The following is a 72089-nucleotide window of genomic DNA, read 5'->3' on the forward strand; positions in this document are numbered from 1 at the left end:
AGGGACTTTGCTTTTTGAACAATTTTCTCAGCGATGCGCGATTAGCACTAGGCGCTAATCGCGCATTGGAAACTGCCTCCGTTTTTTACTCCGGGCCTTTCTAGTGCGTTTTTTGCCTTTAGTGCCTTTTCCTTCACTGGGTATAAGCTTCAAAATTTTGTAAACATACTGCTTTCGTGAGATTTTGACCTTGGGCGTTAAATTGCATGTTGATATCAGCATTGTTCAACCACTCATTCAACCATGGCTCTGACTGACAAATCTGTAATGGATAGTTCAGCAACGCTCTGGAATTTTGTGGCTCTGTTGCATGCGGTATTCGTTCATGAGGGAATTTCTTCTCTGTTTCCGAGCATTGGAGCTTTACCCTTTTCCTTAATCGCTCCCTACAAATTGCTTCATATTGTTTCTGTTTTTCATTCTTGTAGTTCACACATAAAGAGAGAGTAATGATAATAAAAATTGACAAGAAAGCTCTGAACTCTATGGATGTACAAAAACATGCCATCTGACGTGAATTAACTCTTCAAAAAACACAAAACTGTCTTTCATTAACACTTGGCGTATCATTCATTAATTTTCATTAAAGCGCGTATCCAATTTTTGGTTTATGGACAGCTTTTTCTTGAATGTTGAGCCGGGGAAAATCTGCGATGGAAAATTTCTGCGATTCGTATCGCAGCATCGCATCATCACATTATCGCGTTATCGCATTTTCATCAAAATGTGTTATCGCAGGGTTTCCCTATCATGCTTATCGCAGATTGTTGTATCGCACGATCGCAAGATCGCCGATCACAGTATCACGTTATCGCAAGATCGCAGATTGTTATAATTCATTAAATGGTTATGTGTTGTTTATGCGATGTTGTGATATGCAATGTCGCATATCGGCCATTGGTGATTTTTTAAGTTTTTCGAATATGAGTGTTTCTTAATGTATGCGATGCAATGGAATTCGCATTGCATTTTCGCAGTTTATCATTGTACTCACAAAGAAATGTCTTATTTTCTTCGCGCGATGCGATGTTTTCTTAAGGAGTAGAATACATAAGTCTTAATTGAATTTTTTTGAATTTTTTACTAAGGGTCCCCACTTACCTAGTGTTATTGCTAACACTAAATAAGGAAGGGGGTTGTTGGTGGCCACAACAATTGGCGATTCACTTGGAAGAACCAATTATATCTATTTTTCTATTGAATTTTTCAAACTTCCAAAACATAAAAATTTTCAGAAAATTAAACTTTGTTATGGACAGATAGAGTACATTATGCCTTAATCTGTTAATGATATTTTGTTTCAACCTCTTTCTCTCCTAATTATTTGCTTCCTCAGGCTAGTCCTTGTATTTACATCAGCCATTACTTGGTCTTGTAAGGATAAAATAAAGTCTCCTATGTAAACCAGTTTTAAATATGCTCATTTGTCGTAGGTAGAGCCTCTCCTGCCAGCAGGCGTTTATATCCTTGACAAGGTTACCTGTTACCCAGCAATGATCTTGTATCCTACTTAAGGTGACCTACAACTTTCAAAGAAAAATCCATATTTACGCTTATTTCTTTGAATTTCTTTTTATTCTTAAAGAACAATGTCTTGGTTTGGTAGCCAAATTATGACACAGTCATTCACTTGATTTATAACTTTGCTGAACAAGTTGGCTCGTGATGGGACCCCTTGCCTTTTGATTGCAACAATCTTGAGTCATTGCCCTGTTGTGGTGGGTAGTATTGGCAAAGTCAGCAAGTTATAATATCTGTGATCATAATAAGTCGGCTCGTGATGAGACCTCTTATTCTTCAAGATAAAGTGTATCCTTGGATTATTCCTCTGAAGGCTGCGATTTTCCTTAGCAGGGAGGAAGTCATTGTTTCCTTAAGATAGCTCTGGACGACAATAATAGAGTTTTTAGAAACAGCTGTTTTACAGAGAATCTTCATTTTGTTATTGATACCTTTCATTGTGTTGATATAAAACAATTTCTTCACTAAAAGTTGCTTTCATCAAATTTTTGAAGTTGAAACTAGTATCATATCTAGGCTAAAGTTTTTAATTGTATCTGTCAATAATAAAGATCAGTTTTCCAAAAGATTTGCTATTTATACAAGCGAAAAGCTCAAAATCTGAAAGAGAATTGGTGTCTTTTTCGTAAATACCTAATGTAACCACTTACCACTCATTTTACTATGAAAAAAAAAAACTATTCTACAAAAATAGAAGAATAATCTTCTATGGAAAATATTTTTTGAGAATTTGTCCATTAACAGGCAAAGGATCCCTCTTACCTGCTAAATCCTGTAACACAAACGTTGATGGACCTATGACTTCAACAATCTGAAAAGGACCAAGCCACATCCTTTGAAATTTTGTATGTTTGCCCTTTTCTTCATGAGCCTTATCCCACTTTAAAACTAAATCTCCCATCTGAAAATCTTTTCTGGTCATTATGTTTGAATCAAAAGAGGATTTTACTAGCGCTTGATGATGAGCATGCGTTTTCTTAGCTTGTTCTCGTTGTTCTTCTAATTTAATTATTTCCATTTGTCTTAGTTGTAAGGAGGAAGTAGGTACTTCATCAATGTATTGTACTAAAGACAAAGAGGGAATGGCTAAGTGAGTCGGAAGAACCACTTCTTTCCCATAAACTAAATTAAAGGGAGAAGTGCCGATTGAAGCTTTTTGCGTTATTCTATCTGCCAATAAAGCATATACTAAAGCTTTATGCCAATTCTTTTGGTTTTGGTCAATTGTTCTTTTAATAATCCTGATTAGGTTTTTATTGGTTGACTCAGCTAACCCATTACCTTGCGGATAGTAATTGGCTGAATATTTAAGTTTGAATCCTCTTTTAAGTGCAAACTAAGTCATTGCATTTCCAGAAAGGTACGATGCATTATCAAACATTAAAGCGGTTGGCAATCCAAACCTAGTTATTATAAATTGATCTATGAACTCAATAATATTTTCAGAATTAGCTGTCTTGAGTGGAACTGCTTCTACCCATTTAGTAAAATAATATGTTGCCGTGAGGATGTATCTATGCTACTTAGAAGAGTGCGGAACGATCTCACCTATTATGTCCAAACCCCACTGACTGAAAGGTTGCTCGATGCTTACCGCCTGTAGTGGTAGGGACGACTTCTTTTGTCTTCCAGCAGTAGTTTGGCAGACTTGATATTTTCTCACGTAACTGTGTGAGTCTTTGAACAACGTGGGCCAGTAATATCCTGTGCGTAAGATTTTATGTGCAGTAGCATCTCCAGCATAGTGTCCACCTGCTAGCCCATCGTGGAGTTCCTGCAAAACTTTTTCAGCTTCAGTTTTTTCAAGACACCTAAGAAGAACAGAATCATAATTTTTTCTAAAAAGAATATCATTTATAAGCTAAGAGCTCTTTTCTTAGTATGATCGAGGTGTGAAGGAGCATACCCATTCTTAAGATAATAAATGATATCAGCATATAATGATTCTGTATCGTTTAGGCTTACCTCACACATTTGTACCTCTTCAGATGGAATTTCATAAATTTGCGATGCTCCGGCCAGCATTTTGAAGAAGCCTTGACCTCTTACGATGTTTGCTGTTTTGATCTCAAGGTCGTATTCCTATAAAGCAGTGACCCAATTGGCCCTTTTCTCACCCACATCCTTCTGTACTAGAAGATTTCTTATGACTGGAAATGGTACTATGATCTTAGTATGGGTTTTAAGTAAGAAAGGTCTGAAGTATTTGACCGCTTTGAAAACATCATGACCCTGTTTCTCCACGTCTGAATAATTGAGTTCAGCACCCTGTAAATTTGAGCTAAAAAACGCAATTGGAGCTTCTGCTTTTTCTTGATTCGCTTGAGTTAGAATTGCAGCATATGATTTATCTGAGGCAAATATGTATAAAATAAAAGATTCTGAAAAAGTCGGGGTTGCTAAAGATGGATCATTAATAATAGCTTGCTTGATCAGGTTGAATGCTTCATGTTCATCTTGACCCCATTTAAAATTTGAATTCTTTTTAATCATGGTTTGCAAAGGAGACACGATTCGCGAAAAATCTGGAACGAATCTCTTTACAAAATTGATTTGACCAAAGAAAGATTGCATGGCTTTTTTGTTATGAGGTAGGGATATTTCATAAATTTCTTTGATTCTGTTGGGATCAATGTGAATACTTGATTTTGACACTATGAATCCTAGAAGTTTCCCTTCACTTAGTGCGAAAAAAGATTTCTTTGGGTTAAGTGAAATTCCATACCTTGAACATCGTTGAAAGATTTGTTTCAGGTCTTTGAGATGGTCGCTTCACTTCGTGGAGTACACTGTTATATCATCCAAATAAATTACTACAGATTTATTGACTAAACCTTTAAATGCGATGTCCATGGCCCTCTAAAATGTGGCACCAGCATTAATCAAACCAAATGGCATCTTCTGATATGTGTCTGTGCCCCATTTAGTTCTGAATGTGGTTTTCAACTGATCATCAGGATGTACCAACACTTGATTGTATCCTGAAAATCCATGCAAGAAAGACATTAGTTCTAAGCCTGCCACTGCCTGCAGTATCTGCTCCATAGGTGGAAGAGGAAAATTGTCTTTTTGACAGGCTTTGTTAAGGTTCCGAAAGTCAATGCAGATCCTAATATCTTCATTTTTCTTTATAACCGGTACCATATTGGAGACCCATTTGGAATGTCTGACGGGAAAGATTATCATGGCTTTCAATAACTTATTGAGCTCAGTTTTTATCTGATTTTCTAAATTGGGGTGGATCTTTCTCAGCTTTTGTTGGACAGGCTTTTCGTTATCGATCATGGGAATAGTATGCTGAATGATAGAAGTGTCGTATGTTTTCAGCTCATCATAATTCCAGGCAAAAACATTTTTATATTGTCTCAAAAGACAAATATACGCTAGTTTCTCTTCAGGGGCTAGGCTGAGGCCTATATTAATGTTTTGTGGTTTAGCATCGATCCCTAGGTTTACTAATTCGTAGTTCAAGGTTGAACTGTAGAGTTTTAAATTGGTAGACCTCTTAAACTGATCTTTCAAATCGTATAAGTCTTCTAGCTTGACCACCGACTTAGGTATAGCATTATTAGTGCTATTTTGTTGCAGTTGTTGATCGTGCTAGTCTTCGTCAATTATTTGATTGGAGTAGGATCCTTCAGACATGAGGAAATTTACGATATTAGGATCGTCATTGAATACTCTCCAGTTTGTGATGTTGTCAGGAATGGACGGTCTAAAGATTAATTCTATTGAGAATCTATCTGGACTAAAATCTTCGGAGGGAATAAGCTTAGAAGCTACGTTAGCCAAAAGGTCTGCATTTTCGTTTTGGAGTCTGGGGATTGAAGAAATATTAAACGCTATGAAATGCTCAGTCAGATCTTGTACTAAAGATTGATAGTGTTTTAAATGACCTGATAAGCAATGTATAGTGTTACATACCTGCTTAACCACAATCTTAGAGTCTCCGAAGACTTGAATATACTTGACATCCAAACCGATTGCTTTGTACAGGCCTTGAACCAAAGCCTCGTATTCTGCTGTATTGTTTGTGCAATCGAATTCGAGTTTGCATGTGAGCATGATCTTATCTCCTTCTGGACTAATCAGAACGCATCCTGCTCCTGCTCCTTCGTTAGATCTAGAGCCATCAAAAAATAATTTCCAAAACAAAGATGTGTTTATAGGTTTATCTAAAAAATTAACACATTTCGAACTATTAGTTCAAGAAAAGTTTTCAACTTGGGACAAAACAGAATTTTCTAAATAGGGTGACGCATGAGCATTGAAATTGCCGAGGAAAGAATCTACCGAGTAATTGCCAATGATACTGCTATTATACGCTACCGGTTCATTTTCTCCCTCTAACTCCGTTATTATGTACTTCTGGTGTAGCTCTCGTTCAACTTTTATTTGATTCGGTTTACCGTTGTAGGGCAGCCACATGTGCGACCAGTCAGTTACGAAGTATCCATGGAGTTTCTCTGACCAATCCCTGCTAAGGATTAAGCCATAGAATTCTGGGATGTCAACAACTAGAATGTCAATAACCTGACATACCTTCGGGTTGGATGACAATCTTATGGTTACTTGATTTAGTTCACCAATCACTTTGACTTGAGATCGATCAAGCTGAACTATGCGCACTGCGGATTCTGTGGTTGAACATTTAACTTGGCACATATTGATTTGGGTAAAATATTCGATGAAGAACCGGAATCTACCAAACAATTCTGCACATTTTTATTGAAGATTTCATAAGTAAGGAGAAACGGGGGAGTGTGAGATCTTGATCTTCCTCCAATTAAGGCGATGTCATTTGGATCAATTTTACTGATCGCGTTAGTTGGAGGTCTTCCCATGTTGTGGGAAGCTTGAGAAAGTTCAGTGGCAGGCAAAGGTGCAACTAGCACGACATGTAATTCTTTCATTATTATCTTCTGTTGATGTTTCGACTTGCTCAGTTCATAAAGAGTGATGTTAGCCCTGGCCTTCTTCATGTCATCAATAATATTGTACTCCATTTCATCCGACACTATCAGTGTTTTTCATGGAGTGGTTTCATCTGCTTGGACGAGGCTAGTTTGGGTCGCTTTAGATGTCGATTTCTTTGTTGCGACTTTATCCTTTGTTGCAGAGCTTGCGCTCTTCTGCTTAGGGGTAGTTTGGGGAGGATCACGCTGATTTTTGCTTCGTGTGCTAACTGGAAATACTTCTTGATCTTCTTCTTGTGGGAGGATGAAATCTCACATTCCTTGTAATTCCACAACTTCTTCGTCATCGGCCTGCCCTTCAGTGGCAATTTCTTCTTCCTCTTCCTCGGATTCAGCATTTGAAATGGCATTGGGTGGCTTTGCATCCGTTGAAGGACCTCTTTTAAAAGCTCTGTAGGGCTTTTTCGAAGAAGTTTCTGCTACTTGCTTTTTTATGTCGACCATTTCATTGGACATGGTCTTTAGAACTTTCTGCAATCCTTCTAAATCGAAAGGATCTTTTGCTTGTTTCTTCTTGGAGTCTTCCTTGAAGGTGACTTTTTTGGACTTACGTTCCTCTATCGTGGATCTCTTTTCCAGGGCTATTATCCATTTCTTTACTGCTATCGCCTCTTTCATGTTATCAGCTAAGGTTGTTTTATTTGCCCTATCCACAAAGATTTCTATGTTCGATGGTAGAGCGGTAATATACCATTCACATCGTACTTCTTCGCTGGGCTGGGAAGTAGTAGGAATTTTGTTGAAAATTTTATTGAACCATAAATTGAAATCCTTGATAGGCTCTTTAGCTTCGGATTTAAGATTGGATAGGTCATTGATTAACGTTGCCGTTGATCTTTCATCACCAAACTTGGTTAGGAATTGATCCTGGAAGATGTCCCAACTTGTGATGGATCCGGAGGGTAATGAAAAGTACCATGACCCGGCTGTCCCTTGCAGTGTATAGGGAAAAAGCCGAACAACAGCATCTTCATTAGTAACTCCATTGAGATTAATGGAAAGCATGAAGTTGTTTATGTGCTCTTTTGCTAGCATGCCTGCCTCGGGATTGAATTTGGGCAGCCATTTCTCAGGATGGGCCGGTATTTGACTCAAGGGTGCAGGCATTAAAACTGCCCCAGGGTTGTTCCATGGAGACTGGGCCATCGTTGAACTGCTAACAGAGGAAAGTGCAGAAGATGATCCCTGTGGCTGGGAGGATGAGGATACTATGATCGTAGATGATTGAAGAGGGGTTGTGGGGGTTCCAGTGGACGGATGGACGATGATCTGGAGTGGAGGTGTGGATGGTTGACTTCACGGTGAAGTAGTTGAGATGGATGATGTAGACGAAAGAGTCTCACTGTCAGACTCTTGCGGTGATCTCCTCGCTCTTTTCCTGATGGGAAGAGGTAATTTGGTTGGCTGGACGCCAAAATTTTCACTCTTTAACCTAGTCAGGGGATGAGCAGGGTTTTACTGCGAAGTCATGCTGCCTTGAGATTTATCAGACTTCTGAGAAGAAATGGAAAATCGCTGAAGTTTGTGAATTAGGGATTCGACTTCAGGAGGTTCAATGGTAGATTGGTCTGAAATATCATGGTGTGTAGCAGCGGTTGATACTCGAGCGTCTTCTGACTCTGGATTTAAATGTAATGGGGATGTCGGGCGAGATGATGAGGGTGATTTACTCTCAGAATGGTATTCAGATTTTGATTTACTTGCCATTCATAGTGCAGGCCCTCCTTCTAGCGCCAAATATGTTGAAGCCTCGAAAATTGGATCGACAACAAGGGGGATACCCGCCCGATCCAGACCTTGGTTGGCAACTCCTTATCCATTTGGTATAACGGGTCCAACTGGGGATAATGGGACCAGTTTCCCAATCTAAGGATGTGTGTGTGTAGAATTGGATGTTGCTGATCTAACAGTTCCTATCTAAGCTATTCTAATTCAAACTTTAATCTAATTCTATGCTAATGTAATCTAATAAAAACAACACATCTAATCTATGCTAACCCGGGATGTCATTCTTCTATTATGCGATCTAAAGAGATTTCAAATAACAACTGGTAATAAAGATCATTCAGTGATTATAAGAAAGGAAATCAATTAAGATGAACCACTTTGCATAAAAAGTTAGGCAAAACAGTTGTGAACAACATATCGCATAATAAGCTATTCATACATTAAACATAAATAAATAGCTACCACCATACAAAAGTGCCAAATGATAACTCAAGCATTCATGCAATAACATATAAACAACTAAAAACTGTATATCACTTTAACATATAAGCATAAATGGTCAAGAGATAAAAGTACCATTTATGACTGGTCCTACTCATCAACTTCAAGTAATAATGATTTATCTCTCCTTGCCCTAACATCTACTAAGAGTACAGAAGTGAAACATCAGTAGCAGATATCAAATGCAAACATCAACAAATCTTGATCCATTCATTCACCAAAACCTCCTCTGAGGGTGCAAAAGTGCATGTTCTGAGGACAAGTTTTTGATAAATTTCTGGACCCTTCTCTAAATGCATGAGAAGGGCTTAAATACTACTATCTAAATAACTTAATTACACAGATTTAGGATACAGTTTAAATGACCGCCCTTTTTCTAAGCAAAATTATTTCTAAAAATTAAATCTAATATCTAACTATTTCTGCATTTGCTCCTTAATGTTGCGAGCATTCAATATTTGCCTGGGTAGAGTCGGTTGACTGTCTTCTGCTTTTGGTTGAGCTAAGCAAATAGAAATGGCAAGAGCTGGCACCATCTTTTCAGCAAAATAGAAGATATACTTGAGAATCATCCTCTCGCTAAGTGGATTTACTGTGTATGCTCATTAACAATCCAAATGCCGCTTGGTTAATCCTCAAATTGCTTATGCCTTTGCTTTCTTGTGTTTCCGAGCTTATGAATGACTAAGCAGTTAGGGACTTTGCTTTTTGAACAATTTTCTCAATGATGAGCGATTAGCGCTAGGTGCTAATCGCGCATTGGAAACTGCCTCCGTTTTTTAATCTGGGCCTTTCTGGTGCATTTTTCTCCTTTAGCGCCTTTTCCTTCGCTGGGTATAAGCTTCAAAATTTTGTAAACATACTGCTTTCGTGAGCTTTTGACCTTGGGCGTTAAATTGCCTGCTGATATCAACATTGTTCAACCACTCATTCAACCATGGCTCTGACTGACAGATTTGTAATGGATAGTTCAGCAACGCTCTGGAATTTTGCGGCTCTGTTGCATGTGGTATCTGTTCATGAGGGCATTTCTTCTCTGTTTCCAAGCATTGGAGCTTTACCCTTTTCCTTAATCGCTCCCTGCAAATTGCTTCATATTGTTTCTGTTTTTCATTCCTGCAATTCACACATAAAGAGAGAGTAATGATAATAAAAATTGACAAGAAAGCTCTGAACTCTATGGATGTACAAAAACATGCCACCTGACGTGAATTAACTCTTCGAAAAACACAAAACTGTCTTTCATTAACACTTGGCGTATCATTCATTAATTTTCATTAAAGCGCATATCCAATTTTTGGTTTATGGACAAATTTTTCTTGAATGTTGAGCTGGGGAAAATGTGCGATGGAAAAGTTCTGCGATTCGTATCGCAGCATCGCATCATCGTGTTATCGCGTTATCACATTTTCATCAAAATGTGTTATCGTAGGGTTTCCCGATCATGCTTATCGCAGATTGCTGTATCGCGCGATCACAAGATCGTTGATCACAGTATCGCGTTATCGCAAGATCGCAGATTGTTATAATTCGTTAAATGGTTATGTGCTATTTATGGGATGTTGCGATATGCGATATCACATATTGGCCATTGGCGATTTTTTAAGTTTTTCGAATATGAGTGTTTCTTATTGTATGCGATGCGATGGAATTCACGTCGCATTTTTGCAGTTTATCATTGTACTCACAAAGAAATGTCTTATTTTCTCGCGCGATGCAATGTTTTCTTAAGGAGTAGAATACATAAGTCTTAATTGAATTTTGTTGAATTTTTTACTAAGGGTCCCCACTTACCTAGTGTTATTGCTAACACTAAATAAGGAGGGGGGTTGTTGGTGGCAACAACACCTCCTTGCCCCCAAAGTCGATTCTCCTAACTGATGCAGAAATATGATTATGGTTCGATAGTTAAAGTTTTCTTAATTTTTATTTAGTTCAATGCTAACTAAAACTTCAGATCGCGGAAACTGTGACTCGAACTGAGTTTTTATCTCAGAAGTTATATAGCCAGAATTTCTTCAATCGTTTTAAAGTTATAAAAATATCAGTTTTTAAGTATCTGCAGCTTTAATATTTAAGCGTAAATCGAGGATGGATTGGAAACATTTGCTAGCAATACATTACATCGCCTTGCTGGTGGGAAACATGATGTAGGCTGAAGTGGGCAAGCAAAGTTTCCCAATCGAGCGAAGTTTGTGTATCAAAGTGCTTGCTTCAGCATTGTTTCATTTAGTACTTACACGTCATATATCTGTTATAATTAATTTTTTGTTCACATAAAGATTTGAATGTTTTTTTATTGAATTTATACTTATTATTTAAAGTTTAGTATGGGTGAGATTATATCATGGTTATATCTAATAATAATATTACAATAGGATGCGGAAATGAACTAATGACTTAACATCTAGTAGTGTCTTAACAATGCAACTGATCATAATCTACCCAAGACCGTAGGGACTACTACAAGTCCTCTTATACTCACATCAAGTGAGCATTGGAAAATTTCTTTTCCTATTAGTTACTGACTTTTTCAGGGTTAGGAAAACCCCATCCCCTACTATTGTTAGAGTCTTATGGCTGATAAAAATGGAAATGTTTGTATTAATAAAATAAAACCCATTGGTGAGCTCTACGAAAGAGAGTCTGAACCAGGAGAGTCTGGCTCTGCAGAACGCTCTACATTTTTCATGCACATTACACATTAAATAAAAAACATGGTTTTAGGGAAGTTAGAACAACATCCTAAGAAATAGAAACTAATTTCTATCATGAGGTTACTTGAAACAACTCAACCTATTCTAGGATATTCTCCATTATCTTCAACACTCCCCCTTAATGGAGAATGGGTTCACAAATATGCCTAACATCTCCTTAAACATTTGAAACATAACTTTTCCAAGAGGCTTAGTGAAAATGTATGCAACATTATCACATGTATTAAAATATTCCAAATGGATTTCTTTAGATTGCACTTTCTCCCTGACAAAGTGGAATTGTGTATCAATATGTTTAGTGTTTTTGTGAAACACCGGATTATTGGAAAGTTTGATTGAACTCTGATTGTCACATCTGATTATTGTTGCGTTTGTCTGTTCTTCCCCAACATCCTGGAGAAGTCTCTGCAACCAAACTGCCTCACACGTTGTTGCACACATGGCTTGATACTCTGCTTCCACTGAGGACAAGGAGACTATGTTCTGCTTCTTGCTGCTCCATGTGATCACCCCGGATCCAAGGCTAAATGCATAACCTATTATAGATCTGCAATCATCTACATTTCCAACCCAATCTAAATCTACAAATCCTATCAATCTAACATCAGAAGAGTTAGTGTAAATAATACTGTAATCTACAATACCTTGTAGATACCTCAAAACACTCTTCGCTACATTCCAATGGCTTTCAAGTGGCTTAGACATAAATTGGCTTAGCACACTGACTACATAAGCCAAATCAGGTCTAGTGGTGGTTAGGTAGATTAGACTCCCAACCAGTTGTTTGTAAAGTGTTGCATCTGTCGCTTTTGAGCCATCCTCACATTGTAATTTGATGTTCTACTGCAATGGTACCGGTGTAGGCTTACACTGATCCATCCTAAACTTTTCTAACAGGCCTTTGACATACTTTGCTTGGGACAGAAATGTTTGACCTGGATCTCTCTGGATCTCAAGACCTAAACAGTATCTCAGTTCACCAAGGTGCTTCATTTCAAACACCTGTGACATTTGTTTCTTGATTTCATCGATTAGATATGTAGCATCACCTGTAATGATCAAATCATCTACATACAATAAAATCAACACTACGCACCCTTGTTCATCTTTCATGGTGTAAAGATTAGGGTCATTTTTACTTCTATTATAGCCAGCTTGTAGAAAAAATGAATCAATTTTTTCATACCATGACCTGGGAGCTTGTTTTAGTCCATAAAGTGCTTTCTTCAATCTACAAACTAAATGTTCTTTTCCTTTCTGGACAAACCCTTCCGGTTGCTCTAGATAAACCTCTTCTTTTAGTTCTCCATTCAAAAATGCAGACTTTACATCTAGTTGGTGCGTCATCCAATGTTTCTTAGTAGCTAAAGCGATTAACATTCTGATAGTGTTCAGTTTAGCTACAACGACGAAGGTTTCTTCATAGTCTATCCCTTCTTTTTGTGAGTACCTCTTTGCTACCAACCTAGATTTTAGTTTTTCTATGGTTCCATCTGCATTAATCTTCGGTTTATATAACCATTTATAACCTATGGTCTGTTTTCCTCTAGGAAGTTCAACCAATTCCCAAGTGTTATTTCTGATTATTGAATCATATTCCTGTTCCATGGCTTTTTCCATTCACTACATTCATTTGCTTCTTTATAACTAGAAGGTTCAACCACATTCATCATACTAGTTATAAAATCATTTTCCCTATATCTTGCAAGCATTTGAGCTTTCCTACCTGATCTCCTGAGTGATGGGGTTGTGGTTTCAAACCTTATCTGATCATCATTTATTTCTTCCTGCTGTTGCTGTTGTTTTTGTTGCTGTTGTTGTTGTTGTTGTTGCTGTTGTTCATCTTCTGTCTTTGTCTGCTGCTAACCTTGATTGTTCTCTGCTTCTTCCTCCGCAAAGTACGGAATGTCCCATTCCTCATAGTGCTCATCAGGTTCTTCATGATCCAGCTCATGGAATTTAACATCTCTACTGACAAAAATCTTGTGAGTAGAGGGATTAAATAATCTGTATGCTTTATATGACAAACAATACCCTATAAAAGTACATATGATGGCTTTTGAATCTAATTTTCTTCTATCTTCCTTTGGAATGTGGGCAAATGCTTTAGATCCAAATATTCTTAAGTGTTTTACTACAGGCTTATATCCATATAATGCTTCAAAAGGAGTTTTAAACTCAAGAATTTTTGTAGTACTCTTATTTTTCAAATAAACTGCAGTATTCAGTGCTTCAGCCCAAACGCCATTCGAAATATTCTTACCTTTCAGCATACTTCTAGCACATTCCACCAGTTTTTTGTTCTTTCTTTCTGTTACTCCATTCTGCTGTGGAGTATGGGGTATTGTGAACTGCTGCAAAATTCCATGATCTTTACAATATCTGATAAGCTCATCCTTCATGTATTCTCCCCCTTGATCAAAACGAAGAATTTTTATCTATTTCTCTATTTGACTTTCAATCATATTTTTAAACTACTTAAAGTATTCGAATGTATGGCTCTTCTTACTTAAGAAATACACCCAAGAAAGCTTCATACAGTCATCAATAAACAGTAGGAAATACAATGCACCTCCTAATGATTTTGTCTGCATGGGTCCACAAAGGTCTGTGTGCACTAATTCAAGTATATCCCTCTATTTCTTTTCTACTCGAACAGGGAATTCTTCTCTATGCATTTTTCCTAATGTACAAGCATCACAATCATTATGTACTTGCTTTAGCATAGGAAGATCTCTTACCATTTCCTTCTTTTGTAGTAACAGCAAATCATTGTAGTTGATGTGGCCAAATATCTTATGCGATAGGTCTTCTGTAGTCAGGCTTGCTACTGTCAATGCTCGAACTGGTGTAGGTCTCACATCCAACTTGTACAGTCCTCCTGTTCGGATTCCTGTAGCAATTGTCTTCATGCCATCTAGCAGATCTTTAATATAACAGTTAGATTTAAAGAATTCAACTTTCAGATCTTGATCTGTAATCATGGATACAGAAATCAAGTTCTTTGTTATACCAGGCACATACATAACATTATAAATTTGTTTGATATTACCATTAGGTAGAATGACAGAAACTTTCCCACATCCTTTGATTTGATGACTTCTGTCATCACCTAGGTAAATCTGCACGCCTTCGTTGATTTCTTTAAAATCTTCGAGCCAATGCTTATTCCCTGTCATGTGTGTTGACGCTCCTGAATCTACATACCAGATGTCTGCATCAACATTTTCATCACGATCTGCCATGAACAATTTGAAATTCTGCACCTGATCACCATTCGCAAGATGACCTGCATGTCTTTTCTGCTTCTGTTGTTCTTCATGATATTTCTTTATCCTACACTCCCTAGCAATATGACCCATTTTTCCATAATAAAAACAGTTTGTTCCAATGTAGTTTCTGTTTGGATGCATACCTTGGGTCTGATTCAGTCTTTTGTGTGAGTTTGCTCCATTTTCTTATTATGGACTTCCTTTCCCTTTCAAGAAGTTTTTCTTTGCCATCAATGCAAGATCGACACTGTAGGGCTTTAGAGACGATATTCTTTCTTCTTCCTGCATCAGTATTCCTGTCAGATCTTCAAATTTATGGATCTTCTCTCTGGCATTTATCCTAGTGATGAACACTTGGTAATCATCAGTGACACCATTCATTGTAATAGTTACAAGATCTGTATCGTCAACTATATGACCAATGTCTGCTAATTTTTTCTTCAGATCCTTGATACTTGCTACGAATGAAGCAATTATTTCATTCTCCTCCATCTTCAGGGATAAGATCTTACTCTTGAGGAACAAAAGACAATTTGAATTCCTAATCTCATACAAATCCTTCAGAATTCCCCAGATCTCGTTAGCTATCTTACAATCTCTAATGTGTGGTATGATGCAGTCTTTCACTGACATCTTCAATAGTGTCCTTGCTCTACCTTCTCGCTTCTCCCAATCTAGGATCGATTCTTATGCACCCGTGGGCCTCGGCTCATCCCCATTCGCGGTCATCCAAGCACTCTACACTTCTAGCAGAGTCTGCATCTTGAATTTCCAATTTGCATAATTGGAACCATCGAGCTTGTTATGGTCACTCAAGCATGCTTCAAATATATTGTTATTCATCTTGGTGATTTAAAAAAAAAATTGAGAGGTAAAAGATGTTAAATTTACCCCAGATCTATGATAGAGACAGATCACTATTCTTCGCAATGCACCTGCAGATCACTGTGGCTTCCTTCTTAGCCTCTAGACAACCATTTGTTGTCAGCTACAACCTTGTTCTTGGCTTCCCCACGCAGCTTCTCTGACAGCTACAACATTTTTCTTGGCTTCCCCACGCAGCTTCTCTGATTTACACGATCGTCGGAGATATGTCTGTCTTTTCTGCGACATTGTCGCAGTTGTACACGAAATTCCTACGACGAAAAAGTAAAAAATATGTGCGAAGGAGCTACATTTCACTCATCGCATAGGTATACTCACAACCAGCGACAATTTCGAATCTGTCGCAGTTATCCTCCTCACAACTGTGATGATCTCGGTTCAAAGAACCACTCACCAGCCAGTGTACAGGTTCCTAAGACCTGACGCTCTGATACCATGATAAAAATGACAATGTTTGTATTAATAAAATAAAACCCACTGGTCAGCTCTATGAAAGAGATTCTGAACCAGCAGAGTCTGGCTCTGCAGAACGCTCTACATTGTTCATGCACATTACACATTAAATAGAAAACATGGTATTAGGGAAGTTAAAACAACATCCTAAGACATAGAAACTAATTCCTATCCTGAGGTTACATGAACCAACTCAACCTATTCTAGGATATTCTCCATTATCTTCAACAATGGCCAAGCGCCCCTCTAGCATGATCCAACATAAAATACACTACATTGTTCATGGAGTTCTCTAGTCAAGGTGTCTTTTATGACTTGCACCAATGAGGTAATGAAGGTGTCTCATAGGGATGCAATGTCACCACAATAGCCTTGTTCTTGGGCTCTTTCCTTCATTATTTCACTTATATCACAACGTTTAGTTCCCATTATATACCCTAAAAAATTCCACTAAGAAATTCTAATATAATAAATTTTAATTTCCAAAAGTAAGCAATGATAAATGTTCAAGAATAAAAACTTTTGATTGCAAAATTTACAACATCCTCTCAAGTGATGTCAAAAATATTTTACACACTAATTCTCTCACTTTTAGTTGATTTTAAATAGATTGCCATGAAACTATCATTGCATTATATATTTGTATCACAATCATTCTAAGTTGTTCATAATGTAATGAAACATTTATTCCAACAACCCAAAGGGTCAAAACTCAGAGTTACATAACCAATTTCTCCCCTAACATACATATCTCTAAATTCATCAGTAATTAGTTTCCACTTTCTTTTGCAGAATGAGAGATTCATGCCACTCATTTCATTACTTAACAATTCCTTAAGGATACTAGAAGTTATTTCCTTTCATGACATTCAATTATGAACTCAAGCACCAATAATACAAGCATTTATGACCTGAATGCACCAAGCATATTACCATCATTATTTATAAAATCAAGTTTATGACCAAATCATATCATAGCAATTCATGGATGCATCACAAATATTCTCTTAATATTTACACACTAAACGCTTATTTCCTTTGTCCAAACTCACTAGGTAAACACTTATTTCCTTTGTCCAAACTCACTAGGTATTAATGACAAACTTGCTTTCATATATCAACAATTCCACACAATTCCCACATTGACTAAGAAAAATCAATCCTTCAACAACATGTTCCTTATCAACAAACTCAACATTATATGATGGAATCACTTGCCTTGATCTTAGAAACCTTTGGGCCAATACTCATGGACTCATGAACATAATGCATTCCCTACATTTACTTCATACCTCCAACATTTTCATCCAACCCAACATATTTTATCTCAAGAGTGTATTATTCATTCATTTAACTTTGGTTCAACATGGAAACTCAGCGCATGGACATGTTATCAATATTTTACTATATCTTTATGTGCTAACAATTTTCTTCCTTAACCATACCCATTGTTAGACATTCACACAGGACATGCATTAAATTGAATAAATAAAAGATATGAAATTCAACTAAAAATAATTCCTACCCAATTCCTTTAAACTTTTAGCTTCACTTGTTGGTTTCCCTACTTACATGGCTACCATAAATGTGCTTTCTTAGCTGAAATCTTTTGAAGGAGTCCAATTGTCCTTAGATATGATTTTCTTGACCCACATCTACTATCATTATCTTCATCATTCATAATTATTCACCCTTAATAGAATTTTTGTGAGGTCATCTCACTACCTTAGCATATATCATGTTGCAACAATCAACAACCATTGAAATGATGTCAATCTCACAAGTTATTCGTAACATTATCTTTTCATTTGCTCACATATAACTTTCCATGAGTATTTAAAATGGACACTTACTCTATGTATCCAATTCATGCATTTGAACAATGTCTTCAATCATGCACCAAAACATGTACATATTGGTATGCATGTGTCGTACTTCCACATATTTCATGCCATTCATACACACATCAATTGTTGTCAATTAATTTATGCATGAGTTATAACATCTCAATTCAACATCCAATTCAATATTTTTAAATTTTCAGTTCAGTATGTCAATCATATACTTATACATTTGCAATAAATCAAATCTTCTCACTCTTATGGTGTTTTGTAATTCAATGTACAACTTGATCTTACCTATCCAAAATCCTTGCTCTACATTTATTGTAGCAATAACACTTATTATACTATCATATGCACATAATTTAATTATAATTTTTCCTAAGGTATACAAAAACCTTAAAATTCTAAAATCTTTCTAAATAATTCAAGATGAATCCACCCACGCACATTCATATGCATGTATATTACCTTATCTATGTATCAATAGTTACTAATTTTTTATAGTTCTACTAGGAACCTTTCAATGAGTTATTAATTATATTAGAGATCCTTTGGGGATTATCCCTTATTTCTCTTTACCTCACAACCAAAGGTTGTAACCCATCCTTCTTAATTTCTCTAGACACCAACCAACTCTTGAAAATCCCTACCTCCACTTCTAAAGATTCTTTCTTCTTATTTCTCCTTGCTATACCAACCTCTAATGCACTTATGTATGCTTTTTTCATTGAATTAGTCTCTTTGAAATAAACTAGTTGCATGCTCTAATGCTTCTTATAAGGCCAAAAAGGAAGTTTGTGCTCCTTTTTTGTAGCCCCAACAATTCAAAGTACTCGTCTTTGATTTACTCCTTTTTCTATTGTTGGTTGCTTGCCCATGTTTTCAGATATTCAATAGTCTATCCTTATTTTGTTGTTGGCGAGGGAATTCATGGAGAAATTGTTCTCCACCACAACCACAACATTTCAAGGGCCTTTCCTTCTACCAAACTATATGCATTTTTACCTTAGTATCTCACTACTTATAGCAATATTTTTTCTTTTGAATGATGTCAACAAGTGTCTTAAGTTCCTCAAACATTATCCTACCTTGGGATGGTGTGGTAATCCATTGAGAAAATATTTTATTTTGATCTATTCATCTTTGATAATTAACACATATTTTAATACTGCTATCAACTTATTAGCATAGTAGTCCAAGGTAATATGTACCATTCCTAGTTCAGGTAATTATTTGATATTGTAATTATGGTAACCGTATATATCTACAATAGTTGTTACACATTACAACAACTCTTACGTGTATGACAATGTTTTTAAAAATAACATTTTAGCTTTGTGTAATCTTCTTGTTCTTCTTTGACTCCTTCATTATCTGCTTTTCAACTCTAAATTTTTTCCTTCAAACTCTTCATTGTATCAATAAGGTCAGGAAATGTTCCATCTTCTCTTCCCTTTTCCTCAGAGGGGATCATTTTAGTACTAAGTTGTACCTTTTTATTGGACATCCTTCTCTTTCTTTTCACTATTGGAAATTCTTCTTATATACTAAAGTAATAATCAAGTATTAGTACCATTAAAATCATAACAACTAAGCATGTCTATTACCTTTACTTCATTTTCTCAAGGCCTATAATATCCTGCATGTTTATCTTGCCACATTAAGCTCAAGTGTGTCTTCAAGTAACATCAATGTATTCATATAAAAAACAAAATAATTCCATATAAGTACACATGCATGCATAGATATTAACTTAAAACTTATCTTCTTTCCTATACTTGATCCTATCTAGATTTAGTGTTGGTCCTTACCTATGATACCACTTGTGATTCAATGTAATGTACCTCCAATTTACACATAAACAAATTTTTTTGTCACTTCTACTTTATCCAAAATTGGCATGTTATCATTAGTAAACTTTAACGAAGTTTCTTTGTTAACAAATATTCTTCTTTTATTTTATCTACTATTTTTATAAGATCCTTATCCATTATTATTTCTTGCTAATACTTGGCTATAAAAAAATGAGGTTCATGAGTTAAGAAAATATTCCATGATTATAAAGATTTAATATTCCCATGTGTATATTTATGAGTGTGACTTCGATTTATAACATGGGTATAGAGGAAATCTTGCTATCATGATTCATTTTCATTTTATTTTTAAAAACATTATATATATATATATATATATATATATATATATATATATATATATATATATATATATGAAAAGGAATGAGAGTAGAGCTCCTAATCTTTGGTTCCACAACACTTAAACAACCTTGACTATCCATAATACCTCCATCATGATCTGGTATGGTTTATTTTAAGAAATGGTTATATTGTCTTTTTATTTCACCATAGCATGCTTATGCCTCATACCAACCGTGAGGCCCTAAAATATTAAGACATGCAAACCTCCACCATAATATATGGACTCTGTTATACTCATGACATTTTTGAGCCCCTACCCAAGTCACATTTGGAGTTCAAGAGGGTGTGGGTCCTATGCTACATGTCGTGCATGTAAAAAAATCATTCTAACCCATACATGTGATAGGGTTATGAATGGACAACTTAGATGATCTAATTATTTTGAATTTTTTTGATGGTGTGATGCTCCAAACCAATTCGATTGACTAACCCTTCTAGACTTGTCATTTGACATTGCAATTTTTCTCCGTCGATAGAGAACTTCTTAGTGATGAGTTAGGGTTTAAGCTTTATAATTATGCTTCTCTGGTAATTGATGGAACCTTGTTTCCATAGTGATTTTAGTTTTCATTCCTGTTAATTTGGTAGCTCAATGAAAAATTGCAACCATGGGACTAGATTTCCCTTTTCAAGAGGGTCAATATTGACTATTGAGGTGCTCAATTTGGACAAGAGAAAGTGTATTTTTGAAGAAAGGCCCACATATGCATAAAAGGATAGGTCATGCCTAACAAGAAAATGGACGCCCTTGGAAGCCTATAAATACAAGTGACCTCAAGCTCATTCAAATATCACCAAGCATCTTCTTCTTCTATTCTTCATTGATTGGTTAATACAAGTTTGAGTCTAGGTCGCAGACATTGGTTCGCACAAGACCAAAATTGTAGGGTACAAAGCTCGCATGTGTGTTTAGGGTTTTGGTTTTCAACTGCAAGATTGACACAAGAAAAATTCAATTACAACTACAGGGACACAGGCTTATTCGTGCGATTGGAAGATCTCAATCGCACGCATACCTCTTCCTCCACGCAGTTGGGACCTAGGGTTACAATTAGACATTTGACCATAGTTAATTGTAGACAAGAAACATTGTCTTTGATCAATATTGATGTTGGGAACATATTTCTGAATGTTTCTAAGTTAATTTTGCTACATGATTTTGTATTGGCTAATTGTACTATGCTAAATATTTTATCAAAATCTAATAAATTCAGAATTTCGACGGCTTTTCCCCATAATGGGTTTTTCCCCAGTCATTGAACGAAAATATGGTGTCTCTTTTGATGTGTTAATTGTATCCTTTGTCATTGCATTTAATATTCTATCTTCAATTACTGTTGATGATTGGAAATATTAATTGTTTTGAAAAATTACTAATTGAATAATTGAATTGGGCTAAAGTAATTGAATCAACATAAAGCAGTGTGAAATTTATCATGGTATCAAAGTTAAGGTGAAGGAAAAGCCCAAAAGGTGAAAAGAATTGAAGAAATGATCGTTGGAACGTTAAAGAGACCTATCTAATCAAGAAAAGGTGTCTTCCTCTTTCTTCAAAGAAAATTAGAATTTGGGTGACTCATCTAACTTTACCACTTGGAATATTAGGTTGGAGATCATAAATGAAAACAATTATGTTTTGGAATACATTCAAGGAAAGGTACATGAGCCTCTAGAGAATGCTTCCACTACTACCAAGAACAAATACAAGAAAGGTGAGTTAAAAGCAAAGAAAATTATAAGTGATGGTTTACAAGATAATTTACTTGTTTATGTTTGGAATTTTAAGAAATCTAAGGACATGTATGATAAGCTAGTTGGAATGTATGAAGCCAAAAATTTGAATGAAATACTCCCCTTGAAGGTTTGAACCAAATATATGAATATGAATAAAGGACAATCTTTGCAATCGTACATTATGAGGATATTGCATCTTTAAGATCAATTGCAGAGAGTTGGGGAAACTGTGCCTCATAGGTAATTCATTATGGTAACCATTAGAGATATCCCTCCTATTTGGGAAACCTTCATTACTACTACAACTATCAACAATAGTTTCCTGTCATTTAATGAGATCGTTAGAAATCTCCCTAAAGAAGAATCTAGGATGATATCAAGAGGCAGGATACAAAAGCATAAAGAAGGACAGGCAGCTACATTCTTCACTCATAATAATAAGAAGAAAGGAAAAATAGGTTCATGAAATTAAAGGAAGCCTCCTCCCCAAAATTCAAAAAGAAGGAATGAAAGAGAAACATACATTGAATGCTACAATTGTCACAAGAAAGGTCACTATGCTCAATATTTCTTGAGAAGAATAATAGTCCACACTACAACACTAGAAGAAACAATAATAGGTTCATTCATCATAGAAGAAGAGATGACCAGAGAAGATCGTAATGGAGAGATGAAAGAAGAAGAGATGCTCCAAGTGATCATGAAGAATATCATCGTCCTCAAAATAAGTCAAGATATTCAAGCTTTGAAAGTAATGTTGCTAATCATTTTGAATATCTCCTTATTTATGCACTCACTAGCTCCTCTCCTCCAGATTCGTGGGATAGTTGGTTGGTTGATAGTAGCACAAATCATAATTTCTATGGGTATAAGGAAGTTCTCTCTAATTTGGTAGAGAGGGAGTCGAATTTGAAAATTGTTGTTGGAGATAACTCCACTCATCCCATTAAAGGTTTTGGGTCTATCAAATTTCATTTGGATTCTTGAGAATCTATTTTTCTCCATGATGTAATGTATGAGTCAGGGTTAGAGAATACTTTGGTATCAATATGTGCTTTGGAAAAGAAAGGGATGAGGGTTGCCTTCATCAAGGGAAAGGTTCATACTTGGCCTTTTGGATACTTTATGAGAGATGCATTCACATTGGGATTGAGATTTGAATGACTCTATAGAGTCACTGGTAGACCTCTTCTAGCATTGATCCATGATACTCATCATCTAAGCGAGCTATGGAACCAAAAGATGCTCTTCTGAAATTCAAGAAATTAGTCTCCAGGATTCCTTTTTTTCAATCCCATCATGACGAAGTATGTCCAGGTTGTGCCAGTTGAAAGAATATAAGGGGGCCATTTCCTTCTAGTAAGAATAAGACAAATGAAATCGTCAAACTCATTTATTCATACAGATGTGCACCGATGACTATACATTATATTGGTGGTCATCTCTATTGCATCACCTTCATTTATGATTTCTGAAGGAAGATGTGGATATATTATTTGAAGCACAAGGTTGAAGCCTTCTAAATTTTTGAGTTCAAAACTTTAGTCGAAAATCAAATCAGGAAGAAAATTAAGATATTCAGGTCCAAGAACAGTGGAAAGTACATTTTGAATGAGTTCATTGATATTTGAAGGGAGGAAGGTACTAAGAAAGAGACGGTTTTTCCTATAATCCAAAACAAAATGGAGTGGCTAAAAGAAATAACAGGTCTATTATAGAAGCCACTCATGCCATGCTCCATGATCAAAAGTTGTCAAAGTTCCTTTAGGGCAAAGAAATGAATGCTTCTATATATGTTCAAAATAGGGTGCCTCATCAAGCATTGGACAACAAGAACTCTGATGAAGTATTCAAAGGTATCAAGCCCGATGTTGGCCATCTTTATATATTCAGCTACCCCGTATATTTTGATGTTCCAAAGGATAAAAAAAACATGTTGGAAGCCATGGGAATAAAATGTACGTTTATTGGATATTTTGAAGATTCTAAATCATTTAGAATATATATCCCTAGTCAAAGGAAGGTTTAAATTATCAATGATGTAATGTTTGATGAAGATTCTATCCTTGGGAAAGCAAGGGACATTCCTTTGCCTCCTTCTCATGAGAAGAAGAATGATGATATGGATATTTTATATGGTACTTCCATGCTTGCATATGAGAGATACCTTGGTGATGATCCCATGGATCCCATGGACCCCTTACATCCTCGTCCATGTGATCCTCCTACTAGGAAGATGCCACTTTGGCTTCGTGAGAAATTACAAGATGATTATTCTTATTAGAAGATCATTTAAAGAAAGAAAAAATCCATGGAGGTACCAGGGATATGTTGAAGATATGAGCACTATGATTGAAGTCGAACCTACCATCTTTGAAGAAGTTGTGAAAGAAATTTTTTGGAAGGATGCTATGGCTGAAGAATATGAATCAATTATGTAGATTGACGTATGGGATGTTGTGCCAAGACCGAAGGGGAAATATTTGGTGACTTTAAAATGGCTATTGAAGATAAAATAAGGAATATATGGAAGGATTGACAAAATATAAGGCATGGTTGGTGGCCCAAGGATTCTCCCAGAAAGAGGGAGAATATTATGAAAATATACTTACACCTGTGGCTCGATATACAACCATTCATTCAATAGTTTCTCTTGCTACAAGTCAAGGATGGACCATCCATTAGATGGATGTGAAGATATTATTCCTTCATGGCATGTTAAAGGAATAAGTCTACTTTAATAAGCCACAAGGATTTGAAGTAGAGGATTGAAAGAAACATGTTTGTAGGTTGAATAGGGAATTGTATGGTTTGAAGAAAACTCCAGAGCATGGTACGCCTGCATACACAATTACTTAGTGAAGATGGGATTTACAAGAGGAAATGTTGATCTAAACCTCTACTTCAAGGTTGTTTAAGGTATGTTATTGATTTTTGTTTTGTATGTTGATGATCGAGTGTGAGAGGGAGTTAGCCTCTGAATTTAAGATAAAGGACCTTAGACACATGGACTACTTTCTAGGCCTTTAGGTGTGGCAAAGGCTTGGTGACATTTTCCTTTCACAAGGAAAATATGTCATGAAGTTGTTGGAGAGATTTGGAATGATAGAATGCAAGTCCACACCCACATCGATGGAAATGAATTTCAAGAAGTTATGTGGAGAAGCTACAGGACTTAATTTGGTGAATCCATTGAAGTATAGACAGTTGACTGGGGCTCTGATGTTCCTAGTGAACACCCATCAGCACATATACTCTGGAGGGAACATGTTGAGTCAATTCATGGCCAAGCCTCTCCATTCACATTGGGTTGTTACAAAACAGATTTTGATATAATTGCATGGGATGATCACCCTTGGTTTGAGATATTCTGTTGAAGAAGTTTGACTTCATGGATATACCGATGTTGACTGCGTAGGAAAGATTATCGACAGGAAGAGTATGTTTGGATGTTGTTTCAGCCTTGGATACACAATGATATATTGGATGAGTAGGAAGGAGAAGTCTATAGCACTACGTATCATCGAGGAAGAGTGCGTTTCCTCTAGTTTGGATAGCTGTAAAGAAGTTTGGTTAAGGAATCCCTTCAGAGAATTATTTGAGCAGATCCTAAACACTGCAATGATATATTCTGGAAACAAGAGTAGGATCCAATTGGTAGATAATATTGTATTTCATGACAAGTACAAGAACATAGATATGAAATATAATTACATTTGAGAAATGGTGCAAAGAGGAGCTGGTCGACTCCATCATATATCAATAGATGAGAATATTGTAGATATTATCACCAAAGATTTATTAAAGGCGAAGTTCTTGGTATTTATAGAATAACTTGGATTGATGGATGTGACCCCTCCTCATAAGGGGCATCATTGATCAAGGACACTGAGCCAACTCCCTCCCCTTGTTTGAGCTCCCAGGGTAATGAATTGAGATAGAGGGCTCCTTGGTTTGAGCGATTTTTAGACAATAGGCTATCAACCCTATCTGTTACATTAGGGTGGAATAGGTTTCTCCCTTAACTTGGTATATGCAGAGTACACCCCAGTTGGAATCATACCCACAATTTGGGCTTGTTGGGATTACCACTCCCCATTTGGGCAACGAGTTTAGAGAGAGATTGGGCATGTGTGATCCTTACCCGAATGTCTCACCCATGCTAATTATAATGAGAGTGTTCTACCACATGACTCTTAAGGGTCAATGATGGGAAGATCAGTGGGAAATAGGATGGATGAGATATTGTATTGATCAACATACGGTGGAATATGTTTACTCCCATATGTTATAACTCCTATTTCTAAACATAGGGCGGAAGATGTTTGCTCCCCTATGAGATGACATGAGATGATAGTTTCCTATTGATGGTGATGGACCCACCAACATTCATGGGATCTCCTCGGTATGAAGTCCCAACTAGACTTCACACCGTTTAGTGTAGGAGTCTGATCCACTATGATGGCTCGATTGTCATTATCTTAAAGATATGCCTTAGCTCTTGATTTTCAGCACATGAGAGTGGTATACTTAGTCTTCAAACATCGAGGTTCATGTGCCTGGTGAGTGCTTAGTGCCACTTGTGTCAAAATTCTTTCACTGCTGAGGGAGAGGGTGAGAGTGAGTCTCAAGTCGGAAGGGAATAGTCCCAACTTAGTTAGAGACACACCATTTAGAAACATCTGCACAGCTTCGGGTGGACTAATCCACATGGATGTGGCAGTCACATACACAAGGTGAACATATAGCACGTACAACACCCTACAGAATAGTCCACGTGAGTGCGACAATCATTATAACAAGTCTACAAGAATGAGTCTGTCGAGTGTACGGTGGAGTAGTTCACACAGGCGAGACAACAATAACAACTGATCCAACACATTTCCAACAACATATTCACTAAAACAACTGAAATAGTTCAACTATATTAGTACAAGTTAAATAAACATGCATTACAATTGCCAAAGAATAGTCTTACAAACGAGTGCAATAAATGTGTGAAAACGTGATTGTTACAGGGAAAAGTGTCTATATAGAACTGTTCTATCCCACTAAGGTGTGACAACTGCCTTAGAAACAAATAGAGAAAAGCTACTTTCATTTTTCCTTTATGAATTATAGATAGAGAGGAACAGAAAGACCAACCTCTGTCTGGCGCTAATCTCCTAATTCGATCCCTCTCTTCTTTGATAGTCTTCAGCTACCTGCTCCCTTGCACGGCCAGCTTCACAAAGTACCTGTAAGATCACAGAAGCATAGCACTATACAAACACATGGATCTATAATCATAAACAATCTAGGATCAGATGTAAATTGACCATACAAATGTAGCAAGCATCAATGACACAAAAGCATGGAGGAAAACTTGAATAGATTTTATTGATAAACAAGAAAAGAGCCAAGAGGAGTTACAACCAGTTGTTCTAACCCAGCATCAACCTCCCAGCAAAGAAGCCCCTCTTCACCTCAAACAAAGCTTAGATCACCCAACAATCTGATGTTTGTCTCAAGAAACCAACAACAATTCCTTACAATATGCAAAATTCCAGCCTCTGGATCTCTAGGATGAGGGATCCATATATAGATGTTTGTAATGGAGATGAGTCAGCTCAAGATTTGATTAGTGTCTTCCCTCTGATAGTTCTTGCTTCCACTTGGAGATTGATGGTCTCTTACTCATCCTTTGTCGAATTCAGTGAGGCAAGTGTCACAGGAGAAGATTTTGGAAGCTTCCATTGCCTCTCCACCTCGCGGAATGACACTGCCATTTGTCATTTCTCACCCATCACACCCCACAGAAGGGATTTTTGAAATGAAACGCACCCACACAGTGTATTTAGGTGAGATGCAACGCACTTAGCCAGTGGAGCAGCTGAAATGATCCTGTTTTGACCAATTATGAGCAGTTTTTCATGGAGAACTTCTGGGAGAAGCTGTAATCTGTTGACCTTGTTCCTTTAGGGGTTAGAACAACACTTTTAGGGACTTAGGAGCCCTTGGTTTATGGACATTTCATGCTTGGGGTTGTAGGGCCCAAAAATGTCTATAACAGTTGCCCCCTAAAGCATGAGGTCGTTAATCTTTTGATGTCGGGTGAAATGCTTTATTATGAGGATCCGAAGTTCTTTCAATGCTGGGAGGAGACCTGTAATAAGATACAACACAATACATTATATTCATAATATTTTCATGATCTAGCTAAGGCGGGCATTCCCATGCTCATCTTTATAAATTCATTTTCATGTACATAGGACAGACAATCGTCTGAGTGTAGACTGATGATTCTGATAGAGCCATCATCCTTTTGATTGGATGATTATCTGTGCAGCAATGATGTACATTTGATGTCTTTATTTTCCCTGAATATATATCGCAGCCCGGATGGATGAAACTAGATCCAGGGTCTTCAATCTCATTCGATCTTCACTCGGAGTACAAGTCGATCCATGTGAGAAATGTTCTGAAGTCGAACATGGAAAGACATCGCTTGATTACCAGCCAATGATGTAAACTGTTAACAAGCGCGAGAGGAATCACCGATAATGATAATGACCCTCAAGGTACTGCAGTACAATTTACGTGGTGTGAATAAAGGACTTGGTGTCGAACACCACGCAAAATCTTTCGGTCGAAGGCCATTGATGTAAACCTGTCGCCGAAAGTGAGAAACTTGCCATTGAGGCATGCAAGCTTCAAAGTACTGAATGGGGTGTTCCTAGATCAACTTATTGGATAATGAGCTGATGTTGACAAGAAGTGATCCGTCACAGGAGGGCCTTAATGAGTCCCACATCAATGACACGGAATGGAGCAAATGATTTTAATGGAGGTGAAAACGATCTGGTGATATAAGGTTCAGGGTGGCGGTCATGAAAGAATGGAGTATAATGTATGCTAGTGGGTGAGACACAAGTGAATTCTCTGAATGACTTCTCTTGAACATATCAGCGAAACTATTGTGATGGATTGGTAGAATTAACCCCAAATGTGGATGGTATGATGGGACCATGGTGATGTGACCGGTGAATGAAACAACCCAACCCGACTTGGACACGGAATGGAAGTGTCATGTTCAAGAGCGACTTGCTACCAACAAAGTTTCTTCAAGTTTTCTTCCCAATTTTCCCCAGTCATTGCTGACCAGTACCTCTTTATTTTTGTCAAGCTTGAGGAGGATAACATATGCTTGTTCTATAATTTTCCCTTCGGGCAAACCCATCGCTATGTTTTAACGAGCCTACAGATAGTGAAACTCATTCTCGTCTATAGACAAGTTTGTCGCTATTACACTTTTAACGAGTTTAACGACTAAGATAACTCGGTCCTTTTCAATTTTAGAGAGTCTAAAAAGGAACGTAAAGGTAACTCCAAAATTCCTTTTTGGTCATCTAATCCCTTAAGTCCGAAAAAGTATTAAACAATACAAAAGGGATGAATTTTCGATACTTTTAACGAGCCGAACAAAACAAGCGCTCAATCTTTTTGTGTAATAATACCTCAGGTCCAAAAAGATTAAAATCTAGAGGAGGTATAGCACTTCCTGTCCCTTTAACGAGGTGGAGAGGCCAATGGCTCGGCAATCTTTTCATATTTTACGAGTCAGTTGAAAAGAGCTTAAAGGAGACTCATCTTTTGAGGAACGAGTGATAAAATGGGTAGCAACTGATTCTAGGTAAGGTTTGGAATTTTCCAATCACGGCAGTGTTACAAGGATGGCTAGTGAAATCACTCTTCGCAGCTGTTCCTAAAAATGGGTAAACAATCAAATGGAGGTGAATGATCGGCCAATGCAAAAGTGGAGGTGATGGTGCAAACACGACCAAGGCTTTAATGGCTGAAGTACTACATTCACGATGGTTATTTACCGGTGAATAGTTCATTTTTTAACGAGCTTAAACGCGGGGGGAAACATTTGCTCATGTATTATGTTTATTTTTTAACGAGCTTGAACTATGTGTTAAAACTGCTCGATGCGGGTTTATTTTTTAACGAGCTTGAACCCTGTAGTAACACTGCTCGTGGCGGGTTTATTTTTTAATGAGCTTGAACCCTGCAGTAACACTGCTCGTGGCGGGTTTATTTTTAACGAGCTTGAACCCTGTGGTAACACTGCTTGTGATAAGTTTGCATGCCCCCAGCATAATAATGCAAATCGAGGTGCATGCCCCCCAAGCTTCATTGCATTCAACTCGGTGGTTGGAATGAAGGTTTACCTTTGAGATTTGGAGAGGGGATTTGTTTCATTTTTTTAATGAGGTTGACACAGTAAAAGAACCATCCTCAAGACTCCTTGTTTCATTTTTTAACGAGGTCGACACGAGATAAGAACTATCCTCGAAATCCACCATATTTACAGTATTTCATAGAGAATCAAAAACTGAAGGATGATTAAGGTTGTTGGAATAATCTTCGTGGTAATTTCTAAGACGGGAGCGATGGTGGTAATCTTCCTATGGTGCCTCCCCTATCATTGAATGAATGATTCCTTTGTCTATTGAATGTACATGCGACGAAGGATTTGAAGAGGTGCCATATTCCTTAGACCTATCTATCCAAACACTCGATGAGCGTTGATTTGGGTTTGCCCCCCAGGCCAAGAAAATTGATTGCTACAATATTTCTAAAATGGCGATGATCCATGCTGACAAAATGTTTAGATATAGAAGATTTTATATTCCACTGTGGCCACATCCGCCAGATTACTCGAAGGCGGTAGGGAAAAAGTACCCATTAAGGCAGGGTCTTTTAGGAGACCTACTCCGATATTTTGGAGCGAATGATTACTTCCATGGATCATTGGAATGCTTCCCGTAACTTGTGAACTGTTGGGGAGAAATGTTTGTTGGTCGACGATTGTAATTCCTCCTTGGAAGGGAAATGCAATCTTCCTGAAGTAGGTCGACACAACTGCGGCCATGGCATATATCCAGGGCCTTCCCAGTAGGATGTTGTAATCGAGGTTTCTGTCGATTACTTCAACATCAATTTCTACTGTTTTACCCCCCAGTTCAACTTGCAAGTTACTTAAAATCCCGTATGGAGTGTATGATCGTCCATCAAATGCTTTTAACATTGTTGACGATCGCGACAAGGGTGGTGAGCCTAAATTTTTCCAGCAACTCATCGACATAATACATGTGGATGCCCCCTCATCAATAATTGTTCGATGAATAGTTTTGTTGGGGGCTTTCACTTGAATAAGGAAAGCTAGTTGAGCTGGTAACTGAGGGTCATATCCTTTATGATTAATGGCAACAAGATTGGAATCCATTGGGTCAATCCCACCTATTGCTGATAATAAAGCTTGCTCTTGGGAGAGGCAATTTTGTGGTACCTCAAGTGTCGACATAGCGGATGGCGATTGGGCCAGGTCTTCTATTATGTTATAATTTTGTGCTATTTTTGCACGAGGATTAAATGTCGATTTGTGTACTACTCCCTTTGGTGACTTTATCATTTGTTCAAGAATGATGGGTGGCACAACTTCGGTCAAAGTTGTTGTCGAACTACTAGGTTTTTCATTAGCCTTGTTATTCGACAGCTGTGGATTCCCGTAATCTTTATTCCTTGTCAAAGCATCATTTTGCTGCTTTGATATAGACAACATAAGAACTTGGGATCGGGAAGCATTTTGATTAGCAACCAGTTTGGTTCCCGGGTTTGATAATGGATCAGTCAATACTGCTGAGGTTTTTGAACTCTTAAAGAGTTTCTTAACTTCAACTTTATGTGGACAATCTCTCGTCCAATGATCCTCATCGCATATATGACACCTCGTAGGGGGTTTCCTTTGCCCAGAAGGGTTTGTGGAAGGTTTTTCAGGGGATGACTCATCCTGCTTATTTTTTCTCCCTTTCTTTTTCTTCTTGCCCACTGGTTGCTTCAGTTGTTTGCCCTTGTCGGTCAACACGGCATTTATTTCTGAGGCAAGAAGTTCCTCATTTGCATTTTGACTAGAAATCTTACGGGCCTTTTTGGATGTAGCCTTTGTCGATTTCGTGTCTGTCGCGCCAATCACACCATCGCCGGCATGAGAGTCATTGTTTGATTTAGGAGGAGGAGGAACTGAGAATTCCGGTCTAGGGGCATCAGGTATTTTATCGTAGAGCGTGCCGAACTGAGTGTAAATCAAGTCCAAATATTGCGCACGAGTGATAACTTGCTCTTCTGTGACAACTCCCCCTTTTGCCACATCTTCCGTGATGGAAGGTAGTAATGACTTGATAAACCATTCAGCTAAGAGCTGATCGGGAACATACGTTTTTATCATTCTACGACGACGTCGCCACTCATGTATATGATCAGATATGTGAGTGGCCATCGTCTGTTTGAAGTTGGTAAGGAGTTCTATTACCATTTCGTACCTTATCGGTAATTGAAAATGGGTTAAAAAGGTTGTGGCTAGGGTACTGAAGTTGTCGAATGAAGCTCTAGGCAATTCGATGTACCATTTTTCCGCTGGACCAGTTAACGTCCTTTGAAAAAGGCGAAGCCTAATTGAATCATCGTTTAGGGTGTTTGATGAACACCACAGATGAAATGTCATCACATGATTCGACGGGTCTTCACCCGGATTTCCATTAAATTTAGGAATATCTGACGGAAGTTTATGCGGAATCGTTGGCCACCAAGAGGCATAAGCAATTGGATCATTCGTCAGCCAGTTTAGATCTGGTAATTCTAGACTTGCTACAAAGGGCAACTGTTGATTCAGGTTAGGCGAAGCATACCCAGGATAAGATGGAATCGCCTGAGCAGTGGGTATTTGCATACCAGCACAATGTATTTGATGCTGGCAAATTTGACAAGGTTGATGGGCATAACCATTATAGTATGGTTGTTGATAACTGCTTTGGAAATGCAGTTGCCCATTACTTATAAAGACTTGTTGCTCAGGTCCTTGATATGATTTCTGGAATTGCGGTTGTTGAGATTGAACCAGCCCTGATTGTTGGACCATTTGTTGTTGTCCAATACTAGATGATTGACGAAGATGAGGAGTCATAGTACTTGTTTGAGCCTGAGTCGCTCCAGATAAGGAGGCACTAACCTGAGGTTGTGATTGAGTCGTCAAGACAAGAGGCTTTTGTATTGCAACCTAAGAAGCTTGGGGTTGACATACAACAAGTAGCGCTTGTATTTGTGACGCAGTCACCATAGCAGGTATAGTGGGAATATTCGACACAGGGTGGACTGGTTGCATTGAATATACAACCCTTGGTTGCTGAGGCAATATTGGTACCCAACCGCTGGATGTAATTCCAGTTTGACCTGAACTTTGTTGTAAACTCCCATATGGTTGTTCTCCGGGGGGGAACAATGAAAAGGCATACTGTCCTCCATATGGTGGCAATCCAGTACTTAAAGGGTAGATTGGCCTTTGAAGACACATTGGATCAATTTGTTGAGTTTCAACATAAGAAATACCAGATGATAATCCGGATGAAGAAATAGGAACAGACCATGTCGTCGAAACAGTCCCTGATTGGACTCCGGCTTGTTGTTGATAACTTGCCGGGACAGATGGTATACCGACGAACATTGTTGGAGTAGCAGCAGGAGGTTCTGCTGCTGCTGTGTCGGATGACACAGTCCTAGATGTCGACAGTTGTTCAGACATATCTAGTCTATCCAAAAGATTTCCTAGCAATTCTACAAGAACTTGCGATGAAGGGAGACTAACTTCGAAGACCAACGAGGGAAAGGTGATAATTATTCCGTTTAAAATAAATTTTAGATGCTTTGACACAACTTGTTTTTTCAATTTTTAAGAGTCGAGAAAAAACAAAAGATGACTCTAGTCGCCTTCGATTTTTAATGAGCCTAAAGTGACAAGTGCTCAGATGGACCTTTTCCGTTAAAGAGTTTGAAAAGGAATGAAAGGGACTGCTCTGGAAATCTAGGTAGAGGGATTACCAAACCAATCGCAAAACTGCATAATACTTTTTACGATATGGCAATCAATCTTCCTGAATGCTGTGTTCAGTGCATTGCGATCGATAGGGCGGCAGACATGGCTTCCTATGGATAAAGGATTAAGCCTATTGTGGTCTCCCAAAATATAATCGACGGTATGTGGGAGCACAAGTCCGTACTGGCACTTATCGTCTCAAAGTGGAGGAATCACCCAACCATCAGTGAGAACAATAGTTACCAGGTTTTACGACGCCGGAATACGTCTCTAGCCTAGACTTCTAAATGTTGTGCGTTAAGTTCCAAAGCGTTGTTAGATTCATTGAATTTATTTTAAGTTGATCTTGTTTATGAAGTTTGCCTTTCAGGTTCACCGCGAGATGTAGATGTAATTCCTAAAATGCAATCTAAGATGATAAATAAACTTTTTATCTTCTTTGTGCAATGAAAATCCTAGCTACTAAGGAAAAGAAAGACAGAATCTTTTCACAAAGAGCAAAGAGCACACCCTAAATGCACTTTCCTAAATCAAGCCAATCAGACTGTCTATATGCAAATGCACATGCATGTATTTGTTTTCGAATTTCTTAGTATATGAATGCTAAAAAGAAAGTTGATGCACAAATCTGAATTTCTTTTCAAGCGACAAATATCAACAAGTTTCTTTTCGAAATAAAAAATGGAGACGATCACAACACCTTATGATTTTGAAATGAATACTTGTTCTTGACACTAGAAAATTACAAATTCATACCAAAAGCAATAGTAACAGGATAATTGACCATCAACAGCAATCAAACTCTTTCCTATGATTGAAATTGACACTTGCGACAATTTCAAATCAAAGGACGACAGTACGATTATGCTACTTTTTGCAAAGGAGAACTAAAAATGACTCAACAAACACACAAAAACATCTGCAGTTATTTTGTACAAAGGAGGTGGAATAACAGCAAGGAAAAGGGGTTCCAAACAGACATATACTGATCACAGGCAACAAAATTCAGGAATAGAACTGGAAAGAATGAACCACAGAAGCCACAACTGCATAGAGCTAGTCTGATCAGCGCACCTGTAACACAGAGAAATTGAAATGCAACGCAGCTTGTCCACTCAGGAAGTGCGTTGAAGTTCAGAATCTCTGAACAGTACCTGCGCTGGGCCAGAAATGAGACTCTGTTCTGGTTTCGGGTCACAGTTTGCAGTTCAGTTCTTGGGTTTTGCCCGAGCAAAAAGCAATCAGTAATGCAATAATCAGGGGTAGATCTAAGGAGGATCTAAGAGCTATCACAAGGGAAATCAGGTAGTTTGTGAATCAGTTGTTTAAATCATAAATAGATCCACTAGATGGATTGAAGTAGCAGTTATCTACTTTGAATTTGTTATGGCAAATGCAGTTGGAATGCTACTTGTAAGTTTATGAAACAGACAACAAAGAATGATAAACAAACAAACTAATTAGCTCCCCAGTGGAGTCGCCATTTTGTTACAGGGAAAAGTGTCTATATAGAACTGCTCTATCCCACTAAGGTGTGACAGCTACCTTAGAAACAAACAGAGAAAAGCTACTTTCGTTTTTCCTTTATGAATTATAGATAGAGAGGAACAGAAAGACCAACCTTTGTCTTGCGCTAATCTCCTAATTCGATCCCTCTCTTCTTTGATAGTCTTCAACTACCTGCTCCCTTGCACGCCCAACTTCACAAAGTACCTGTAAGATCACAGAAGCATAGCACTATATAAAGACATGGATCTATAATCATAAACAATCTAGGATCAGATGTAAATTGACCATACAAATGTAGCAAGCATCAATGACACAAAAGAATGGAGGAAAAATTGAATAGCTTTTATTGATAAACAAGAAAAGAGCCAAGAGGAGTTACAACCAGTTGTTCTGATCCAGCATCAACCTCCCAGCAAAGAAGCCCCTCTTCACCTCAAACAAATCTTAGATCACCCAAGAATCTGATGTTTGTCTCAAGAAACCAACAACAATTCCTTACAATATGCAAAATTCTAGCCTCTGGATCTCTGGGATGAGGGATCCATATATAGATGTTTGTAATGGAGATGAGTCAGCTCAAGGTTTGATTAGTGTCTTCCCTCTGATAGTTCTTACTTCCACTTGGAGATTGATGGTCTCTTACTCATCCTTGGTCGAATTCAGTGAGGCAAGTGTCACAGGAGAAGATTATGGAAGCTTCCACTGCCTCTCCACCTCATAGAATGACACTGCCATTTGTCATTTCTCACCCATCACACCCCACAGAAGGGATTTTTGAAATGAAGCGCACCCACACAATGTATTTAGGTGAGATGCAACGCACTTAGCCAGTGGAGCAGCTGAAATGATCCTGTTTTGACCGATTCTGTGCAGTTTTTCATGGAGAACTTCTGGGAGAAGCTGTAATCTGTTGACCTTGTTCCTTTAGGGGTTAGAACAACACTTTTAGGGACTTAGGAGCCCTTGGTTTATGGACATTTCATGCTTGGGGTTGTAGGGCCCAAAAATGTCTATAACAGTGATGGCGTATTAACATGCTTTTGAATTAAGCGAAAGTTCCAAGACACATCCATACACCACACATCAGTAACCCCAATAGCGGGGAATTGGAGCCACTGCTCACTCCTGAAAGAAAATACTACAAACTCTCAAGGCTATGTGGGAGGAGCCAAGGTGAAAAGTCCGTTTCATGTACAAATGAGTGGTATATATAGCCAAGGGTGAAACTAACCCTTGTGATAGTTGGAATTCCCTTATGACTGTTCAACTTACATGACTCTTTGACTTTATCCGTGGGTCTCTTGGACTTCCATGTTACATTACATTAATTACATAGTTGTGACCCAAAGTAGTGGTGTGGCTAAGGTGACTCATGACACAACTCGACATGACACTATTGGTATGCACATGATGGTTGTGTTGTTCATTTCAAGTTGTTGTGCTACTGAGTGATGAGTGTGCCCGTGGTGTACCATAACATCACCTCCACATGGAAAAGAGGGCGGAGTCTTCAATGGTGTTAGTGTTCGTTTGATGGTTCATGCATGTGAATGTGTCTCCTTCGCTTGCTACTTGGTATGCTTCATGTGTTTTCCCAACCGCAAGCACGTCTTCTAGCATGCGCACCTTGTTCATCTTGTTCGTTGACGCGCCATGTGCCATCCATGTACCTGTATCTTCAATCACTCATGACAAGACAACATAAAATCTAGAAATCCCCTACTCTACCATGATGCATCATCTTTTGTTTTCTGGTGGACCGAAAGAGACGACAAGGCTCTGAAACTGCGCAAAGGACATTTTAGGCTGGAATGTGGGGCTACGGGGAATTTTCAAGAAAACCTATGCAGAGGTCACTTAGATGATGGCTTGAGTAGTCTAGGAAAACATTGACAATCTGCGGGATCTGGCTCAACTAGGAGGCAGAACTATGGAATTTTTCTGGGAAGGCAATGTAGGCAGGGAGCGGGCTGCGGGAACATGCTGGACAAAACTACACAGAACAAGGATGCAGTCATGTAGGACATGTCTGCACAGTTTCCGGGCTAAGCGGGAAGCTAGTGGACAATCCAAGAAAACCGCGCAAGTTTCAAGAGGAGTAGTAGGTCGACTGGCAGGGGGACTAACTAACAGAACTGCGCAATTTCAGAGTCAGTGCAGTGACAGGTAGTGGGTTCCTGTCACTCATGTCTACGCAATTTCTTTAGTCAGCGGAGGTGGCCATGCTGACAGCTTCTGCACAATTTTTTGGAGGAGTGATGTCCAGGGTCACTACCTAGTCAAATTCTCCGGTTGAGTAGCGGGAGGCTTGATGGACAGGGTTGCGGGTAGCATAGATTAAGATAGCTTCTTGGGAAACATATGCGTTGTTCTAGGTGACAGTCAGTCGAGTTGATTCCAGAATTGTGCAGTGCAGACTGCCCGGAGGGCAACCTCAATCTTTGTGCAGTTTTGGGCAACAGTTCTTGGTCACTGAGGGCTGAGACTACGCAATGCAACTCAGTGGAGGTCCGGTTGATGGAGGGTGGTTTTGTCGATAGAATTTCGGAAAAAATGGCTAAATGTGTGAGTGAATGAACTTGTGAATACATCACCTTGCGAAGACACACTCAACATGACTCAATGACAAGACACCTCAAACCAACAAGACAACATGTCTCAGTGTGACTGACTATGAGACTGTCTAATGGTGAAAGCGATAAGTGTGACACTTCGGATAGACCTTCGGATGACCGTGTCGACATTTTCACGAAAATGCTTACAACATCATGTGTGAGTGCGATAGATGTTTACATAGCGAACAAAACTCATACACAAACCTTCAACATCGCGAGAATAAGGTCACAAGAATGAAATAGTGATCAATGTGCTAAAGATTACAATTGTTCAAAGAAGCGAAAAGGAAGCAAGACATGTAGAGGAAACAAATGAAATTACTTTTTGGTGTTTGAACAGAAGCATGTTACCAAAGATAGGATGAAATGAGAATGACAATAAGTATTGCAAACTCAACTAAGAGACGTACTCTGAAAGGTTTTCTTTACTTACAGTACTTACACTCAAGATGATCATGCATCCGATAGAGCTTGCATGCAGTCTTGACCTTTACCATCACTTAGTCTCTTGGTCCTTCTACTCAATTCCTTGGGGGTGATCTTAGCATGTGTTGGGAGTTTAATCGATAATTAATCCTCCTAATATTTAATTGTCAATCCGGGACTCGTAAACACGACTTGTACTGCTTTTGTGGCTCAGCTTAAATGTAGAGTATATGGTTTCCTTTTTATCGTTACGTACAGAACAACTTCCTAAGAAATCATATCATTAAGCAAATTGAAAGAATTCTATTTACTCAATCCACTCTATGTTTATTTTAATTGACTAAAATCAAATGACAAATGAAACTGAAAACTTAAATGGAATTCATCTTAACTACAAAACTTAAGTGAGAATGCAAACTTCTGAAATCAAACACCTATGTAATGAAACAGAGTAAAGAGACTAATCTATGCTTCTGAAATCAAATCCTAGCCTATTACTTCTAATTCACACAAGTCACACTTCTTCTTATTTGAAATGAAAACACTTCCTGACTGTACTTGAAATGACTGCAAAGCTAACACTACAGGAATAAGATCTCAACCAAAAATATCTAAGTTTATCAAATCCTAGACTACAACACTAGAATGTAAACTTACTCTATGACTGTATTCAATAACTCAAGACAAGATAAAAAGGAATCACACTGCAACTTAAATCACTCAATTGAACATTCGAAATCAACCTGCAAACTTCATTAAAGAAAATAAGAATCAATCCTTCATCGATTAAACGAGAAACAAAACTAAATTATCCTATGATAATTTAAACTATTTCAATCGACAGTTTGTAAAGAAATGCTTCTATGATAACACGCATTCATGAAAATGTCTAAAGGGAATCAAACGATTTGATAATGAAAATGAGCAATGCAATTTCTATTTGTGATTGACTACAATTCATTCAACGCACACCATCAATCAGCTTCCTATTCTACACAATGAAATCCACACGATATAAGCCTTGCTGCAACAATGAATCACATCGACTTCAGCATACAAAGATTTCATTCTGCGTTTTCAACAATTGATCAACTCATCACAAGCATTCCACTCACAACATAATTGAACGAGTTTTCATATGACTATAAACAACATAGTTAAGACAAATACAACTCATCGTTCGATGAAAACAGAGCATAACTCTGTATCAAAGGTTTGAGCACAAATCTCTGTGACTCACACAAAAATTACGCATTCGTATTTCTTAAATTGAAGTGTTTGAAAGTAAACACAAGGTTATCACACTTAAATCATTCCAAGCTAATGAAAATCTTCATGCAATGTACAAAAGACTCAATAGACAAACCAAAAGAAAATGAAAACTAGTTATAATGAATCGACACACAACTATGCTCCTAAAAACTAATATAGAGCTATTCCCAGATAATGGTGGGCCCTTGCCACACCTAGGGAATCTCTGGAAATTACAGTAAAAGGAAGACTATTAAAACATGCAAATCAAATACTCACAGCTAACTAAAACTGGAACGATCTTGCTTACACCAAGGCCATGTATATTACTGAAACAAAGTCAATTATAATTGTAAGGTGTCTTAACAACACTTCAATGCTCAATATCTTTCACTTCCGCACCCTATGCTTGTTGCTCTGCTTTTTATACATGTTGTAGATGAAGGTGAGATTAATTACATTCTAAATGAAATGTGACAACAAACAAATTAATGTTGTGTTTGACTTCTCTAGATTGCCTTTGAATAGATAGTGGTTTATGTTGATATTAATCAATACATGGGTGGAGGAAAATAACTTATCAAACCGTAATTGTGGCATAAAAATAGGCAGATCCGAATTTGATTGTTAAGTACAAATTTGGATATTTTATATAAATTGGCCTCAGAGAACTCCTCATATCTTCCGAACCATAAGTAATGTTAGAAAAACGTTTTACGGTTAGTAAATTGGCTATACTTGGACCAAAACCCATGTTCCATATTTTCTTCAGTCGCCTTCACCTACACGGAAATCGAGGCAAAAGTGGAAGTTTGAAACTTATTGCAAATTTGAGCAAATTTGTGAATTTCCTTCTAGAGACCCACATGAGTGACTTGGGTGCAATCTAGGTTATGGAAAGGTATTAAAAACTTATTTGTGACAATAACCTCTCTCAGTTTCTCTGGAATCATGCCGAAAGTGTGAAAGCCCCAAATTGGTCATTTACATATTCTACTGGCTTGTGAAGAAACTCGGCAATGGAACCCTGTGAAAAAATGAGCTTAGCGAAACCGTCATTAGTAAATAATGGAATAATCATATTTAATCATATAAAATCTAAGAAAGCTAATTATATTCAACCACAAGACATAAAATGTGATTTTGCAGCAAGTTGATGGAATTAGGGTACGGAACGGGTTAAAGACCTAAGGTTTTAGGGTATGAATGGCGATATTTCATGATGAAAACATGGGCATTTTCAAGGACCATCAACATGTCACCTTTTCTTGTAGTCATTGAGAGATAGATCAATGTTGTTTTAGGGGGTAGTGATTGCTATTGGGATGAGACCATAAGAGGCCCATCTTCGCAGTTTTTCAATGCAAGAAAGACACGACAACTTGGACAACACTGTCAAATTTTGAGGCTCACAATGCTACTACGGGATGGGGGTCCTAGAAGGGCACCTCTATGCAATTTCAGAATATAGGGTAGTCGTAATTCTCTGTGCATTTCTAGAGAGCAGTGCTAGTTGGGTAGCTGAGGGACAACATTTCACAATTTCTGAAGATAATGGGTTCCGACTGGAGGAAGGACACTGGAGGGAACCATTGCACAATTTTGAATGCCAAGGGATGTTTGGGTCTCTATGTACCATGAGGTTTCATCATGCAGGGGAGGAATATTGATGGTTGCAGAAGCAAAGTGCACAGTTCCTGAAAGTTGGATGAGGCTAGGTTATTCGGGAAATGGCTAGGTGTGAGATCAGTGACACAGATGTGAATAGTGAGAGAACTCCACTATGATCGCACATGGACAATTAGTGACACAACGTAGACCATCCAGAATGCATAAGACATACTTTTCTTTATGCAACAACCTTATGTGATGATAATAACTCATGCACGCATGCTTTCCCTTGAAGCAAAACAACATTCCCTTTACATGACGAAAACCAACCCCTATGCCCAAAGATGACACATAGTGCGTAAAGATGAGAACATGAAAAACTCTTAAGATCAAGGAGGGGAAGCATCAGATCATCAACTTACAAAAACGTTACTAAGGATGATTAATCGCAGGATCCAAGGTAGGCTCCGAAATTTACATGTGAGCCAAAATTTTGGAGGGTGGTTGTAGTTTCTTCAACATTGGCGACACATTGGTATAACTCCAGCTCTCTGTATAGACCTTGTTTCATGAAAAGCGAGTCTAACCCTTCCAGAAGTATTTTTCGATTCATTAATCGTGATGGCTTCTGCATTAGCTTGTGTAAAAGATGCAGTCCCTACCATTCTCTTGATCGGTCAGCACACATTCCATGCCAAGTCAACCTAGTTGTTTCGATTCTGGATGAGAGGCATATTGATGCACAAGTAATATGACTTTTAGAGTTTAAGTTTCATCTCTAGTGTTGCTCCACTACCAGCAGGCCTTGACAGTACCCCGGTGGAGTCACACAGGAACACAAGCATCGGTCCGCTGCCAGCGAGCCTAGTCAGTACCTCGACGAAGTTATTTACATCAGCTCTCAATGCAGGAAGTCTTTCTCTTCTTTAACCTTATTCATTTTTTCAAGGTCTGCGCATAAGCGCTTATTTATTTCAGATCTGGAAGAGGGATCCTGACTTATTGAGAGCAAAAGAGGTTGTTCCTTTAGAGAAGTATGTTATATATACCTCTGACATACTTGTTAATGTTTTCCCCCTCACCTTACTCAACTTGACTAAGTTAACAAGGGTTAACCGAAAGGACCAAGTAGAGTAGGCGATACTAGTTAACAGTGCAAGCATTGTGTTTTCACTGAGACTCACTCTGAACAGAATGTATTTTCCATTAAGGCATCATCGAATCGAGACAAAAATATCTTCATAAAGAGAGAGGACAATAGATAACCAAATATTGATAGTTGTACAAGTCCTCTTATATTTGCTCAGCTTGTGTTGGGAGCCAAACACGGTTTCATGTAAGGCTAATCTACGGACGCGAGCAAGAAAAGAAAGCAAAAAGAAAAAAGAAAAGGTAAAATGTAAACAAAACAAGTAAGCAAAGAAAGCAAGAAATCAAGCCAGACCAAGTATGCAAGAAAAGAAACATGCAAACCAGAAAGAAAAGCAAAGCAAGAAGAAAAGAGTACTCCTACTCCTATGCTAAACAGTGCATGGGCCTACTCATGTGAAGTTATATTTTCAATGAAGCCACCTGTGCATTGGCTGTCCCATGCTAGTGAAGGCATGAAAAATATGCATGTAAACCAGTGAACATGAAAGATTCATCAGCCAAGACCAACATGCTATGAGTTCTAAAACATCCACATAAAAGAAAAGAGTGAATTCATAAGACAAAGATTTTATAGACTTAACATGGTGTTGTGACACACTGCATGCATATGATAAGCATGCACAATCTATTGACTATGACAGATAAGAAAACATCAGAAGGAGAGGCAACTTACACCTTTCAAGTGTGCTTGTTGTGTATGATTCCTCCAATGCATTAGCGATGGGATCATCTGATTCAGGTGGAGGAAGCGAAATGTGTGTATCAGATTGATATTCAATGCATACAGATGAGAGATCCGGAGCCTTGGGTGTTTCAAAAAAAAATTGATCGGAAGTGGAACTAACCTCAGGACAACGAGGGCCTAACATAACCATCAGCTCAAGCCGAAGTGCCTCGACAAATTTTGGGGTTTCCACCTTGTCAATAGATAGATCATCAAAGACCAATGGCTTATGAATATTAACAGTGAGTGAATAAACATCATGATCCAATTAGGAAGTACATAGATCATGACAACCACGATCATAAAATTCAGGATGTTCGTCGGCATCCTCTTGATTTGATTAATCATGTAGAGGGGTATATTAGAAACAAGGAAGTTCACCCTCTGTGTTTTCAAAAATGACAGATGACAGATGGGATAGATTTTTAGAGGAAGATATGTCCTCTCCCTGATGTAATGACAGGGTGAAATCTGGTGTGTCATGTGAATGATCGGAAGTAGAAACATTCGAAGATGAGTTTTCATAGGGAAAATCAAAAGTAGCAGAATCACAAGAGATGTTAGGATAGAGCTGATGAGGCATGAATGGAAGGGATTCATCCTTCACCGCAAGTTCTTCTTCAAATACTAACACACACTCATCATGAATGATAACGCAAGTTGGTTTCACAACACCAACTCCTTCAACAACTTGATCCTCATTCACAAAAAGTGTGGAGTCCGGAATGGAAGAACACAAGACAGTGCAATCTAGAGGATTAGCGAAATGTGGGGACAGAGGTTGAGGTAACAAGTCCATATTACAATCAGCAAGCTTGCAAGCCAAATCCGTGCAAATATCAAGAGTAGGTGTGGTAGGAGGATGTGAGAGTTCAACAGATGTGCATGCACCTTCTCCCACCTCGTGTTGCGGAGCTAGAGTTGTTTGGTGAGAAGAGGACGGACAATCACTTGTGACAATGACCTTTTCTGTCTTACATTTGGCAGCTCTAACACCAAGGTATGTTGGGAGGGGTTCAAATGATTCTATGAGTTATGGATTTTCGGATATGTAAAGAAGATACTTAAATATTCCATCGAGAAATTCCCAATCAATTTCATCTTGAAGAAATCAGTAGGAAAGATTACAAAACCATGTGTGAAATTACTAAATGGATTCATCAAGTGCTTTTTGTAATTTCATAATTTCTTTATTGAGTCTTTGATAGTCAAAATGATGGAAAGAGTCGTCTATCTCTACGACCAACTGAGTGAGGGACTCAATATATTTCTTAGGTAGCATGGCACACCATAGCAGTGGGTGCCCTCGAAGCAGGTGTGCGACAAGTGAGCAGATCATGTGATCTTCATGTATTTTATACTTGTGACAGGTAACTACAACAACCATTATGTGTTCAATCCAGGCCATTCTACCTTCACCTTCATATGTGTGTTTTGACAAGGAATTCTTGATCTCCTCCAAAATTTCAAAGCCGTTTCCATAAGACATACATTTCAGAGGAAGAATTTTTTGGTTAGTCATGATAAATATGTGAATATTCAGAACACGTTGTGAGGACTGAGCTTGTCATTAGGCCCCCCTTCTAGCACCAGAAATGTTGATGGTGCTGGAGCTGCCAACATTCAGGAGACCTCCCCGATATGAAGTCCCAACTAGACCTCATGTTGTTTGGTGTAGGAGTCCCATCCGGTATGATGGACTAGTTGCAATTATCTTAAGGATATGCCTTAGCTCTTGCTTGTCAGAACATGAGGGTGGTATACTTAGTCTTCAAACAACGAGGTTCATGTGCTCGGTGAGTGCTTAGTGTCACTTGTGTCAAAGTTCTTTCACGGCAGAGGGAGAGGGTGAGAGTGAGTCTAAAGTTGAAAGAGAATAGTCCCAACTGAGTTAGAGACACACCACACAAAAGGATCCGTGCAACATCTTGAGGAGTAGTCCACATAGATGCAGCAGTCACATAGACAAGGTGAACAAATAACATGTAGAACACCTAGAGGAATAGTAATATTCCACACGAGTGCAGCGGTCGTTATAACAAGTTTACAAGAATGAGTTGGTCGAGTCTCCAACGGAGTAGCCCACAGGGGCAAGACAACAATAAAAACTAGTAAAACACATTTTGAACAACATATGCACTAAAACAACCGAAATAGTTCAAATACCTTAGTACAAGTTAAAGCAACATGCATTACAAGCATCCAAAGAATAATCTTACAAATGAATACAATACATGTCTGAAAATGTGTTGGCCTATTAATAGGCTTCTGAATTAAGAAAAAGTTCCAAGACACATCCATACACCATACATCTCCGATAGTGGGGCATTGGAGCCACTACTCGCTCCTCAAAGAAAATACTACAAACTCTCAAGGCTATGTGGGAGGAGCCAAGGTGAAAAGTCCTTCTCATGTACAAATGAGGGGTATATATAGCCAAGGGTGAAATTTACGATTGTGACTGATGGACTTCCCTCACGACTGTTCAACTTACATGAATCTTTGACTTGATCCATGGGTCTATTGTACTTCCACGTTACATTAGATTGATTACACATTTATGACCCAAAGTAGTGATGTGTCTGAGGTGACTCGTGACACAACTCAACATGACATGCTGGTATGCACATGTTTGTTGTGTTGTTTGTGTCGAGCTACATTACTTCTGAGTGATGAGTGTTCTCGTGGTGTACCATAGCTTCACCTTCACATGCAAAAGTTCACAGAGTCTTCAATGGTCTTGGTGTTCATTTGATGATTCATGCATGTGCACATGTCTCCTTCGATTGCTACTTGCTATGCTTCATGTGTTTGTCCAACCACGAGTAATTCTTCTAGCATGTGCTCCTTGTTCATCCTGTTTTTCATTGCACCATGTGTCATCCATGTACATGTATCTTCCATCACTCATGATGAGACGACATCAAATCCATAAATTCCCTAGTCTACCATGATGCATCATCTTTCGTTTTTGGGTGCAAGTGACCAGAAGAGAGGACAAGGCTCTAAAACTACACAAAGCACAATTCAGGCCGGGATGCGGGGCTCCAAGGCACTATTAAGAAAAACTACGTAGAGGTCATTGAGAGGCTAGGTTGAGTAGTCTGGGAGAGCAGTGACAATCTGCGGGATCTAGCTCAGCTAGGAGGCAGAACTATACAATTTGTCTAGGAAGGTAGTGAGGGAAGCAGGGGGCACTGGCAGTGAAAACTACATAGATTCTCAGAGGAGGCTGGGAGCGGGTTGCGGAAGCTTACTGGTCAAAACTATGTGGAAATGGGAGGTAGTCATGCAGGACATGTATGAGCAGTTTTTGGGCTGAGTGAAGTGTTGGGAAGCTGGTGGAATGTCCAAGAAAACTACACAATTTTTAGGAGGAGTAGCAGGTCGGCAAGCAGGGGGACTCACTGACAGAACTGCGCAATTTTCAGTGTGAGTGTAGTGATAGGCAGTAGGTGCTTATCCCTCATGTCTGCGCAATTTATTCAGTCAGCAGAGTAAGCCATGTTGACAACTTCTGTGCAAATATTTGGAGGAGTGAAGTCTAAGGTCAATGCCCCGTAAAATTCTTTGTTTGACCAATGAGAGACTTGATGGATAAGCTTACCGCCAACATAGATTGAGATATCTTCTTGGGAAAATTCTGCGTTGTTATGGGTGATAGTCAGTTAGGTTGATTCTAGAATTGCGCAGTACATACTTCCTAGAGGGAACCCTCAAGCTCTGCGCAGTTATGGACTATAATTCTTGGTCACTGAGGGCTAAGACTGTGTAGTGCAGCTCAGTGGAGGTTCGGCTGATGGAGGGTGGTCTGGTCAATAGACTTTAAAAAAAATGGTTGTGTGTGTGAGTGAGTGAACTCGTGAATACATGACCTTGCAAACACACACTCAACATGACTCGATGATAAGACACCTCAAACCATCAAGACAACATGTCTTAGTGTGGCTGACTGCAGGATTGTCTGATCGTGAAAGTGACACGTCCGACACTTTGGATAGACCTTCGAACGACTATGTCAACAGTTGCACGACAATGCTTACAACATCGTGTGCGAGTGCAATAGATGTTTACATATCAAACGCAACTCCTACACAAACCCTCAACATCACCAAAATAAGGTCACAAGCATGACAGAGTGATCAACATGCTAAAGACGACAATTGGTCAAACAAGCTAAAAGGAAGCAAGACATGTAAAGGAAACACATGAAATGATTTTTTGGTGTTTCCACACAAGCATGTTACTGAAGACATGATGATATGACAATGACAAGCAGTCTCTCAAACTCAACTAAGAGATTTACTTCGAAAGGTTTTCTTTACTTACCATACTTACCCTCAATATGATCGTGCATCTAACGGAGTTTGCATGTGGTCTTGACCTTTACCATCACTTAGTCTCTTGGTCCTTCTCCTCAGCTCCTTGGGGGTGATCTTAGCATGTCACGTTTTCCTATAGTCACTGAGAGATAGATAAGCATTGTTTCAACAGGTAGTGACCATTGTCGGGATAAGGCCATACGAGGCCCATCTGCGCCGTTTTTGAATGAAAGAAAGACACGACAACTTGGACAACACTGTGCAATTTTGAGGCACATGACACTACTGAAGGATGGGGGTCCTAGAAGGACACCTCTGTGCAATTTCTGAATGTAGGGAAGCGAGACTAATCTGCGCATTTCTGGAGAGCAGTGTGGGATGTAAGACTGCTCTGTGTATTTCTAGAGAGTAGTGCTAGTTGTGCTGCAGAGGGAAAATGTTGTGTAGTTTCTAAAGATAGTGGGCTCCAGCTGGAGGAAGGACACTAAGGGGAACCACTGCGTAGTTTTGGATGCCAAGGGATGTTGGGGTCTCTATGCATTGCAGAGTTTTAGTAGGTAATTGAGGAAGATTGATGTTTGCAGAAGCAAAGTGCATAGTTCTAGGAAGCTGGATGAGGGTAGGTTGTTCGGGAAATGGCTAAGTGTGAGATTAGTGACACATATGTGAACAATAAGAGGACTCCACTGTGATCGCACACGGACACTTAGTGACACAACGTAGACCATCCAGAATACATAAGACATACTTTTTTTTATGGAACAACCTTATGTGATGATAATAACTCATGCGCGCATGGTTTCCCTTGAAACGAAACAAAATTCCCTTTGCATGACAAACAACAACCCATATTCCCAAAGATGACACATGCTACATAAATATGAGAACAAGAAGAACTCTTAAGATCTAGGAGGGGAAGCGTGAGATCATTAGCTTGACAAAAAGTGACCAAGGACGATCGATCGTAGGATCCAAGGTAGGCTTCGAAATTTGCATGCGAGCCAAAATTTTGGAGGGTGATTGTAGCCACTATAACATGTCCCATAGGACCTTCCTCATCTTCCTGAGAAGGTGGTAGATAATGCTCCCCAAAAATTATTCTTCTTTATATTTTAGAATGTTTCAGTAGATAGAGTTGAGAAAAGCTGAGACATAAAATGATGACATGATACATATGATGATGCAGTTGGAATTTCTCCATAGCTGAGAGGGAGTGTTAATTTGGTAGCTCAGTGAGAATTTCCAACCATGGGACTAGATTGCCATTTTTGAGACAACCAATTTTTACTATTGAAATTCTCAATATGGATAGGGGAAAGTGTCTTTTTGAAGAAAATACCACATGTGCACAAAAGGACAGGTTGGTCCTAAGAGGAAAATGGACACCCTTGGAAGCCTACAAATACAAGTGACCTCAAGCTCATTTGGATATCACCAAGCATATTCTTCTCCTCTACTTCATTGATTAGTTCGCATAGGTTTGACTTTGTAACATATAGATTGGTATGTACAAGACAAAAATTGCAGGGTTCAAAGCTAGATTTAAAAAGATTATTTGTTTAAAAACATGCTTTGAAAATGATCCCATATGGTTACCCAAAATAGGGTTGTTCTTACTGCATTTTTCCATAAAAATCCTTCCAAATAAGTATTGAACAACGATTTGAAGAATTATTCATGACAGTTTAAACAAAAAGTCTTATTGTGAACTCATTCTACTTATTTATTTATTTATTCTATTCTATCACACTCTATTGTATAAAAATCAGTCATTCTCTGAAGTATCATAAAATTTACAATGCATCCATTTGCGTAACAAGATCATAAGTAGACTCATATCCAAGTTTGAAAAATACACCTTAATGAATGCTTTGACATGAAAAGTTAGTTGATCATAAAGATTTGATGCTAAGGAATGTTGAAAAATGGAGTGTCTTGTGGCCTAATGACTAGTTGAAACAAAGTTTGAGTGTGATATTTAAGTCTTTGATTCTCCTCAATGGTCATAACACAAAGTTCTTCTTGTGGAACTTGTTCAAAATCATGAATGCACAAGGGATATTGTGATACATATTCTAGATATTATTCATTTCTATCTCTATTGTTTGAACATAATCACATGTGATCCATAACTCATTAATCTCCTTACAAAGATAACTGGAAGAAGCTTCTAGATTCTCTTCTTGTAGATCCTCTTCATGGATGGTTTGTTCCTCTTCTATCTATTGAAATGAAGATTCATCCATAGCGACCATTCTAAATTTTGGACAATGATTTGAGAAGATCCTTGTGGTGGCATACCCTCCTTCTCTAATTGACTTCTTTAACATCATGTTTTGTACAGCCTTGTTTTGCAAATGGATTTTGTAGTTAATGAGTTTTTGTTAGTGGTTGGTGTTTTTTTGTTTTGGCAATCCACCTTTCTAGTTTATATTTATAAGCATGAATAAATATAATGAAAAGTGTTTTTTTTTTTTTTATATATATGTTTTCTAAACAATCTTCCCAACTAGCTCTTATCTAAGCATGCTTCCCCGACAAGGGCACCAAAAATGTCAATCTAGTTTATGGAGTTGAATTAGACCATCTATTTTACTTATCAATCTGGGTTGGTAAGCTTAGAAGCAAACCAAGGTATATGGGATATTAGATTAAACTAGTGTAGGAAGTAGTTGCTTAGATGAAAGTAATGGAAATGCATATTGAAAATATAAAATTTCTGAAAAGAAAGCATTGAAATTTTATTCTAGAATCAAGAGTGCAATGAGTCTTTGTGGAGCATAGCCCACAAGGAAGAGGCTCTAACTCAGAGGTATTGGTTTTCCTTCCTCATTAACCCTATTCCAATAAGACCAGTTCCACCATAAAGAATATCATAACCAAATCAAGAAAGTAGTAAAGACACAATTTCCAGTTTAGTTCTTAATCTAGAAGGAAGACGATCTAAGTTAGATGCATTGGTTTACCTTCCTTACTTAAACCAATTACTGAAAGGAAATCATTCAAAAACATAAATGAACATGTCATATAATGAATCTATTTAGATAATATTCATAAGAAATTATAAAGGAAAGAACAATTTAAAATATTCACAATTATACAAAAATTACTTTGCATTGTACTTAGCTCAGAATGGGGACCCTCCACCTTTGCTTGGTGCACTTGAAACAATCAGCTATAGTAGATCAGTAATCACATCCCATAGTAAGAAGAACAAGAAAATAGAAGACACGTTCTTCAAATTATATTCAAAAATAGAGAGGTCTCAATAGTGATCATAAATGTTCATAATTGTTGAATAGTTATGATTAAATAAGCCAAAAGTATAACAAACTCAACTAAAATAGATGTAACAATATATAAGAGTCATAATCCATCTAATAAGGTTGAACTCATTCCTTTTGTTGCACAAAATTATCTAAACATTCCAAAAAATCACAAAATTGCCCCTTAAATCAAGGGATTTTCTAGGTGACTCGTCATGTTTGACCATCTTTGACCGGATCTATTCTTACTCAATTGGACTGTGCGAATAGGATTTTGTCCATCCTTGGTTCCCATACTTCTCAAATCCATCTTCAGTTTGTGCCCAGGTGTTCTGCACATACAACGTTAATGGAGCCATTACGGGAATTTCTGTTTCAGTCAAAAATAATTTTTAATACCCAATTTTTAGTAAAAGCTCTAAAAATGAAAAGACATAATTATTTTTCCTTAATCTACAAAAAAGAGGCAAAAATGTGGAAAAGATGATTATGGTGTGATGGTAAGAGATGATAAATAGGTGGATTATGCATGATGAAAAATGGTCGAAATTGAGGGCCAACTTGTACTATTCTAATTATGGTTCTGACAAGCATTATGATCGACACCGTTATCACCCTTAAAGAAGGAGTGACAAGGGATATTTTCCAGATGATTTAAGAAAGAAAAGCCACCTACATTTGATGGAGAGATGAATAAATCATATGATGACGAGGCATGGTTTCTTGGTATGAGGAAGTTATTTAGGTTATATGATTACTTAGAGAACATGAAAGCAAGAATAGCTACATTCAGTCTCAAAGGTAAAGCAAATATTTGGTGAGAAGATGTGAATAATGTCAGAGGTATTCATGAAGAGGAATCGACTTGGAATGAGTTCAAGAGATTATTCAATAAAAAGTACCTATCAGAGAGATGCTTTGATGATAGGGAAAATGAATTCTATGAGCTAAAGATGGGATCAATGACAGATGAGGAGTACACTAGCAGGTTATTAGAGGTACTAAGTATGTGGCTTACCTCAAGGAGGAGAAGGACAAGATTCAGAGATTCACTAGTGGATCACTGATTGCATTCAAAGATGTGACTGAGTTCGATGAGCCTAATAATTGGAGGAGTCCATTCGAAAGCTAAAGCATTTCTACGAGAAATCAAAGCGCAATTCTAAGACTAAGATGGAATAGAAAGGAAATGTAAAGAACAAAGAAAAATTGGACAAGAAGAGAGAAATACCTTAGGGTATAGGTAATAAAGAGAATGCAATGCCGCCTAAGAAGTTCAATGCATTTGACAGAGGGCAGGGACTTCGATCTGAGGAGCAAAATAAGTAGCTTGTGCGGTGTTGGACTTGTGGAGGAGAGCATCGTAGGAGAGATTGTCCAAGAATCAAGGTGGTAGAATACATATCTACAATGTTCACGAGGCATAGACAGTGGCAGATGTTGGCAAGAGTATTCCTAGGATCTATGCAGTGTTAAATAATAGACAGGAAAACCATCAGGCATCTATCATTGATATGGACGATAAGATTTGTGATCAAGTTGTTTTTATTTTGATTGACCCTAGATCTAATTATAGCTATGTTAATCCTGACCTAGTGGATAAGTGTGGTTTGAATAAAGAAGTGCATGCAGATTCTTGGTTAGTTCAGTTAGTTATAGGTAGAAAGAAGCAGGTTCATCTTTGGGTAAGAGCTTGTACATTTGATTTGAATGGTATGCCTAACTCAACACATTTGAATGTATTACCATCAGGATCATACAGTATGTTTTTGGGCATGGATTGGTTGTACCTTCATGGAACCAAGGTGGATTGTTATGACAAAGCCATTGAGTTCCTAGATGACAATGGGGAACAAAGAGCCTTGCGGGGTAAGAAGAAAGAAACATCAGTTAAAATGTTGACAACTATGCAGGCCGAGCGTAGTCACAGGAAAGGATGTGTGTTATTTGCAGTGCCCATTTCTAGTCACAAAGGTAAGGAAGTTGAAGATGTACATGTTTTGAATAGGTACCTAGTTCTACAATAGTTTCAAGATGTATTTCTTGCATATATTTCAGAGTTTCAACCTCACAGGGAAGTAGACTTTTATATTCAGTTAGTGTCAGGGGAAGCTCCGACATTAAAGGCACCTTACAGGGTGATTATACCTGAGTTAGTAGAGTTGAAGTTGCAGTTGAAGGAAATTCTTGGCAAGGGGTACATTAGGCCAGGTATATCACCATGGAGCGCACTAGTATCTTTTGTGAAGAAGAAGCATGGTACTCTCAAGATATGCATTGAATATAGGAAGTTAAACAAAGTGAGCATCAAGAACAGGTATTTTTTACTGAGGATTGATGACTTGTTCGATTAGTTGAAGGGAGCAACAGTGTTCTTGAAAACTGATATGGATCTAGATATAATTAGGTACACATTAAAGAAGAGGACATCTACAAGATAGATTTTCGGACCAAGTATGAACATTATGAGTTTCTTGTAGTTCCATTTGGTTTAACTAATGATCCAACTACATTTATGTGCTTGATGAATAGTATCTTGCATCTGTATTTGGACAAGTTTCTTATTGGGTTCATTGATGATATATTAGTATATTCAAAAGGTGAAGAAGAGCATGTCGAGCATTTAGCAGTAGTGTTGAGATTGTTGAGAGAGAATCATTTTTATGCTAAGCTTAGCAAGTGAAGTTTCTTTTAGGCTGAGGCACACTACTTGGGACATTTGGTTTCCAAGGATGACATAGCAGTGGACCCAGAAAGGTAAGAGATATCATGGAGTGGGCAGCTACCATGAGTGTGGATGAGGTGAAATTTTCATGGGGTTAGCAAGTTATTACAAGAGTTTCACTAGGAACTTCTCACTGATTTCTTATCCTATCACATCATTGCAGAGGAAAGGTAAGAGGTTTGAATGGAAACAGGAGTGTGCTGCCAGTTTTGAGTAGCTCAAGAACTTATTGACACATGCACCCGTGTTAAAGATTTTAGATCGAGACAAAGAGTTTATAGTATGTAAATATGCTTGCAAGAGAGAACTTGGTGGATTCCTTATGTAGGATGGACAAGCAGTATGTTATGAGTCACGAAAAAGTGGTATGCTACCTGACACATGATCTTGAGTTGGCAGGGATCATACATGAATTGAAGATGTGGAGGACCTATCTTTTAGGAGGGAGGTTTATATTGATGACTGATCGCTGTGGGTTACGATATCTATTCGACCAACCAAATCTGAATGGCAGGCAGGTACGGTGGTTGGCCACAATCAATGGGTTCGATTTTGAGATCAGATATATCAAAGGTAAAGATAATAGGGTGGAAGATTCTCTTAGAAGGAATATATAAGTAAATAACATAGTATCTATGAGCTCCTACAGGATAGATTTACATGATAGGAACTTGCAAGCAGGTCCGCAGGATGTCAGGTATATGGAGATTGTGCGTAGGTTGCAACAGAGTTCATGTAGTGGTACAGGTACAGTTACAAGTGTTGGTACAGGTATAGGTACAAGTACATGTAGTGGTATAGGTACATGTAAAGGTAGTGGTACATGTATAGGTACAGGTAGTGGGACAAGTATAGGTACATATGCAGGTGCATAAGATGTGGACTATCATCTCACCCAGGTTACCAAAAGAATCTCACAACAATGAAGAAATTATATTATTCACTGAATTTTAAGAGAGATGTAGCAGTGTTTGTGGCTAGGTGCTTGGCTTGTGAGTAGGTGAATGCAGAGTGTAAGCATCCAAGTGGAATACTACAACTGACTTTGAATCTAGAGAGGAAATCAAAGGACATTTTTGTGGACTTTATCACAATTTTTTGGAGGGCAGTGAGACAACATGATTCTGTCATGGTTTTGGTGGACAGGTTGAAAAAGGTAGTGCAATTCATTCCAGTGAAGTCTACATTCTCAACAAGTGATGTAGCATAGGTCTTCATCAAGGACATGGTCAGATTGCATGGTGTCCTAAAGAAGATTATGTCAGACAACGATGCAAATTTCACTTCCAAGTTTTGGAAGGAGTTGTTTACAGGTTTGGGCACAAACTTGGCCTTCAGTATAGCTTATCATCTACAGACAGATGGACAAACTCAGAGGGTTAACAAAATATTGGAGGACATGTTGAGGATGTACATGATGCATCAATAGCAAAAGTGGGAAGAGTATCCTCCATTGGTAGAGCTCGCTTACGAAAATGGGTATCAGGAATCTTTAAAGATGAGTCCATTTGAGGCATTGTAGGGACGGAGTTGAAATACTCCCATCAATTGGAGTGATCCAGTTAATAGGGTGTTGATTGGACTGAACACGTTAGCAGACATGGAGTGGGAAATGTAGGTAACCAAGAAGAATTTGAAAGCATGATAGGATACACAGAAGATCTATGCCAATCAGGACAGGGTGTTAAAGGAGTTTCAAGTTGGGGAACAGGTGTACTTGCACATCAAACTGAAGAAGAGATCCTTACGAATTGGATCATGTGCCAAGATGGCACCCCGGTTTTGTGGACCTTTCAGGATTGTTGAGAGGATTGGGCTAGTAGCTATCGACATGCACTGCCTCCGATAGTAAAAGTACATGATGTTTCCCATGTGTCATTGCATAAGAAGTATGTTGAGGATGTTGATCATGTGATTGACTAGTCTGTATTATAGATGGAGCCAAAATGAGAATTCCATCCGGAATCGCAGTTCATTTTGCGGGGATTTATGCTCATTCTTCGGAACCAAGCAATCTAACAGGTTAAGGTTAAATAGAAACACTTTGTGCCTGATGAAGCTACATGGGAGATGGTGGATCAGATGTGGGCTATGTATCTTTCCTTATTCGTTGGTTGAGTGGATGGTTTGGTATATATATTTGGTATATGTTTTTGGTACATGTGTTCGTGATGTTTGGTATATGTACATATGTATATGGATGTAAATACCACCATGATCTATGTTATAAAATCCGCAGTAAGTGGTATGAATGTCATGTCATTATGATGTTATACTTGCTATATTATCATGTTGGTTTGCTTCTTAGCAGGATGATCATTGTAAATACTGCAACGAGCTAAGTTATAAATCTCCATGGGCATTATGTTTTTCTTACAACAACCTTGTTGGTTCTAGGTGTTGTTGAACATAAAGGATGGTGCTCCCAAAGGGGGAGGGTTCTGTAACAACCCTGGTGAAAATTCCATGTAATAAAAGTTAGTAAATGAAAAATAATAACCACGTTGATGGGACACTTATTCCAAGTTGAATTTTGGGAAAAAGCGTAGTGATGGGGATCACTGGTGGTTGATTAATGGCTAAGGAAACTGGAAAAGGAAATGGAAAAGGCTTTGGAAAGGAAAAATTGTATTTTGGCACATTTATTTATGAAAATAATGGAAATTAGGAGAAAAGGGATGTGAAAGGTCAGAGGGTGCTTGTGAGGAGAAAAATGAATTAAAGTAATGGAAAATGAAGAAAATAGAGGCTTCATTAATAAAAAGGCTTCTAAGGATTAGTTTACAGAATTTTTTGAGTTCAGTTTTTGAGCTCTCTCCCTATTCTCTCTCTCTCATACTCTTGGACACTTAGAGTTTTGTTGGAGTAGTATGTCATACTTGGAGGCTTAGAGCAATAAGGAAAAGGAATAGTATGAAACCATAAGAGGACATTGGGATCAACAACCACAATGGGTTTTGCTTGCAGGTACAGAGTTACATGTATGTTTTCCTCACTAGTTTTGGCATGCATGGAATATTCATGTGGTTTATTTGTCATGATTTGTCATTGGCATGGATATTTTCCTGGATTGACAATGTATTTTCCTACCCTTGCCATTTCCTGTATAACAACGGTATTGTGGGTTCATTTCGTTGTTACTTTGATTGGTTCTCATGTTTCCTTTAGCTTGGGTTGAGTTACTAGTTCCTGGAGCCTTCGTTGGACAAACGCTCTGGAGCCCTCTAAGAGCTTGGGTTGAGTTACTAGTCCTCGAGCCTTCGTTACAAAAATGCTCTAGAGCCCTTGCTGGGTTGAGTTACTAGTCCTGGAGCCTTGGCTGTGCTACTAGTCCTAAAGCCTTGGTTGGAAAAGCACTCTAGAGCCCTAGAAGGCTTGGGTAGAGACCAATATGGTAAAGTTTTGTGATGTATGACCATCAGGTGGAATCACCATTTGATGGGTTGAGGTGGTTTCGCCTTTGGAAGCCCTTGATGTTTTTTATTGATGTGTTTTATGAGATCCCACATTCATGCTTGGAATATGGCATAGGGGTGACTAGATGAAGAGAGGTTTGGCTCAGCCATGTCTATGGTCGTGTGGTTCATGGAAGTCTCGAACATGGTTGGCATTTTCATCATTAATATGAGGTTATTTCTCCTTGTTAATTCATGAGTATTATACTATTTTATATGTTTATTATATGGGTGTTTTTCTTTGGTATTTATGTTTTTATTATGTTGGTTATGAACATTTATTATGAAAGCGGCTATGTATGGCTCTCATCATGTTTTTAATTGTAAATGAATGAACAATGTATCTATGGCCTAATAGATGAAACTGCAGCTAATGTGTTGAGGAATCAATGTTTCTTAGTGATTCTCAGATAAGTATGTCCCTCCAACGCTCAATTCTGCTAGTAAGACATGTAGCTTTTATGTTCGTGACATGTTTGAAGAAATGCCTGTCATTTCTAGAAGGGGTCCAGTCTATACCTTGTCAATGTTTTCGTAGACGTATCATTTTTATGTTGTGAAATTTAATTTCTGAAAGTGTCATTGAGTTCTGGGCAGTGCCCTGTGATCTAGACCTAGAAAAGTGGCACAAATCTCGGAGTCGTAGGCACAACACAGGGGGAAAAAGTGCCTGGACACTCACTTTCTCTTGTTATGGGAGCGTCTGGAGCCTCCTGGATGCATGCTGGTCCATATCAAGGGAGCATCCAAGTGTTTCACGCATTAAAACTTCAGCTAGTCTCATGGGCTAGTTACTTGAGTGGTTGGGATGGCTCCTGGAAGTTTTGTTGCTTATGTGGAAGTTTTGTGTGATGTGTTCTTCCGGTTCCACTTCCTTAACTACCACATACATAGTCAAATCATATCATAATAACTTCTCATCACATCTTTACCCTGCTTAGCTGGTTACTTGGGTAGATGTCGGAGGAGGTTGTTACATAGTGGTATCAAAGCATGGTTCACCCCTAGGACTGGATGGTGTGTGTGTTGGTCATGCATTCATGTTGGTTGCATTAGTGTTTCTTGTGTTATAATACCATGTACTTGTTTCATTTGTATTGTATGGGTTATGGTTGTAGTGAGGTCGCCATGGGAAGTTGATGGTGTTGTGGAATTTGTCATCATGAGTGTATGGTTGATTATGAATTTTTTATGCACGTTAGTATTCCCATGTGGTCAAGTGTAGAGTGATGTAATGGTTGTTGTCATGCATGAGGTCATGGTGTGTGTGGTTGATATGGCCATGCATTGATAACTGAACTCTCGCTAGAATGATGGTTATATGCTTATGTGTTATATTTCTCATGATATGTTTTCATGATTATGTTTTACATGTATTACACTGATTTTTTGATCTTGTAGATGAGGTATCAACACCGAATTATGCTAAGGTATGTTGGTTTATTGTGATTTTGTTTATCTGACAAGATATACCTTATAGGGAAAATATCAAAGATAACTAGCAAGATGGTAGAATATAGTTCCCGAGACTCTCCCTATGGATTAGATGAGAAGCGTGGCGTTAAATGGCACAATTGGAATCACTATTTACAACTGATGTCATTGGTCTCCATGACATTCGACACCAACACAAGTTTTCATGTCAAGGTGGTACCGTACTTAATGACTATTGTAGTTGTTTCATTTAGTCGAAGACCGCCACATCACTAAGTACCTCATTCAGCAATGCTTAGATCATGATATGAAGGAGGTACCCAAAGTCAAAGACCCATGCATACCTCAACATCTCATTCAGCAATGCGTCACCTTTCTTATACATGAGGGAATCAGATTCATTCTATTTTTTAAAGAAAATGCCCTTGACGGCACCAACAATTATAATCATCAGTCATCAACATGTCGACAACCATAATGTTGACGGGACATAACCATTTCCTGTATGATTGTAATAACTCATCACTAGTCATCATAACAATCATGGGCCATGCTCGCCTCGTATAGAAACTTTTTACTTTTTAGGTTTTCTTCATAGCATGGTTATCCTTTATACTTAGTCAATGGGTTTCCCTACTCATCTCCATAAAAAAATTTCCTCTCTCTCAAGAAGTTGATCAGATTCTCCATCAGAATATAAAAATGTGATTTATTTCAGCTATACAGTTTCCCCTAACCTCATACATTGGGGGGAAATTGTTAACACCATAAAATTTTACGCATGTTTACAAAATCTAGAAGATGCTAAAAGTTGTCCCATAGAATGCACAAGTGAAGATTTTCTAGCTGAAGACATTATGAAGTTTAAAAAATTTAATTTCTCCTAAGGTCCAAAGTTTATGGATATTAAAAATTCAAGTTTGTGTGGTTATTTCTTCGATAGTCACGCACTGTGTAGTATTTCCTTCCAAAGTCATGCAGTCAAGAAAATGGCTGACTCAACAAAGTCAAGACCACTTCCCACAGATGGAGGTGATTCCCTAACATGATCTCAGTCAAGGACAATTGAATTCGAGTTTCTTTGAAGATATCCATCCCTAAATGCAATTATATTTTCCTACTCATAAGTCATTGTCATTCATGAACCAAGAGAGGGAAGCTGGATTCAAAAATTCTATATCAACAAGCCACGTGAGAACCAAAATATGAGACAATGTTATGCTGGACAAATTGCAATAAAAAAAACCTAAAATTTCGTTGTTGAAGAGAAGAAAGTAAGCGCACTAGCATGTTTTCCATATTTCTTCTAAGTAACCCATAATCTTAGTGAGAGGAGAAGAGTCCACCATTGAGAGAGTATTCATACTTATATGAGAGAGAGGAGAAGATTTCAAAGAGAATGAGGAAAGGAACCTCCTTTCTAAGAATTTTTTAGCACCATAGCTCAAAGAATTCTCTTCAAGTTTTTAATATTCATCTATTGTATTCAACTTCTACTATCAACGGTCAATAAAGGGAGTTTTTTTCCATCATTTTGTTGGCTTGTTTGCTCCATTGAGCATTGTTTGTGTATTTATCTCTTTGTTTTATTTCATGTTCGTATATTCATTGTTTTTACTATTTGCAATGCTTTTTTTATCTAATATTTTTCACTAACAACAACAACTTTGTTTGTGTTCTATTGCAGGGAACAACCAACTGATCAGGAGGTGTCTTTTTGTACACCATTTCTACAAAAACACTACCACAACCCTTGTTATGCTTCTCAGAATGAAATCCCCGTGCTCTATTAGATGCATTAAACTTCTTATGCAGGGCTACATTCTCTTTGTTACTTGTATCTTGAGGTCTTGTTCGCTTCTTGTACATTTTTCCTTTATTATTTGCATTACCTTTCCAGTCTGTCTTAGTCACGTATCTGCGCTTTGATCACTGATAACAATGCTTTACCTTCGAGATGGCATCCTCCAATGATCTAGGCTCATCAAACTGAATCCTATCCTTGAATTCTAACGGAAACCCATTGATGAATCTCTGAATCTTGGCCTTCTCCTCCTTAAGGTAAGGCACATATATCAGCAACTCCAAAAATCTACTAGTGTACTCCCCATCCGTCATAGATCCCATCTTCATCTCATAGAATTTGTTTTCCCTATTGTCATAGTATCTCTTTGATAGATACTTCTTCCTAAATAGTCTTTCGAGCTCACTCCAACTCAAATCCTTTTCATGAATACCTTTGAAATTCTTTACATCTTCCCACTAAATATCTACTTTACCTTTAAGACTGAATGTATCTATTATGGTCTCCATGTTCGTTGAGTAATAATGTAACCTAAAGAACTTATTCATCCTAAGAAACCATGTTTCGACATCCTGTGACTTCTTCTTCTCCCCATCAAATGTAGGTGGCTTTGCTTCTTGAACTCATCTATTAAATATCCCCCGTCACTCCTCCTGTAAGGATGATAGCGATGATGACCATGATACCTGTTTGAAATAGAACTAGAGTAAATTCCATGTCCATTTCCTCATCTATTAGGTGTATCCAAGAATCTACCATCTCTGGCTGTGTCATCTCTATCCAAACTGTGCCCACCATGTGACCTGCTACCATATGCTTCATCTGTCCTATCCTCCTATCCATGATTGATTCTAAGTAGTCCCTATCTTTGCAAGTCTCACAAGCTTTGAAGAATCACCGCATTAAACTCTGCTTGTTTCTCTTGTGCCCTAACAATTCTCTCTTATGATTGAATGATTCAGTCATTATCCTCTTTGCAACTCCTTATTTCTTCCTTCATACTACTCCAAGTGTCTTATGTGTTAGGAGAGTATCCCTCACCATGATGCTCATCTGATCTATAGGGAGAATCTCATGAGTTTTAGTCTACCATCTTGCTAGTAATCTTTGATCTTCTCTTCCTGAAAGGTATATAATGTCATATAAACCAAATCATAAATAAACCAATGTACCTCATTATAGTTCAGGGGAGGATATATCATCTGCAAGATCAACCGAATTAGCAAAATACATGTATAAACATAATCATATCAATATTTAATCATTATTCTAATCATTATCTAGTCATCAATGCATGACCATACAAACCAGATACCATGACCTCATGCATGACAACTATCACCATGCCAATGTATTCATAACAACATATAAACACTACATGCATGACCAATGCACAACCGACATGCACTCATGACGACCACATTTAACAATAACACCATCAACTTTTCATATGGCGACACCACTACAACTATAACCAATGCCATGCATATGCAACAAGCACATAGACTACAAGCATAAGGAAAAAATATGTAAATGACATGCATCCACAACCAACACACACCAACCATCCAGTCCAAGGGGTGAACCATGCTCTAATACCACTTTGTAACACCCTCCTCCCACATTTACCCAAGTTAACCGATCTGCTGGGGTAAACATGTGACGAGAGGATACTATGATATGATTCAAATTCCCATCTATAGTTAAAGAAGTGGAACTGACAAAACACAACCAATTTGAATTTCTACAGATGTCACAGAACCTTGAGGAGCCAACCAACCCTTCCAGGTGACCAATCCCTAAGGAAACTTTACATTTTACTAACCTAGAGCCTCATTTTCTCCCATGACATGGGAATGCATGTGACTGGGACCCACCAGTCACTCCCACAACATGCACATGCTAGCGACTAGGGTCTTTTTCAGCTAGTTCTAAGTGAGCAACCCCAGATTTTGTGCCACTTTTCAGAGCTAGGTTTTAGGCTACTACCCAAAACTTCATGAAACTTCTAAAATGAAAAAATAACATCAAAACAATGATACTAATGAAAATACTTGAACAAAGACTTGAATTGACCCCTACTATCCATGACAACCATTTCGTCAAACATATCACAAATATGCATTCTACAGGTCATAACAACATATTTGAGCATAGGAGTCTCATAGTTATATCAGAATCACTAAGAAGCATTGACGGCTTATCACATTAGCTGAATTAACATCTATTAGTTCATATATTCATTTTCATTCATTTAGAAATCAAAACATGATGGCATCCATATATCATCACTGCCAAAAAACATACTCATAACTAGCATATAAACAACAAAAATAACCAGGGTATAACAACAATACAAATCACATATGAACAAGTATATTTACCCATTAATTACAAGAGGAAAGAAGCTCTTATTAACATATACACAATGCAACTAGGTCTGGAACTTCCACATACCACTTTAACATATATTGTCTGAACCAAATCTTTCTTTCACCTAATCACCATCGTTCCATATTCGAAGCATCAATATGGGATCTCATGGAAAAAATCCAACAAAACCAAACCAAGATTTTTAGAGGCCAAACCACCTCAACCCTCAACCAGTGATTCCACCTCATTTCTAGATATCACTAACCATCACCAGATTGGTCTCTACCCAAGTTGTCCAGGGCTCCAGAATGTTTGTTCCAACTAGGGCTTCCAGGACTTATAACTCAAACCACAACTATTGTCGGGCTTCTAGAGCGTTTTTCCAACTAGGGCTTTGAGGACTAGTAACTCAACCCACCAAGGGCTTCTAGTGCGTTTGTCCAACCAAGGATTTGAGGACTAGTAGCTTGAACCTAGTTGTTACATGGATTCCAGAGCTTTTGTCCAACCAAGGCTCCAAGAACTAGAAACCTAACCCATAGCCATAAGGAACATGAGAACCAACCAGAAAATGAAAGGAAAGAAACCCACAACACCATGGTTATCCAAAAATGGAAACGTTAGGAAAATACACCATCAATCGAGACATTCCTGTAAACCAATGACAGGTCATAACCAAGAAATCGTATGCCTTATCCATGCATGCAAAAACTAGCAAGGAAATTGTACATACAACATGGTACTTGGAAGCAAAACCCATTGTAGCCACTAATCCTGATGTCATCTTGCACTTTACTACTCTTCCTTTCCCTTCTTGCTCCAAATCCCAAGTATTCGACACTCCTCCAAGGGTGCTCCAAGAACAATCTAAGTGTCCAAGAGTATGAGAGAGGGACTAGAATGGAGAGCTCCAAGCTCGAACTGACAAAAGTCTGACAACTAATCCTCATAAGCCCTTTTGTTAATGAGGCCTCTGTTTTCTTCAACTTTCCATTATTTTCCTCCTCACATGCAACCTATGACCTTTCACCTTCCTCTTCTCCTAATTTACATTATTTTCATAAATAAAATGCCAATTAATGCCACTTTTCTTTCCAAAGCCTTTACGAATTTCCATAGCCATTAATCAATCACAAGTGATCTCCATCACTATTTTTTTGCTCAACATTTAGCTTGGAATGCGTGTCCCATGACCATGATTATTATTTTTCCTTTATTAACTTTCTTACATGGATTTTTGACAAGGGTTATTACAAGTTATTGCTTGTTTTCTCCTAGTGTTCTATAGTCTCAAGTTTACCATCAATATTATTGTAATAAAAAATAAAATATTTATGGCTATGAGTTAGAATCATGGGAATGTGACAACTTTGTTCACTATATATATGTATATATATTTATATGAATGGTTTACTATGGAACATACATATATCCATTATTTACACACTATGAAAAGTTGCATGCATTAATGAGAATTGCTATATATGTAGACAACTACATGCTACTTATTTTTCCTTTTTCTACTCTAAATTCTCTATTCATTGTTCATTCTTTGTACAAACACTGACATGCTAAATATCACTAGTTAATATGTACTTCACAATCAAATTTTCTTGATAACAAAACAACTATAATAATCTTTTTACTTATATAAGCACTTACAAATATAGTAGAAACTAGCATGCTCCTCCCAACTAGTCAATTGCAACCACACCAATTCCCACAAGATTTAATTTCCTCTCTTATTAGTAACTTATCCTCATTTCATAATATTTTTTCTCATCCAACACAATGACTCTAGCAACGTCCTACTTTTTCATTGTATATCATTTTTCATTATTTGTACCTATGATTTTCATAGGTATATTTCTTCCTTAGCACCCAACATGTGTTTCTCTCAATCTATGCTAGCTCTTCCCCCACCTAGCATAACATTTATCTCTAGTTATGCTATCTCTTTCGTGGTGATCATTCCTCTTGGAATCTTAGGGAATCATGAAAGCTATAACTATGACAACTGCCACCTTTAATTGTCCACTACTTGGGGCTCAACCCATTTAAACAGTTAATAACAACATAACAACCTAACTATTCATGTGTTGGTTCCCATAATATTAAAAAAAACCAACATTTTATTTATAATTCCGCATAGATATTTACACATGTCATTCAACTATTCAAATTTAGTCTTGGACCATTGATCATTGTTTCTAACTTAAATAGTTACAAGGGAAAATAATGTGATAAGTTATAATGAAAGTGATTGCAATAGGGGTATTACACTAACAAGAACATGCTTAGGGAAAATCTAGTAGAGAATTTTTGAAAAATTTATAGACTAAGGTGAACTAGTTATTCATTCCCAAAGGAAACAAAGAATTGTCAAAATATAGAGAATTAACAATCAATGACATGATATATTTCTATTCTTCTTAGGCACATGTTAAACTTCACCAATTGTGATTGATTGTACAAAAATTATACACAAGTTTCGGAAAATTACAGGCATTGCTCGACAAGCATTAATGCAGGAGGTGAGACTTAAATGAAACCTAGAAGAAGCTCATACATTTGTTGTTTGAACAAATATACTATTAGATAATTAGAATCATTTGAGAAATATAGATAATTTCTAGTAAAGAAGGTTTATGAGCTAGTATGTTTAGCTGCATAGGAAAACTACAGTTGACTTGATAAGAAGTCAATGTGTTTGGTTGGAGCTTGATGGCCCCTTTGTTTTGATGATATGCATGATGGTGATAAGTTAGCGAACATATAATCATAGTTTCAACGCCAATTTTTAGGACTAAAAGGATATCTACAGGAAATGCAATTGTAGAAGAAGGTATTGATACTTACAATGAAATGTAAGTAATGCAATCTCTATTTTTGAGAAGACAAAGATATAGAGGATCACCACTAATTTTATGGATATGTGGAGGATTGGGAATATTACAATAACACCACCAACTATGTGATAACAATCTCAATGTTTGAATGGGCTTTTAAACCTACGGGTGAATGTGTATAAATGTAAAGTGTTGATTAGTAATTTGTTCTTGATTGATGGTGTGTTTTTTGAGTTACAAGTTAACATAAAACACCATACGACGATAGATTGATGCACTCCATAATATAGTTACAATGACATATTTTTTGGTATTAGAGATAAAAGAAATGATACCACTTCTTTAAATAATTTTGATTACTTCAACAAAATATTGCTATAATATCTATTATATTTTTAATGGAATTTCATTTCATATTACTATAATATGTGATCTTTAACTTATGGTAATTCTCATGGATAATGGATATGTTTGGAGTTCTAACCACTAATTATAGTATTAGTTATGGCTGCCTGTGTTGGTTTTTTTCTCTTATAAAATTAAATTATGGCAATCCATCTTAGACCATCCATGTTTCTAAAACTCATATGTTGGTGGTGCACTACATCCTATTTGTTACACTTTGTGAACCTTGAGTTATTCATTCTATTAATAATAATAATAATATTAATTAATAAAAAACTATATTGTCAGTCCATACAATATATAATGAAAAAACCTCTCTTTAAACGTTACATGGATGTAGTGAAAATCAAAGTGGTGGGCAAACTGGTTTGATTTCCAAAAAAACATACATGATAGTCCATTATAATAAAATGCATAGAATAGGCTGCCCCTTTCTTAGGAAAATAGCTAAGAGATTAGGTCTCAAGACTTTTGTTAGATTAGAAGATAATTGCTAGATTATAAGATATAAAGTTACTGACACACTGTTGGCGTTAGGTGTTTTAAAAGCAATTGAAAAAACAAATGCTAAAAATTACATCATGCCCATTTAAAAGATTGAAAAAGAGAACCATTCTTATATTTTCAATACCACATACTTGAAAATACATGTTTGCAGTGACACATACTCCCATTTACAACGTAAATAACATAAAAATTCGAGAACCCCAATCAACATAAAAAAAATGTCAGAGACATGCTATACTAGAGTGGAATAAATGGTCATCCTTCTTCTTTTCTTTCCTGCTGCTAGAGGTTTGAGACAGGGGTGCCACCTATCCCCGCTATTTTTCATCCTGGCAATGGACTGCTTGAGTCTGCACATCAAAAGGGTTGTCTTGGAGGGTCACTGTCGTCCTTTGATGATTAGCAAAAATAATTACGTTTCTCACATCCTCCTTGTAGATGATACCCTGATTTTCAGTATGATTTGTCGCCTTACCTGGGTTACTCTTCTTAATATTCTGAAGAATTTCAACAAGGCTATTGGCCTTCAGATTAATGAAGGAAAATCATGTTTCTTCCATGGGGAATGTGATAATGAAATAATTGAGTTCTTGATAGAACTATACAACATAAAAGCAAAGCCTGTTAAAGATGGAATGAAATACCTTGGATATCATCTTAAGCCCTCTTGTTATACTAGAATGGACTGGTTTTGGATCACTGATCATTATTTTAAAAGGATATCGAGCTGGGAAAACAAATCTCTATCCATGGGAGGAAGATCGATTCTTGCTCAAACAGTTCTGGCTCAACTGACTGTTTATTGGGCTCATTTTTTTTTCATTCCTGCCAGCATTATTAAAATGTTGAATAGACTAACAACAAATTTTATTTGGGGAGGTTGCAAGGAATGGAGGAAATTTCATTTAACAAAACTCTCAAACATAACTCTGCCAAAGGACCTTGGAGGATGGGGAATCATGGATCTCAGGGAAATGGGAATAGCCTTATTATGCAAGTCCCTATGGAGAGATATATATGGAGAAGGTATATGGAGCGATTCCATAAGAAGGAAGTACATGGGTAACAAAGAGTTTTCCTTCTGGTACAGGAAAGGTACAATTGGATCTGTACAAGGATCTTCTATCTACCAAAGTTTCCGAAAAATAGAGATTTTTTTCCTAAAAAATCTCTCATGGAGTTTACAAAATGGAAACACTATGATCATCAATATAGATCCCATCTCCAGAGCAGGGAAAGATTACTCTATTCCACATCAATTTATAAAGGAATTTCATCAATTGGGAATCTTCGTTTGGGGTTAGCTAATTTCAGGCTGGCATGGCCCTTCTCCCATACGAAAAGAAGCCTATGAGCTGGGTCTTCAAGGGCAAATGGCTATTAGATGGAATAAGACCTTGACGATTATAAGGAATTTGGGATTCTGTCGCATAGAATTACAAGATTTTCTTACTTGGAGGGGGGAAAGGAAAAGATTAGTGTTGCTGAAACCTATTTATTCTTATCCAATAATCAACCTCCTCACTCTGACCGGTTATTTCCTTCTGTACTATGGAAAACAGGGGTCCCTAGCAAAATTATTATTTTCTCTTGGCTAGTCTTCTACAACAAAAACCTTACTTGGGCAATCTGCAAAAGAGAAATTGGATAGGGCCTGGTTTTTGCTTAATCTGCAAGGAAGAATCGAAAAACAATGAACACATTTTTCTTCACTGCAGCATCACTTCTGAGGTATGGAGGAAACTGTCCTCTTTTTTTGGCTTCAGTTTTTTTACGCACACCACTATAAAAGATTTTTTTGAATGGTGGAGTAAACAGAAGGTTTCTTGGAGATCGATCCCTCAATTTGTCCTTTGGACAATATGGAAGTGGAGGAACAATGTGCTTTTTCAAAACATGAAGGAAGATTTCCAACAAATTTTTTACAAGATCATATCTCTCTACAATCTTCACTTGCCTCAGATCAAACAGCAAAAAAAGAAAATCAGTGGTAAAAACAGTTCTTTTTTGGAATTCCCAAGGGCGTACTTTGATGGAGCTGCACAAAATGGCATTTGTGCATGCGGTGTTTACATTACCATGAACAAACACCAAGCTTTCAATATTTTTTGGAATGGAGGGGAAGGATCCAACAAAAAGTTGAAGCAATGGCTCTTTCGGGATTTTTATTTTTTGTTTCCTTTCTAAACATTCGAGTTTTGCGCATTTATGGGGATTCGAAAATCATCATTGATCATGTCTTAGGAAAATCATCTATAAAAAATCAACTTCTTTCAGGCTGGATGGAAAGAATTGAGTTTTTCTGGAAAACACAAAAGAATTATTCTATCTAGCATGTGGACAGATCTAAAACGAAGAAGCAGACACTCTGTCGAAAAAGACCTATCAACACAGTGAGGTATATGGTACATGGATATTCTAAAGGGCAGTATCACTTATAAAATTGAAGAATTTCTAATCCCAGGAACATAAATAGGATTTTGCCTCCCATCCCTGTTATATCCCTGTTATATCTCTTTTATTGCCTGGCCAGTGGGCTTCCCACAATGTCCTCTACGAAGTGAGTTTTTCCTTTGCAGATGGTGTGTTTTTCCTTTGCAGATGGTGTTTATCTAACAACAGGGATTTTTTCTCCTTAGCAGAAGGTGCTCATCTTACAATTAGGGGTGGTTTCTATTTTGTATTCTATCAGCGTTTTGGACAGTGTAAAGACTCCTCATCAAATACTTGCATCAATTTCAAATCTTTTCTCTCCTAGTATGTGGAAGTAATTTTTTGGATCTGTCTCCGTTCCTGGAAAGGACTGGTATATTGTAACTATCATATTTTCCTCTTATTAATACAAATGCCGCTTTTTTCGTGAAAACAAAAAAAAAAATCGAATTGATCCATGATTTCAATTGTAAAAGAAGACTTCATGCTACAAGGTATCGAAAATCAATTCTTTCGATAAATGATAAATTACACCAAAACAACAAATATAGACGAAGGAATCTAAGTCTTTGAAAACTCAAAACATCGAAGATTAAAACATAGAATAAATGTAACAAAATTGATTAATCATTTTCTCCCTTATCCATGTTGAAACAGGTTTAGCTTACCAACTGTTGCAGTCCAAAGGCATTGAATGAACTTTCTTTCCACAAATTTCACTGTTAACCCACCATTGATTTTTTCTCTCATATTTTTATGCCTCACCCAAAATTTATCGATTACAAGTCATTCCGTCAATGAAATGAGGAAGCCCACATGAAACTTCCTGTCAGCAAATTTTCAAACCTTGAGAAGCTGCAATTCTTCTTCACTACACTCTCATCTTCATCACAATTTCATTGTATGACCCAAAGAAAGGAACTTCTCGACGATGTGATGTAATAGAAGTGGAATTCAGTGAACCCAAATATTTTGCAGTAATTGATTATTAGAGGCCATCGCATGGTCCATAAACTTTGAGTCTCAGCCTACTTCTTTAGAAAAATGAATTTTAAATCATAAATTTGATTGGAATAAATTTCGAACATTAAGACTGATAAATTTGACAGAAATTTCAAATATTATTTTTTTCCCACATGAAAAAAATGTAGTTTTCATTCTTTGAAGACAATTTCTAAAGACACTCCTGGTACATTCCACTTAAGATGACTGGTATTAGTCTCACCAAATATGATTTAGAATTTAAATTTTGTATAAAGATTCGTATATGACACTCCTGGTATATTCCACTTAAGATTTAGAATTTAAATTTTGTATGCTGATGAAGGTTATTCAAGAAGTAAGGTTTATGGATGCTGCAATAAAGCATTGTGAAAAGTTGTACAAAGTGACAATTTAGAAGTGAATTAAGCAGAGCATGAAAAAGGTGAAAACACAATTAAATATTAAAGTAGAGGAAAGAAAGCACCAATAAAAAATAAAAATAAATACAAGAAAAATAAGAAGAAGAAATACCGAAAACACAATTAAATATTAAAATAGAGGAAAGAAAGCACCAATAACAAAAAAAAATACAAGAAAAATAAGAAGAAGAAATACCTCGTCAAGATAAAAATACACCATCTTGATTTACCCAAATAATCATTCATAACATATTATTGTTGTGCATAAATATATGAGAGTAAAAATGACATATTATTCTTGTAAATAAAGATTTATGCAAATAATCATTCATAACATGTTATTTTTGTTCATAAAGATATGAAAGTAAAAATATCATATTATTTTGGTAAATAAAGATATGAAAGTAAAAATAACATATTATTCTTGTAAATAAAGATATGAAAGTAAAAATTGGGAGAAGATTAACAAGTGGACCATAATTTGCAAAGAGTGTATAAACTTTAACAAAGCTATCAAAGATTCATGGAAGAAGAGTTAAACCAAATTTAGAAGAGCTAAATCAAATTTTGAATAATGAGAAATGGGAATTTGTTACATGTCCCAACGATGATACAATTGGAACCCGATGTTTTTTGGAAAAAGTTTAATGCAAATGAAAAAGTAATAAGGAATAAATTAATTTCGATTTGTAAATTATATGCTTTAGTTGAACAAATTGATTTAATTGAGACATTTTCTCTATTCAAAATACTATCTTTTGTCATTTGAGTGCTTCAAGAACTTCAAAATCTATCAAATGGATGTCAAGCAGTCATTCCCAATGGAGATATTAAAAAATAAGTAGGCATTCAGAAAATAGAATTGTTCTTATTATCATAGGATGAGGATAATGTGTGCACATGGAGGAAATAACTTAATGGGATAAAGCAAGCTCCCATATCACGGTATTCAAGACTTCATAAATATATACAACAACAAGGCCTCAGAAGACGAATCATGGAAAGCAATCTAGACATAATGTCGTAAAATGAAAATTGGTTAATTGTAACGGTTTAAGCACACGACATCATTTTTGGAGGTAGCATGTTATAGGAGTTTGCAAAGGAAATGCGAAAGAAATTGCGGATGTTTATGCATGGTCATGAACTATTCTTTCTTTGTTCACAAATTTCTCAATTCAAAAAACACATATTCATTTCCGAAACCAGTACTTCAAGGAAATGTTAAATAAATTTAGAGTGGAAGATTGTGAACGAGTAGGTACACCGATTGGTCACAATTTGTAAATTGAGAAAATATTCTAAATCTAGACACACAAATAAAATTTTGTATAAATCCATTAATGGAAACTTGGTATATATGATGACATCAAGGTTGGATATTATGCAAGTAGTAGAATTGCTAGCATGGTTTCAAGATGTACTAGAATAAAATCATATAAAAGAAGTGCAAATAATATTCAAATATATAAAGATGCATCTTGGACTTCAACTTGTTGTACTCAACACTCGAATATTTTAGTCTAACATCATCTAAAGATGCAGGTTGGGTAGGAAGCATTATTGATAAGAAGAGTACAAGTGGATAACCGTTTCTTCTACCAAGAAGTCTAGTGCCTTGGTTGAGAAAGAAACGACCTTTAGTTTTTCTATTAATACTAGAGGCCAATTATATGGTAGTAGTAGGAAGTTGCACACAATATATTTAAACAAGGGAATTATGAGGTCTAAAATGGGCTACGTACGAAGTATAATGAAACAAGATTTATGTTTTATTAAAGAAAGAAAGAAAACTACTTTTAATTACAATAATTTTGACTTAACTCCTTATAGTTTTACTCAAATTTTAAGTGTGAGAACTTTTTGGATGTATAATTATATTTTTCATCTAGCGAGTTCCCACTCTATACTATTTTGAGTAGACTCGTACCGAGAAAAAATGAAAATACATGAAAAAAATGTATTTTGATTTTTTACATGTGTGGGTCTACTCAAAACATATGAAATGGGTACTCGTTGTATACACAATCTAATTCTTCATGTAACGGGTTCCCACACTTGAAATTT

Source organism: Pinus tabuliformis, chromosome 9, assembly GCF_031772625.1.
Source record: "Pinus tabuliformis cultivar Carrire ecotype Pingquan chromosome 9, CPIR1, whole genome shotgun sequence".
In the NCBI taxonomy this organism is placed as follows: Eukaryota; Viridiplantae; Streptophyta; class Pinopsida; order Pinales; family Pinaceae; genus Pinus; species Pinus tabuliformis.